Genomic DNA, 71,201 nt, shown 5'->3' with positions numbered 1-71,201 from the left:
GGGGACTCAAGGATCGGATTTTTGAATAGCGGACAGTATTGTCCTTCAAAATGTGGACCAGGCACCTAAAAGACAAACGCAAACAGAAAAGTCCCAATTCAGTTTTTCCAATTTCAAGTACTACCAGAATATTCCTAATAAGCGTTATGGTAAAAGTAGAAACTGCTTAAATGCAGGCGGACTCACTTATGTTCCTCAAAGTCATGCTTAGTCACCGGGTGAGAACAAAGCGAAGGGTCATCTTTGTTGGTTTTGCTGATTATTCTGGGCTTGTGGTCAAAGCAAACCTGCATAACAAACACGTATTGAAATGTAGAAAACAGGCACTGACAATGTCTTATTGTGATGACAGGAGAAAAACACAAGGTGGACATTAATAGCAAAGGTTAATAGCAGCATCGTTTATATGTAAGTTATGTATGTTATACTGCATCAGGTTGACAAGGCAGATTTTATTTCTGTGTAAACAGTCGGGTTTTTTTTGCCTTATTTTGTTCTGATGACTGAGAAATCACTTATTCTTTAATAACCGCACAATCTTTCCTGGAAGAAAAACAAATCTATTCAGGACGAGTCAGTTTGGTTAAGATGTGAACATAATATTTCTCTGTGCTTCAGCTTGCTTTATCTGCCTTGAAATGATACAGGATGGCAGCTGTGTAAGATCTAGACCTTTTTTTAGCACAAACTTTAAAACATTTAAAAGGCAAAGGCATATTTGGCTAAAACATCTTTTAGCAATAGTGTGTAGTTTTAAAAGCTCACAGTTTGAGTCTTAGATGCAAACAAACAGTAATGAGGCCTTAACAGTAAGGCTGAGGCACATTTCACAAGAACATGCAAAACAAACTGGTAGTTATTAAGGAGGCAAGGGGAAAAGGGGAATAACTTATCTAATCCTAATGCTTTACTCATGGGGACCTGATTCCTGATGTTTTTATGCTTCACAGACAGAGCTGAGGTGGTTTCCAAAAAAAAATTAAAAAATCACCCAGAAAGGAACCATTTTCTCTTTACAGGAATTATTATAAAAGCCCTTCCACCACAGACAGCATAGAAGCTGCACACATCAGCCTAATGAAGTCATTCACATACAAAGCAAAACACAAAGATAAACAGACCTGCATCATCTCTGAATCTTGTACAGGAAGTTGTAGTTTAATGAGCCACTAAAGAGATCTCACTAATGTAGTTGATTTGCAGTAATAACACACATTCAGTCACAATGTTGTGCTACTAGATGCTGTTTGTTCTCCGACACGGTGACAAAACCAGTTAAACCTCAAAGACTAATAGTGTGTCCTGTGAGTGCAGCCAATATCAACATATCAAGATCATCAAAACCTCCCACCCCTGTAAACTGGCATTTACTGATGAATACGCTGTGAAGAAGGCACCGTGATGAATGCAGGCTCATTTCTCTGAGCTCAGACACATGATGCCGCTCATATCTTTCCCCATTCACCAGACTGATCCCAAACAGAAAGACGTGCTGAAGGCTTTTCAGGGTGCTGAGGTGGAACATCCTTGAAATGCAGCTTGAATCATCTGGCATCCGACTCGGCTGCAGACCCACCTGATAAAGGCCACACTGAACGCAGACAGAGCAAGATCTGAAGGTCTCAGCAGTCAAGAAATGTTTAACTGCTGATATGTGTGGGTCCAAATGATTGAGTCTCATCTCCAACGCTGCTCTTTTCTGAAGGAGCTCAAGTTAAAACCGCGCCTTGCACTTTGACGGCACACCACCACACTTCAGCGTCAGAGCAGCTTGGGTAAAGCGGCTGAAATACTCACCCCACAGAGAAACATGAATATACCACGATGCTCCTGCAAGATCTTTGAGACAGTCAGCCTGACGTTAGAATGTTGCCCAAAAGGATCGAAAAGCAATTCTCTGGAGATAAACCCCTTCCGCTCCAGAGTCCAGACATCAATCTCCTCCTGGCAGTATGCAAATGTGCAGTGGCCAGGGTAGAGGCAGTCTTTTCCAACAGCCACCTCTGAAACAGGTAAGGCCACATTTTAGTGTTTGCTCTGGGTCCGAGACTTGAGAGAGCAAAGATTTCATCGTGTCGGGAGAAAAAAAGACAAAATGTGCTGTAACAGCTCGTCTTGATGTTTAATATTTAACTGTACATACACTCCATAAAGACAAATGGAACAATATCTTTGAACAGAATCTACACATTTAGGGTAAAGAAGTCACCTTTGCAAATGTAATAAGGTCCCACATATTGTGTTTTTGTTGGTCTGGGTCGAATGAGCTTCCATGTTTTGTCTGGTGAATGCTTGATTCTGCCGAGTAATACATCCTTTTTGCATTTATGCTCTTCTGTGTGAAGTGTGTAATCCAACACTCCAGGTCCTGTGGATACAAATGAATGAAAAAAAAACATTTTACATGGAGCACCTCTTCCTCATCTTAAGGCGGCAGCCAGTTCCAGGCCACTGCAGAGCGAGGAGTAGGCAAACACATGACTGAACGTCCACAGATATTCCTCACCAGTTTTGACGTAGCACATTGAGCAGGCTTGTTTGAATTCATGCGTTTCAGCTAAGGGGTTCTTTGCTAAATCCACAGCAGCAGGGGGGCCCTTCACATCAGGCATACCCACTGCCATCCCCATTGGGGCATCATTGTTGATCTGCATTCAAGAAGACATTTCACACAATAAGAGACTGAAACTAAGTCTAAGCCATCATTTGCTTAACATTATTGATAGAATAATAATAACATTTTTTAAATTACCTGTGGAATGAAGGGACTCTGTGCATAATCTGAAGTTTTGGCAGTGGGAAGAAACAAAAGAAATAACTTATTCCATGTGATATTGTGAGTTTTATCTCCACTAATGTTGATCTGAACTAAAGTCGGGCCTCATGACCATCCCAGGGGGGGGGGTATAGTAACTTACCTGTTTTATAGTCTGATATGGTGAGACTATCCAGAGAGTCCAGTGGTGGGGGCATTGGGTTAAAAGTGTCCATACCAAAATAAGTACTAGAACCCAATTTGTGATACAGAGGCGGCAGTGTGACAGTGCACTGCTGGGAACCACTGTGGAGAAATGGGTTTATGTGTGATGGCATCAGGAATGGACTGGACATTGAACTGCCCGAGGCAATACTGGTTGGCAAAGGAAGAGGCCCTTTCACAGTGGGAATGTCCTGGTGGAAGAGAGAAGGACAGATTACACCTCTGCTCAGGTGTCACATTTTATTCACCAATGAGCCGGTCCGGTCACATCTGCTCACTAACCATGGCTGATTCAGGGCCGGCTTGGTCCAGTAAATCATCTAGGTCGTCCCCAATGATATCCGCATCAAAATCTTGACTAGGTTCTAGATTTGGGCCAGGCTTGCTGGTTCGGCACCCGTTTACATATGTGAGCGCGGGAAGTGGGACAGACGTGGGTGCAGACACAGACAGAGGGACAGACTCGAAGCCCGGGGGCTCAGACAGGGTTACAGATAAGATGCTGTTGCTGTGAGAAAGTTCATCCACCACCGAGTCATTTAGAGGCGAGTGCACTGCCACTGGAGGTTGGATTGGAGCTGGAGCCAAAACACTGTTATCCTGGCTCAACTGAGGCACTTCTAAAACACAGAAAAACAAGGTGAGAGACTCACGCTGTGCATCCCTTAGAGGGGCGAATCAAAGTTTCTTAAAGATAAAAACCTACCGATTTCTATATCTTCAACTGAAACTGAGCCATGAGAAAACTGGAAATAAAGAATCCTCACAGATCAATAATTCTTATTCTTCTTACACATTGGCGATACATTATGTTGTGTTGGAAATGTTGCTCACTTTGTCACCTGGTGCATCTTGATAACTTGATCCCCGCATAACATTCAAGGCAGGCTTTTCAGAAAAGAATAAAGGAATAACTTACTGTACTCAGTGTAAAGTTAAGGCAGCCATCAGTTATAAGAACATTCCTTCATTTTGAAAAGCCACAAATCCAGACGATTAGCTTTCAACCTTTCACAACATCAACTATAACACGTAGAAGACGACTTCCAGGGTTTAACTGCTTCTCACTTGTTGCAGTTTGCATCATAATACATACCTTACTTCTCACATATGCTTTACGGATTTTCAACCCTAAAATTTTGGCAAGGTCCTGCGTCAGCTGCGTGACGTTGGAATCCTGGTCAAACAAAACAAAAGATGGTGTTAAACTAACTCTGCACAAACCGCCCTAAATGCAGTTATCAGAATATCAACGGAGTGTTTCCAACATGTCGTCACTACTGGGGCAGATCATCCAGGGCTATTTATGGCTGACAAATAGATTGAGCAACCCACGTGCAAATGTTTAGTTTCTACTATCCAAACACTGATTTCTTCTTCTACAGAGGGGCGTGCGGCACTCATTTTAGATATTCTGCAGAATTTTTACAGAGGAAGCAAGCCTAATTGTTTTATTTAAAACAGTTATTCTCATCAGCTGAATAAAATCCTAATGACAACACATTTTAGATGCTAAAAATCATGAAGCAGAGCGTCTTAGCTGCTAAACACACAGCTTTATAAATTCATATATATGTGAATATATAAGTGTAGGTGAATGCTTGTAGGAAAAAATTTAATTTATTGGTACAGCATGAATTAAACGTGATTCTTAAATTGTGACAAAGGTGGCCTGGAGGAAGTTTCTTACATTTCAAAGTTTAATGCTGAATTAATCTTTTATCCCATTAAAGGTCTAAGGTTACTCCATGAAAAAAGCTTCATAAAACTTATGTTTGAAATAGTCATTTCATAGAACTGTCACTGTCCAATAAAATCCTTATCTTTTACCCATTGAGGAAACTAGAAATGGGAAATAAAGAGCTTAAATCTTCAACTTTTACTGTAGTTGCCTTTACCCACATCTAAACCTTTTAGAGGAAATGACCATCGGTCATGAGTTCGGAAAATGAGAACATGTTAAAGCGTTCTCACTTCACATGAGGTTTCAAAGGGAAAAGCACTTTCAAAGGGATAAACAAGTCTAAGACATCCAGTCTACACATGCCAGAGTCACAGCTCAGTGATGAAGTATGGCTGCAGGTGACATGAATGACATTGTTCTTCCATTTCTAAAAAAAAAAAAAAAAAAAAAAACGTAGTCCTTACCTGAGGCACTGCTAGAGAACATTTGGCAACAGCCTCATAGGCCTCTTGATGTCTCCCCATCTCTTTCAAGGCTTTAGCTTTTCTGTACAGCGCTTTGTAGTTCCCCTCATTTAACTTGAGAGCCTTTTCACAGTCTTCTAGTGCTTGGTCATACAGTCCCTTACGAATGAAAACAAAAGCGTTAGAAATGCTTCTCAACTCAGCGTTTTCTTTCATCACAACTTGACGTTATGTGTTTGTTTATCCGAGTCAGTATAGGTGTGTCTCCCTCAGACGACAAAGTGTTTTTACTGCCATGCAAAAGGATTTGGAACGAAGAACTGAAATTTCTTCTGAGAGCATCAACTTTTCCTAATCAAAGATGTTGTTTTTCTTTCATTGGAACTCAGTTTATCATATAATTCGTAGAAGATTTAGTATATCTTTTATTCTAAAACAATGCTTTCAGGGGAACTCTGAATGAATTCTATAAACAGAATTTAACAGCTACCAAAATACATGTATTCCAATCCACAATATGTTAATTAGTGACCTTTATTAATGATTTGAACTGGGGTTTTTTCCAGTATTGACACAGCACCAATTGCCCCATGTTTCTGGTCCTTTGTGGTGATTTCTAAGGGCTGACTTTAGATTCATATTTAGTGCACAGACATGAGCTTTGAGAGACTGAAAACTTGGAAGGATAGAAAAAGTAAAAACCATATTACTGGTGACAAAACGTGGCTTCAAATCAACACTTTGTTCTATCCAATCAATTACTTAGTTTGCCAAAGCCAAAGCTTCTGCTTCAACAGAACAACACAGAAATTTAAAATCTCTGATGTGCTGTCAAAGAGGGGGAAACTAACAGCCCAACAAACAAGTCATAAACGGATAGATACGGTTATAATTTAATGGTGGGATGCTGGTTTAACAATAAAAAAAGTTCCTGCTACAAAAGAAAAGTTTCGTGCATGCCACCCTGTCAAATAGAGCGGGCTGTCCTCGGGCTAAACAAGATGGTCTAACTGGAAATAGGCTATTTGTCAATGTCAGGTAATTTCCTTGTTTTACACAATACAAACCCTAACCCTTCTGGGACTTCAACCAGAAGTGATGTCATTTTTAATGCAAATGTGAACTGTGCATTCAAGGAGAGAAGGTAATCAAAAGTGACTGTTTATCGGTGTGATGGACAGCTCGTACTTACCGGAACAATATTAAGGTACGCCGCAGCCCGATTTGCATACAGCTTTTCCAACAAACCTATTGGAACGCAGATGTCCTCCGAGTCGGCGTAATCTGCTATACTCAGTGCTTCAGTGTACATCTCAATAGATTTAGTCCATTCCCCTTCTTTAAACACGTCATTTCCTTCTCCAAACAGATTCCACACAAGTTCCTTAATGAACACCTGCGAGTTCAGAAGAACAAAACCACTTAGAATCTAAAACACCTTCCCGTACTCACACTTTGTGTCGGACTGAGAAACAGAAAGATTGATGGAAGATCAAAGGTGATCAAATGTACAAAGCTCACCTCATATTGCTCTTGAGTCCCTGGAAAAGGAAGGGTTGATCTGAAACAAACAAAAAAGACGTTAGGTGGCAAACTTTCAAAGTATCTGCTGGTTAAAATGACTCAACTGAATGAGTAATGATAACCTTGGTTGAAGTTTAGGAAGATTCGGGGCTCATAAACTCTTATCAAGTACAAAGGGTCCCTGTAACTAAATCAACCAGTCCGTCACTTTCTTTAAACCAGCAACAACTACGTCTTAAAGCTAGAGACACGGTCGTTATGTGTCGTTTTCACTAACTTAATAAGGTTTGCCAGTGAGTGAACATTGATACTATGTTACGTATAGCAATGTAAAAACCTCAATTTGAAACACACGGGGACAGGAAGGTGTGTAGGTGTGTTTTGTGTATAATTGGTTTCAGTGTGTGCATGTAATGTATGTACTGACTTACAGCCACAGAGTCAAAAAAAAAAAAAGTCCCTTCCCTAAGCCACCAGCCATAATCAATAATTAATTAAAAGTATTGCATACATTTCCAAATTGACAGTATTTCTCGCTCCTAAGCAGAATATCATATTACTTTTATGAGCCATTGAGTCAAACTACATAACAATGACTGCCACGGAAATGCAATCATTTCTCTCTTACAGATGTCATGTTGCAAAATGTCTTTTGAAAATCAACCATATGTTGCGACTCACTGGCCTGGAAATTCAATTACAGATATCACAGAGCTACAGCTACTACCACACTTCAAACTCCCAGCAGGCGATCTTCTGATGCAATGTTAAACAGGTCAACTGATTTGTTGCACAAACCTATTAAAAGGTTGTGCCGTTAAACATCATGACGGAAAAGCTCTTTCCTCATGCTGGTTCAGGTTCAGCTGCCACTGGCATGTAAAGTTGTTTTTCCTCTTGTGCACTCTGGAATATGGGAGTGCTACATTTTAGATGATCGTACTTTGAGGTATGCTGAGCTCTCCTAACAGCAAACCAAGCAATCAGAGAGCAATCCAGCGCTAACTTTACATTAAAACCGGTTCCCTGCTTAACCATACAATGAACTCAACGCTCGCAACACTGACCAGCAAGCAGAAAAATTGTCTTCAAATAGAATTCCTTGAACATGTCTTGCTGTCTCTCTGTGATCCATTTGCAGAATCAGAGAAGGATCTACGGTCTGTATTATGTAATACAATGTGCCAGCACACGCTTTTTAACTTTGTGATCTTAGGCCAGCTTGACAACCCATGACACAGCAATGATGTGCACTGGAGTATTTTAAGTATCGCTTTTGTTTCACGAACAAAGGGCCCTATCAGATAAGAAGAAATACAGCATTATGTTTCATGGCCCAGCAGTGACTTCCCACATTACAAATACATCTGAAGTATAGCCAGTAATCAGCTGTCTGACAGCTGATCAGAACAATGAACTTGTGGTAGACCAAAAATGTTATTTTGGCAAAGGGTTCAAGAACATGATTTCTTTTCTACTGCTCATTATCAACAAGGAAATGTGTTTATCTTGTGTCAGATTTTTTTTTTTTACAAACTATTAAACTCTCATAACCAGGGCTCCAAACCCTGTATTTTTTTTCTTTCTTTGCACCAAACATCGTCATGTGATGTGTGACGCATCAGGAAGAAGTGAAAACTATTCAAACTGTGGTCATCATAACAGGACAGGGGTCTGCTTTCAACGCTGAGCATGATGCTACTTCTTCTGTCCACTTGTTAAGTGGCCAGCTCTCACTTTGTTTCAACATCTAATTCACTATATTCTATCAGGTTCGACGATGAGAAGCACTGAGTAACTGAAAGATATTTATTTTAGGCAAAGGTGGCCTATAAATAATCAAAATAACTGTCAATTTCATCTTCTGCGGACTGACTTGCTAACAGGTGAAACTCTATATGGCAAAACATATTTGCATTGAATTGAATCGCTAAACAGTGAACTAACACACACTTACTGAATAAATTGCAGGCCTTTCTGAATCTCCTGCCAGCGGGTCCTTCTGTCCCGACACGCTCCAGACATGTTTGCGTGTGTTAATGTCCTCTCTTCAGACAGCACCTGAGATGACACAGTATCATATTTACCTTCAGAGGTAGAAAGAAAATATTTTACAACAACAAAAAAATGTGGCACAAAAATACTTCTTTCTTATCATTTAATAACATGAGAAGACTGGCGCACTGGTTCAGTGACAGCTCCTTCATTAAAGGTTAACAGACCAACTAATTCATGTTCCCAGAAGCTTCACCCAGTTTCACGCGAGTAGCAATGACGACACACATGTAGTTCCGGAAATAAGGCAAAGCAGTTTCTATTAGCTCGAGAGTTATGAAAGTTAGCACAAGGATGAGCGTCAGCCTTAAACTAAATGACATGTTACACTGTCCGGGCGACAAAGTTGATGTTAAACTTTCCATCTAAATATTAAAGATCCATTATCGGACAACAACGCTATGGTTTTAGCCAGCACTTTTTCTTTTCTTTTCCTTTTGCGTTTTTATAAAAGCAGGGATATTGTCGCATACCATTAAAAGTTGTTCATTTCGGGAGGGCTGTCAAACACGGAATAACCTTCATATATAAAACATATTAACAGGTATTTCTGGTGTTTTGAGATGACTTATTACAGTCACAATGAATAAACCCGCCAAATCAAGCTGTCAGCCGTATGTGCTCATCGGTAACTTCTGGCAAATTGTGTTACGGTGATTATTTTTATTCAAATTATTATTTTTTTTTAATCTGGCAGAGGAGGATCTGGTTTACAGTGTCTCAAAGGTGGTGTTGTTAGCTTTAGGTGGTTGCGCCCCTCCTATTAGGACAGTTATCCTAGCGACATTTTAGTATATGACGAATTTTGTTGCTAAACTGGCACGTCTACACATATATGTCAACTTAAGTTTTGTTAGCTGTCCGATAATGGAGGCACGATATTTAGCGCACGTGTGTTATACGCTGTTAGGGACCATCGACTATATTTCTTGTTAGCCATCATTTGGGTCTGCTAGCAAATGTCAGCGATTTCTGTACAGCCACGTAATCATTCTGAGGAAATACAACAGTTTTCGTCCAGGTGTTGGAAACACACTGACTTAACTGGCAACAAGATGTTACCGTCTAAGTTTCTAGGAAGTAGACAGGACCTAACAAAGCATAGGCATGTCCAAGTTAAACTAGTTCCTCAACGCAAACAATAGCGAACTGTGCGCGTTTAGTTCCTGGCTGATATCGAGGACATGAGACAGAAATATTGAACTGTTATTAATGAAGACACTTACATGAATGGCTCCTTATTCCAGACAAGCCTTAAGTCGGTAAAGAATTGTAAGGAAGGGGATTTTTCGCTTTAGCTAAAAGAACTTAGCTTGAGCTGTCGTTGAAGGCCGCCCTTTGCTTCTTCCTCTCTGACATGAAGGATCGCACTCATTGATACTTTTGGTATGCTGTCCTCTACAGGCGATCAAGGTACAAAGAAAAACAGCTTTTAGATATATTTTAGCAAACTTCTAAAACAATCATAATATATATATTATCAAAGGACTAAGAATGAAATATATCTATTCAATTTTATTCTTATGTTCAACACAATTAGATAGATATATTTCATTCTTAGTCCTTTGATTTTATGCTTTACATTGTGGCAGTTTGAGCTGATCAAATTCCGATGTCCCAATCGCCATAATATCTGTTTTATTGTTTTGGTTTTTTTTCATGGAAGTGATGCAGGAATATGTACTAATATGAAAGTATGTTAATATTAGACATTTAATCCCGAAATAATGACAACTCCTCTCATCACCAACCCAGCAATCTTCTTTAAAATATGAATTACAGTGGCACATATTTCCAGTCCAGATATTCAGTTTTAGACCAAAGAATAGATGCCTTCAATAGTAACAACACATGATGCATATCCATTATGTACTTCAAGTTGACAACAGTGTTTGAAAGAAGAATCTGAGCCCTGGGTTATAGTTCATATTACAACCACTATATAGCTTCAGTCCTTATAAGTAGGACACTGTTCTAACATATCACAACTGATGTCAGAAATGTCATATATATGTTATATAAAATACATATACAGTCATATCGAATAAATATAATGTCCTTGTATGGTGCTATGGTGACATGTTTCAGTTGAGACTGTCAATAAAATTTCTCAGCAGACTGCTTAGATGAGCCCTGAGTACTCTTTGTTTTTTTTTCTCCATCGCATTATGAATGATGATACATATCTATAAAGTTTATAAATGCATCCTAAAGTCTTATTGATGTGAAAAAAAAAAACGCTCTTACACAGAACTGTATATATATGTATATACAAATCAAAGGATGCTAGTGACAGGAGTGGCAAGTGGTGCTGGTTTTATGGCAACAATGGGGAAAAAACCTTATTTATTCATCATTAATTCATTTTAATTTCATCTAGTTCTGATTGCATTTTGTGTAGGGTGATAAAAGTGGTAAAATGTGATCACGCTGGACAACGACACATTTTTCTGAGAGGACATACCTTGTATTCTTATCCCAGTTTTTATTTGCTGTGATTTCCTGACACCCCTTTGTTCTCTAACATTCAGCTGAAATAACATCTGATTCAGGAAGTTCAGCCGCAGACTTCCATCTGGCCTGATAACAAACAGTTCAATCATTTTTATTGAAATGTTGAAGTAAAATGATCCCCTGGTTCCACAGAAAATTGTTTCCTCAAATCATGTCTCCGTTTTTTTCTGAGGAATGTGTAAAATGTCAAATCTATTTAAAAAAACCACATCATCTTTGACAGATGTTTCTGTGGACTCCAGAGCCTTTTTTTTCTTCCTTAAATCTCAACATCTTCTGTATATTTCTCAGCCTGAGACTGAGTCTGCCCTTTGATTGCTTAAAAAAAAAGATGATAGTTTGAAGATATCAGATATCACTTCAGTCCGTTTGGCCTGATAAGATCTTAATGGATCTTAGTGGATTTGAATTAGTTTGAGAAGGATCAGATGTGCAGGAAGGGATGTGACTCATGATGCTGGCAGATGTAGCAACATCCAGGAGGAGGCGCTTATCTCACATTTTACTGAAGCATCATGAAAAAAAAAGAAAGAAAATACTTTACATCCCATCCATCCCTCCATTTTCTATACCTGCTTATTCCAATTCAGGGGGGCTGGAGCCTACTGGGTGAGAGGCAGGGTACATCCTGCAAAGGTTACTTTACATCCCTACTTATCAAAATCTAAACTGTGTCAAGCTGCCCCGACATTACCACAATAGAGATGACAACTGAGTCAAACAAAACAGAGCCGTAGATCTACTTTCAGAAAACACGTTGAAAAGAGATGACAGGACGCAACACATTTCATGCCATGTCTGCATCAAGTCTGAAATGTATCAGCTGAGCAATTTGTGCGGTTAAACTTCGGCACCCGGAGTGCTGCTCCGTGAATCATTCTGACGGCGACAATATGTGCTGCTGAGAGCTTGTTTTATGGAGTGAAGGCCTGCTCTGTTCACCACAGTGACTTGTTTATCTTCAAGTGAAAAACATGAGGAGCATTTATCGTGACAGGAAGAAAGTATGTATCATTAAAGTAGAATCGTTGTACATTTTTAGTCTGGTTGGAATTTGTTGCGAGGAACTGGAGCTTCATGCAACAGTAACAGTTACGGAATATTTACTGTAAGAGCAAAAATCCACTCTTAACCTCATTTTGGATAGTTATCCTGCCTGAATTGATCTGATTTCCAACTTCAATTATACATTTTATGCATGAAATATAAATCTGGGGTTAGATTCAGAACACTTCAAGCTTTAAAACAAACTGACTTCCTGTCTATTGTGAATGTCAATAAGTTTCCTTCCTAAACCACCATGGACACAGAGAATGCCACACAATACATAAGAAGCCACTTAGGCAATACAACAAATATATAACATGCATCTTGTGTTATAGAAGAATCTTTATACAACCACTAATACTATGTGTAAGTGGCAATATTCACTGTTAAAGTGGATTTGCTGATCTTACTGAGCACTTAAAAAGTTAACATTTTCATGAATAGCAACACTGTAGGCAAGCAGAACTTTAACAGCAGGGAATGTGAACTCCTTGTACTTTTATATTCTCACGATTTACTGTTCAAACTACTACAGGCTACAACAGCAAGCATGTCAATTTTTTATTTTTTTGTCTAGTTAAACTTCAAACCAGAGAAAAACGTGCACATTTCTCCTGTTCGGCATCACAGTTTTTTTTTTAATTTTAGGATCGATAGCACAACCTGAAATTCTTTACTCAGTCGTGGGTAAAGACTTGAGCTTCAGTTGGTAGATGACTGAAACAGTTTTGTGATACTTTCTGACAAGATGTCAAAAGAGATGGCTTAAATGTGCCAAATGCTAACACACACAAGCACCCTAAGACAGTGTTTCTCAATTCCGGTCCTCATGACCCACTGCCCTGCATGTTTTCAATGTTTCCCTCCTCCACCACACCTGATTCAAATGATCAGCTCATCATCAAGCTCTGCAGTGGCCTGATAAGGAGCCATTCATTTGAATCAGGTGTGGTGGAGGAGGGAAACATTGAAAACATGCAGGGCAGTGGGTCATGAGGACCGGAATTGAGAAACACTGCCCTAAGAGAACCAAGACAAGTCAGTGGGCTGTATCCTGTAGGGGGTGCTCCGATTCACAAACACTGGATTAAGCTGTGGCCAATGGGGACGCTTATGAGATTACTGAAGCAGTCTTCTTAAAAGTCTTCTCTCCACCTCTTGCTGCTCCCAGATGGTTCAGCTGCCTGTTGCATGCCACAATGGATTTTTACCGTCTACTTCTCCTGTTATCTGGTAAGTTGATTGTTTACTTTGAAGTAGAGCTCCAGTTAATGAGGCAGCAGCAGACTGAAGAAATTATTTAGAGAACACAGAGGGAGTCAGCGCAGGTACTGTAAGAGCCTTGAGTCCTGTTCCCAGACACAATAATTTAGTGAGATTTTAAATGGAGCAGGCGAGTTTTGTTATGTTTGCCCTATTATTTAGTCTGCTTGTGCAGCATTTCAGTAATGATGTGATGTTTAGGTGTTTAGTGTTGCTTTTCAATGTTAATTAGACTTAAGAGTAAACTCATCTAAGTGCTTGCTATTATAGAGAGGGGTCTCTGTGGGTTTCAGTGTGGCAACACAATGGTTTCTTATTTATTAGGAGCAATCAGAATGTGGCTAGACATATGCAAGACAATGGCAAAAATACAGGAACACTTTACAAATAAAGCCAGCCAGTAATTCAAAGCTGCCTTTGTGAGACTTTTGATTTTTAAGTTTACGTCTGCTTCTCTGAAATGCTTTTCGTTGTGTTCATCTGCTGTGTGGAAAACCATATAACAAATTCTGTTAGACTTGACTATGTTGGGAAAGATAAGTTTGTTCTTCCTCTTGGGTTGTTTATTTCTCTTTTCAGTGGCTGTAGCCCCTGTGGCAGCACGCAGTTCCCAGAGGACTAAAAGAGGGCTACTTGAGCTGGCGGGAGCCATCAAATGCAGCACAGGGAGATCTGCTTTGGCCTATATGCTCTATGGATGCTACTGTGGGCTGGGGGGTCAAGGCTGGCCCAGAGACAAGGCAGACTGGTGAGACAAGGCAGACTGGTTACACTGAGGAATGTAATCATACTCCTGATGTAAAAAAAAACATAAATGTAAAGCCTGGTTTTTACTTTTATTCCTATAATACTACACCTTGACACCCAATGATAGTTTGCACCAAATTGCAGACAATCAGCTGATTATATATGAATATCCGAGCCACCTATACATTACGTTTAGCAAAGGATATAATTCGGAAGGCTTTAGTTAGTTTAGCCCTCTCACTCCAGGGATAGTGTGTACACATTATTTCCTCCTCTTGGTTGCCCTCGGCTATTCTCAGTCATCCGTCATCCAGATGTGTATGCACAGTTTCCATGCCTGACTGGGTTGACTGGACCACAAATGCTGTGCGATGGGATAGAAGGAGGCAGTTCAAATTCAGCAGACTCACATGGTCCACCAAGCACTTTGAAATAGCTCCAAGAATTCCACACCCAAATCCTAATTACTGTCTCCTTCTTTTCCCTTTTCACCATAAGACATCGCACCCTCTTAAAACCAACTAACTGCAAACGATTCGTTGTGAAATCCCATGTGGTGATCCTGCCCTGCTTTTAACATAGCTGTGGTGTTCAGTGACCACCTACCTTCTGCTCTCTCGACCCTGTCTACTCTAGACGGAGCAAAACATTCAAAATAACACATTTATCAAGTTGTTCATCTTTCTGTGCTGTAGGTGTTGCCACAGGCACGATTGCTGCTATGGAGATGCAGAACTTCTTGGCTGCCAAACCAAAACAGACCAGTATCAGTGGACGTGCGAGGACAAGAAAGCTGAGTGTGGTAATACATTTTAGATTTTTGTTTTTTCAGAAGTTTGACAGCTGCTGAACTATATACATAGATATGAAACTCTATGTAGCAGGCAACACATTTTAGTGCTCTTTTAGATGCCTGTACATGGCAAAATGTACTGATTATGAACAGTACCAGCAGTAATGATTGATATAGTTAAAAATTAGCTGGTTTACGTTCTGAGGAAAGAACCAGTCAGGAGCGAATTAATACAAATAATATTATAGCTATTAGCCCTCTCAGTTAAGACTTTGCAAGTATTGCATTGAGAGTTTCTATGAAATATCCTGTTAACATTCTCATTTCAGCCAATCACTAAGAAAAGACTTCTTTGATCTTCATTACAGATGATTTGAAGGACAAATGTGAGAAGTTGCTGTGCAAGTGTGACAGAGAGGCAGCCAAGTGTTTGAGAAAAGCACCTTTTAATCGGAAGTATGCCCTGTGGCCAGATTTCTTATGTGGCCATGAGCACCCTATGTGTAATATTTATTGATGCAATAAACACATTTTCATGTCTTGTGTGCCTTTAAAGAAAAAAACAAGAAAATTAAATAATAGCAGTGCATACATGCTGTTTAATATATATATATATATTGTTAATACTATTCTTATCAGTTTTCTTTTTTTTTTTTCTTTTTAAATCTCCAGTGTTTTTGACAAATATGTCTCGACCGTCTGGAAAGCACTGAAGATTACAGAGAGAGGTAACTTGATTCCTCTGTTCAAATGAGCACAGTCAAGGTTCTGCTTGATGGTCAAATGCTCCTCAGTAAGTTCAGCCCTCACAGCGCTACTTTTGTATGATGCTGCGCAGGGCTGTGCCTGCTGTACAGCTCTCAGTTGACCTCTCTGTGCTCTTGCACTGTTTATGACTGTTTCTTTCATTGGGATTTTTTTTTAAAGTAATTGGAAAGTTGGTGAGCTAATAAATATATGGGGTTTCTTTGCTTTTCTATTTAAAGTCTGCTGTGACTCAGATTACTTCAGTCAGCAGCAATGAGGTGGAACTGTAAAAACGTGTGTCTGCGCTTCACTATTCTGCTCCTTTTAAGGTTTGAACAGTTTCACAGTATGATCACAGTGTTGAGCAATAACTTTCTAATGACATTATATTCAATGAATCTCTATCAGGTGATCTCATTTCGTCTTAATGTTACGATCACATGTACAGAACCTCTTTGGCTTTCCGTAGCTTCTTTTTTCTCCTCAGAACCTAAACAAACCTTTCAACATGTAAAACCGTTCCCATAGCAGGAGAGACATTGCAGTGTCAAACCAGCAGCACATCAACCAGTTTGTTGAAGAATAGATATTCACCTGTAGGTGGCACCCTTGTTATAACCAAGCCCAAGGACACACAGTCAAACAATGAGTTTTACTTTGTTACTGATTTAGATGAGTTAAAAATAGAGATAACAGTAGTATCTATGACTCATCCCACTCTGATGTCCAGTAAACAGGATCACTATGTGAATTCTAAAGCCTTCCAGATTCTGATTAGCACTTACACTGAGTTCACCACTGAGTTCACTCAGGAAACACAGCTTCTGTGTTTAAGGAGGGCTCTGCTTACAAATGTGGACTGAAACGGGAGATGATGTCTTGGTTCAGCATCCTTAGTCTGGGACTGAAAGTCAGTATTTGGGTCAAATCCCACAGACACTCACCTGATTGTGCTCGACCTCTGCTTGGAATTCTGTTCTGAGCTGAAAGAAGTCTCTGGTGATTCAAAGATCCGTGGTATTGTTTTTTTCCTCTGCAAATTAAAAGACAAATTTAATGGTTCTGCAGTGAAAGATTTTGCTGCACTGCCGTTTTTTGGCAGCTAGGATATGATATGATGCAGCACTCTATTTGCTTCTGTTACTGCTGTCTTGATTAACCTTGATTAACCACACTTTATGATCTCTTACTTTCTGCTCTGTGGCTTCATCACAAATTATGTCATGCAGGATCAATCTTCTTTGAAAAATCTATCTACACCTTTCTGTGCTTACATTTTAGTCTTTAAGGTCTGTCTGTAGAGCCCTTCAGTTATTCTATTGAATCTTTTCTTTTGATTGGAACACTACAAATTGAAAGTGTTGTTATTGAATAAACATGACAGATTGTCACAATGAATGAGCGCATCCTCGATTTTCAAATATATGACCTTGTCATGAGATTTCTGTTTAGGAAAATAGGTACGACCTCTAAATGACACGTGATACATAAAACAGGATGGGTTACAAAATCTTGAATTTACTGCATGAAAATTTTATTTGAGTTCAGATTATTCAGTTTACAAAGAATAGGTCAAGATGACTGTAAGATCTATCGAACTGATCCAACAAAACAAAAAAAAGATTGCACCAACTCTGTTTGCATTCACAAACTGGAGTGTAATTGAATGCTGTGGGCACTGTCAGCCTTTATCTAATCATTCTAAACAAAACAAGAAATGACAGTATTCTGTTTAATTTTATTCAGCTTTAGGCTGCACGTTTTCTGTATTGTGCTGTTTCACAAGTGAAACAAGTGCTCTAACTCTGCCTCTGTAACCGGCTCAGAGAAGGATGAGAGTCAGAAAGTTACTGGGGCTCCTTGTTGGAATATTTCTGCCTGAGCCTGCAACATACACACACCCGCACCTGTCCGACCAAAATACAGGGGAATAGGGTATTAAACATCTGATCTTTAAAGCATATAACTATATTTGGATTTTAGATATCAGTTGTAAGAAGCAGAAGCATTTAGAAGAGGGCTGATAATTGGTTTTCAAATCTTGTTGAAGGGAATATAATGAGGCGCAGTAATTCACACTATGGTGAGAATGTATCATTAAGCTTAGTCAGCTACAGTATATATACCTTTTCAGTATACAGTACATCTGTGATGATGTACAGCTATTTTGAACTAGTTCTAGATTTGGAAAACATTAAATCATCTGTCAAACACTCTTCCTACCTTCTGGGTAGGAAATAAATTATAAAATAATGCAATATGTTCTTATTTTACGTTATTAGATTATGGAAACATTTCTTTTAAAGTGAATGTCTTTAACTTGAGCTCAGGTATCAGTCACAATTGCCTTGACTGCACATTGACTGTTGGCCATTCTTTGATCATCAGCTAAAAAACCTTTGGCCATCAAAGTGCCAATTGTTAAAAAAAACACCTGACCACATCTCTGTATTACAACATGAAACAAGCTTTTGTTTTGCATTGATTTCAGTAGAATAGATTTCAGAAGAATATACTTCATAGACAGAGATTCTGTCATTTCACAGTGAATATAGTTGAGACATCGACCCGCAGTCATATGCTATAGACCCTGCTAAGTTCGCTGTAAAAACCAATACGTTCCCGTTGTTCTCTTCCTATCATCACGATTCAGTTTATCAGGGGTCATGCTATGAAATAGAATGTGATGGGACTGCACCGCCAGATATGAATCATTGATGCTGCAGGATGCTGCGTTACCCAGGAAACTGCACTAGTCTACAAGATCAGTGCCAGTTGAGAAGATATTATTGTGGGAAAATGATCACAGTATGATATTTGAAAACACATGTAGGATACTGTGTAGATTTTGTTCCAGAAGAACATTTCACAGCATGAGTTGGGTGTAATATCTGTCGTTATGCATAATGCCACCCTGTTGCATGCACATTATAGAACATTATTCTGCACATATATGATTTATTCAGACCATCACAATGCATATTTAGGTTTTCATTATGGTGTTGTCAAATACAAACCACCTCTCAAAAGGCACGGACGGGGTTCGAACCCGCGATCTTCGGTTTACGAGACCGACGCCTTACCACTTGGCCACCGCGCCTGCGCTGCGCTGATTCCATCTTTCCTTTAAAAAAAAAAGACTGATACAAAGACGGCGTCTGTTCTACGGTTTTTATGAGGCAAACTATACAAATACTTCCATTTTATACTGCCTTTAAAACATAATGAGCTATTTAGTATGAATATACTATAATTCGGCCACAAGGGGAGGCTGGTGTCTACAATATCAGAGTAGCGTGTATATTTGAAGACTTGCAGGCTCCTACAGGTAGAGGTCTCTGCTCTCCCACTGCTGGTGTTTGGCAAATGGACCGACAAAGACAAAAGTTTTTACTTCCGTTTTTCCATTTACTATGTCAGTTAGTTTAAGGTTGCTCTTCTTGAGAATAACAGGCAAAGATGTGAGCGCGTATATGGGGCAATTAGTTAGCAGTAGTGTTCCGTGCATGGGCAGTAGTCTGTTTTTTTAATCCAGGGACACATTCAATTTAATAAGAGTTACGCCATAAATCATGAGGGATATGTTGTTCTATGATTATTTTTGTATTTCATTTCCCCGTTTTACTGATTTATTACAAAAATCGATTTCTGCTGAAATAGATATAATTATTTGTTTGGTAAACGATGAGGCACTGCCCTATAGATACACAGAAAATGTATATAGGGGCTCATGAAAAATAACGAGACATCTCCTAAAACATCTCCTAAAATGCCCATCCATCCATCCATCCATCCATCCATCCATCCATCCATCCATCTTCTAAAATAGGTTGATTGGAATGAATTTCTTACCAGTACAACAAGCATGAAGCTTGACCGCATCTTTCAACTGACTTGCTTTCCAAAACAACAAAGATGAATGTCTGACTGTGCAGCTTTTTTCCCCCTGTTCATTCTTTTCTTTTCTTTTATACTCCTGACATCCCGGAGGCAGTTTGCAAAATGAATCAGACTGTTTTCCATGGGGAATGAGTTAGCAGGAAAATCATAGATGTGGAGTATTCACCTTGTCCTGTCTATTGCAATTTTTTTTGCAGCATTCAGACAAAGAGCAGGGTTCTCTTGAACAGATCATATCATTTGTGGTTACTGTCTAACTACTATTAGGGGAAGTGATATATATTGATTTTGGATTCATATTGGACATATAATCTAAGGGATTATGAACTGCTTGAGGGGCTTTCAGTGTCATTAATGACATCACAAGATGTTTATTATCATTATTATTATGATTATTATCATATCATTATTTTACCATGAACCCAACAATAACCTGAGAAAAACAATATATTCAAGTCAGAGATTTGATCTGGGGCATCTGGCAGCTCACTATCAGCAAGAAAGAGAATTATCTGTAGCAGGCTGTTTAATAATTCATTGTCTGGTCTTATTTACATGAGGATGGGGATGAATACTCTTGTGCCCTGGATGTGGGAGAATATTTCTGTTTGGTTTAACAGACACTTTTTTTTCCCCATACAGTGTTTATCTTTTATGTTTTGCAGTCTGATTCTTATTCCTGAAATAAACAACAACAACGTAGCTTCTTTATGCTTTTGGATTTTTCAAAGCATTTTGAAAAAGACTATTACTCAAGCTGCATGAGAGGATAGATATATGTCACAACGTTAATAAAGCTTATACTGTTAACGTTGCAAAATGACAAGATTAAGATTATTTGTGTTAGAATGTCTCAAGTTAAAACAGACTTACTAAAATTGAAATTTTCTTGGATATCAAAATGTGAACGTGCGACTGAGTTCACATAATGTATTTTTTTTAATTGCACACTCTCCATCTGATTACAGTTTTGCATGTTCTCAGCATTTGATCGTCTAGGTCTTGAATGTAAGGTAAGCTCCACCTTTTTTTAATCTGATCTTCCTAAAAGGACTGTCACATGCACAGCTGAGTTGAGCTATGACTACAACTGTAACTGGACCAGTTACAGTGGAACAGTTTACATGCACACAACTGGAATGTAGTGACTACTATCTGACATGCTTAGCTGGATGGAAACCTTTCTGCAAAATCTTGGGTCATGGAGCAAATTCATAGAAAACTATAACATCACCTAAGCATGTCAGAGTATCAGTTTCCTGTACTTTTTTCTCTCTTGGTTTACTGAATGGCTTGTTTTTTGTAGCTCAACTCTTGTATATTTATATGACACTGAGGGACAAGCCATCATTGCACAGCACAAGCTATTGAAAATAATTCATTTTAGCATATACTTGAGCCGTTGTCATAGTGTATTTGAGGAGGGCTATAACTGTGACTTCAACACAGTCTCAATGAAGTTTGTACAACTATCACATATCTCAGTTTATTGAATCATGTCCTGGAACACAAACTCCCCTTGTTTTTTTTTTGTTTTTTTGTGCATTTTGCAGCTAAATCACTGCACTGAAATCACAGTCTGACAACATTTTATGAAACTGTATTGATAGAATGATTATCAGAGTTACCAGACAAAAACATTTGCAATTGGAAAAAATGGAGAATGATGGAGTTGAGCATCTGATTTTGTTTCCAGACTAGTTTCAGACTCTGTGCTTTTTCAACTTACTATACTCTGCATCTTTGGTCCCTGCTCTCAGTTTAATTTTAGATGTCCAAAATGTCATTTGATATGGTTAGGACACCAGTGCTTGGACCTGACAAACATACCGAATAAAAAACTCCTTTCCTGGCTAATGAATTCTACCCCCTCTGAAAGTTCTCCCTCTGAAACACACACACACACACAAAAGTACACTGTGTGGTCATCAGCAGAAATAATTATTTGACATTTTGCTGTGAGACCAGACTAGCATTTCAGAAATTTTACTTAGAATTCAGTTGTGGGATCAACCTTAAGATGTGATTTATGTTTATGAATAAAAAAATAAAGATTGCTTTATGAAATTGTATGTTTGATAAGATATTCTTGGTCAAAGAATGATTTCTCATTGTGTTTTTCCACATGCATGGTAAAATGGGTATGAATGTGTCACAGTCCAGAACTGTGAGTGGCTGCTAACGCTGCAGATCTTTGGTGGCGCAATTTGAGGAGAAAATTGGCCATTGTGTGAAGCGTATGCTGGGTCTGACCCTGGTCTTAACCAGACACCAGAGTGTGAAATCCAGTTGAAAGGCAAGCAGCTGATAAAGCTACATTACAAAGGCGATATAATTTCTCCCCTTTTCCCCAAATATTCTTTTCACCCATCTCTCTTCTCTTTTCTTTGCTTTAATCTCCTTATCTGGTCTGTTTTCACAACTTCATACAACAGATACGAGAAAATAACAAATAATTTTCGATGCTGCTGACTTTGAAACTGATAGAAATCCAGTTTGATTAAGCGCAGTTGTGCTAAATTCAACAATTATCTCTTTGTTTTCATTTTTGTCGCTTCATTTGTGTGGAGAAATCAGGTGCTTGTCCTCATGCTTGTTGGGTCTGTTACCATAGTTACAATATGATTGTGCAGACAGTCATCTGGTCTTTGTTTCCTCCAATAGGGTCGCTCAGCTAGAGCTGTAATATAAAGTAAAGATGCACATCTTCCAGCAACACTGAAAATGAGAAACAGGTTCATGAGTAACAGAAAGTATTGCAGAGTGGCAGACAAGAGACTGCGCCCAGTCATGGCGGACAACAGAAACAAGATTCAACGAGTCAGACGGCACGAGAGCAAGGTGAGCGCGTCCACCGTTTTGAAATTGAATTCATTTTCATTTTCATTGAAAGAGTTTTGCAGACAAAAATGGGGGCAGTAAACAAGATACGCCTTTGTGTTCAAGCTTTGAGAGCACCAGGAAGAACAAAAAAGGAAATGTCACTTGAAATAAAAGCATTAGCAGAACAAAAGCAGACAGCAGAGTCTGCTCATACTCATAAATGTAATTTTAGGGTGGTCAGAACGAGTTTGGTTCCAGTTGTTAAGATCAAAGAATTCCAGCGGAGTTTTGTTAGAGAGGAAAATGGTTTTATGGTTATACAGGATGGAACAGCTGGAAAAAAGAAGATATTGAGGCAGTTTTTAGGTTCAAATGATTCAAACCATGTGGTGAATGAATTTGTAAATTTGAAAATATAACACAAATGTGGCCTTAAAGAGAGCTCCAAATCCCTTCAGCCTGAACATCTAAGGAAAAGATATGTTCATGGACAATCGTGGATGAGCTTTGAGGCCAGGCTTGTTGAAATCAAAGGCCTGAGAGCTGAAATAATTTTTACGGGATGCCCATGAAATACTGAGAAAAATAAATGTGGTCAGTTAATCTGCAGCTTGGAAAAGGACAACAGCCAGTGCAGCATGTTCAAGCTGCCCTCCTGCTGGGCGGCCCGTGAGCCTGTCGATATGGTGGTTTGATGTTGGACGGAAAATAAAAACCCCCCACAACAAACGGAGAGCTGGGACAGAGAGACTGGAACAGAGAAAAAGAGGGTAGAAAGGGAAGAACCATCGACAGATGGACTCTGTTGTGATTAAAGATGGCGACAGTCTTTACTGCAGACTACGAAGGACTATATTCGATCCTTAGAAAAGCGGTGGGAGTTGTCTGCGGTTCAGCTCAACAGAACCAAGAACCACACATTAAGGTAAATCATGAGATGCAATGCCTGCTTTTGTGTCAGTGAGGATGAAAACTGCTGTTAAAACTTCCTATTGTATTGTGCCTCGTTCTATTGTGTCTGATGCGTTTTTCACGTCAGTACCATACTGTTTTGTTGCATCCTCCCTCTCATCAAAACAAAGCATATCATTTGATTCGACCAGTGAATGTGTATCCCATGACCAGGCTACCGAGGACCCCGATCGACTGAACACTTAAATGAAAGTGAATTTCTTCAAGCCGGCAGATGTCCGAGAATATACCATTTGTTACATGATTCCACACATATGTCTTTGTTGTTATATCGTCAGGAAATACAGGCCTTTGAAAAATGTTTTGTTCCTTCTCGTGTGATTGTGGTGCTCTTCAAGCTATGATACCCTGCCAAATAAACTCAAGTCCGCAAATTGCTCGATCCCCTGTGCCTAATCCAAGACTTGTTAATCATCATCTATTCAACCTGGACAAAGGACAAATCAGCAGGACTCCATGATACGTTTTCTCACAGTCTTTAAATATCAATCTTTTGATCATTTTTACAGTTTAAAACAAACCGAATAGATCTAATAATTTTGACACAGCCTTTTAAAACCCTCTCATCTGGATAAAGCTTATAATATCAGCAGTTTTTAGTGTCTTAGATTTGATTCATAAGCCTTTTTAAATTATATAAATTTTTAGCTTGAAGCAGTTTGAAAATAGCATCATTAAATTAGTTTTCACTTTTGTTACACTTTACTTCAAGAGATTTTTTTTAAAGACACCCACTTTGACAAATACAAAAAGATCTCTATTGTGAGCACTAAGAGCGCGAGCATTCATTTTAATGTCTTAATGGGCTTTTGTTGATCAGAGAGTCTTCAACAGAGATAAGCCTATTTCAGAGAGTGCCTAAAAGAGAGTCTAAATCCACAGTGACAGGTGGAACAAAACAGCGCTGAAAGAACTGAACGGAGACATGAAGCTGTCTGCTAGTAACACTTGAGAATGTGAACATATTTATAAAAAGGAAGCAAATAGCATTTTATTTTCATAAGATGAGTTTTTGACAAGCTGCAAAATGGTGAATATCCTCTATGTTAATTAGTTGAAAGGAAATTGTAAAAAAAGAACAATAAAGTTTCAAATCTTTCCATGAGGACTTTTTACAACTTCTCAACACTGACTCACAGAACTTGATATTTTCAATAACCAGGTCTTGTTCCTCCTCTCACATCTCTGAGATAGAAACAGAGATGCCTCTTCTATTGTTCCTCTGCCTGCTGAGCAGCTCGGCCGGGGCAGTTGCTTAAAGGCCTTTTGTTTGTTGTAACTGTAGAAGAGTATATTTCACCCTGTTATTTCTTGACATTCAGCAGATTAGGTTTAAAAGCCCTCTGGTTGCGTTTCAGTTTTCTGTTACTGAAACCTTCTTTCACTGCAGTTCACTGGACCGTTTTGTCTTTGTAGTTGGCGCTTTTGGATGATATCCCAAAAAGAACTTAAGATACATTTCTGTTTTAAAGTGTGATATGAGCAAGTATTTGCAAAAAAGTTTTTTTTTATTGGTCCAGACAAATCTTTTATCTATTGTACTGATGCAGCTTCATACTGTTGCTCTCAAAATTACATTTACAGTATATTCATGAATATAAAACCACACTCCCTACATTCAAAGACTTATTTCATTAATGTGACAGTTTATCAAAAAAAAATATAAAAGTAAGGAGCAAAGAGCCTCTGTCTTTCATTTAGGAAAATAAATGAGCTTTTTCTTTGTTGATCAACTCAGACTATGAGATAATTTTTCGGTTGTTCTGCACAGCATGTCAGCATGTCTATGATATCACCAAATATTTTTCAGTTATTCACTTTTGTTACACAGTAAATTATGGCCTAATGAAGTTGAGCTTCTGCACAAGTTTGATTTTTTTTTAAATGTCTTAATTGAATAACATGAAATACAGCAAAATGTGCATTATAGCCAAACTTGAGCGTACAACTCAATGCTACATTCATATATAGATGCATAAATGGGATTTTAGTTTTTTATTCACACAACCGATTCTGTAATGAAAATGTTTTTTTCCTTTGTAAACTTTGTAAACCATTATCCATCCATCCATTTTCTATACCCGCCTAATCCAAATCAGGGTCGTGGGGGATAAATCATTATTGTAGAGTATGTGTCATACCATTTACAGTATCCACAGCATCAGTGGTTTGACAGCGAGGAACTCTTCCGTGATTAATAGAATTAAAATCTGTGTTGTGTTGCTCTGTGGAGTACGGTCAATGTCCAGTGAGAACAGAAAAACATGGCACATTCAATATCCATCATCCAGTTTAGTTATGCTGTTGGAGATTGTTTAATGAAATTATGGATAATCCTTTTATGCTGCACTGCTCACATTCGTGTCAGAAACATGAACCTCCTGTAATGCTGCAGTGTAGCATGTACATCCCCCGCCTATTTGATGTTTGGAGTTAATTTACTACTTCTCTATAAACATTTATAACATTTTAGCCGTCTGAAATTTTCTGGAGATACATGTTATAACTCAGTATTTACCATGAATAACTTAACTGAAGTCTTTTTTTGTGTGTGCACAGTTGTAAGCATGGAACTGCTGGTCTTGCAGCTTTATAAGGGCCAGTCTTTAAAATAATAGCTACAACTCAGTATTGATAATGCAGCTTTGCTTTAGCTGGCAGGGCAATGGAAATGTGGGCCTTTGAAACCTGAGCTTATAAAATTTGCCAATCTGGTCTCTTTTTTATATCAGCTCGTAAAACTAAAACAAAGGTTACAGTGGGTCTTGCACAAGAGCAATTCCAAGGTTTAAAACATCTGTGAGTGTATTAATCAATTCACTCAAAGATCTGAAATCTAAACTATGGGGCTTTGACTTATGTTTTATCAGTGGTGAGATGATGGAAAGCTTTAGTGCTTATCAGTATTACTCATCAGTGAAAAAAATGTCCTCAGTCCTGCTGTTCTTGGCTGGTTTCTTTCTACATTTATAGGTGTATAACTCAGAGGCCTCAGTTGGTAAAACTTCATTTCAGTAGAATGCACCATGCTCCCTTATCAGTTTATGTATAAAATGTTTGAGAGTATGCATCTTGTTACAGGACAGGTATTGTGATTGTCAAAACTAAAAAGGGGACTTTTTAGAATATACAGTATTCATATACAGTATTCAGTCAATATCGGTTCTGAAAGTATTTTACACCAGGAACATTGTTGTCTTTGCCAAAATGGTCATCCTGTATTGCTTTTCTGCTGTTACTGCACCTAACACATATTTCTTCTATTTCAGAAACAAATGGATGGCAAAGATAAGCTGTTACTGCAATATTCTGCTCCATACGGACCTTTTTATTTCATGGGATTGAGAGTGACTTCAGCACTCCTGCAGCACTGTGTGTTAAATAGCCGTACAATGGAATCCTCTATGAAAGGGTGTGCGGCAGGAGGATGCAAAAGGAAGACAAACAAACTCAAGGTAAAATGTGTTGATCCACACACAAGTCAGTGTTTTCTGTGCCATCTTTGGGAATCTCAATGTGCTATAGAAAACATTTCTTTTCATCTTTATGACACACATATAATTATTTCATCACCAGAGCAACTGGTCTGTAGATCGTTGTATCCAGGTTGATCCTCAGAATAAATGTGCAGTCAGTGAGGGTAATTTACAGCCATACCTGCTTTATGAAACATTGCACTTTACCTTCTGAGCTCCTTAAATGTCTGGCCTCTTTTTGGTCTTAATGCACAGTGCTATGTTTGATAAAAAAAACCAAACACATCAACACAAACACCTCATACCAGCTGTCCAGCATGATGGTGGAGGGCTGATGATATAGGCTTGTTTTGCAGCCACATGACCTGGATACCTTGCAGTCACTGAGTCGACCATGAGCTCTCCTGTTTACCAAAGACTTTAAGAGTCAAACGTGAGGCCATCTGTCTGACAGCTAAAGCCTGGCTGAAACTGGGTCATGCAACAGGACAATATTCCCAAGCACTGCAGTAACTGTACAGCAGAATGTCTGAAAAGAATCAAAGTGTTGCAATGGTCCAGTCAAAGTCCAGACATCGACCTGATTTACTGTGGTGGGATCTTAAAGTAACACCTGATAATTTGGCAAATTATTTGCTTTTTGGCTCCCCCTACAGTTGTGGGATGTCACACCACTCTCATAAAACAAACCTAAGTGTGAGCACTGCAGACATACAGCCATACACATGAATTTTAATTTTTTTATGGCCACATGTGGATGTGGAACCAAAGTTGTAAACTGCTGTACCCCCAAAGTTCTCCACCACAGCTGCATGCCTGGGAAAGTTGATGATCTGAGAGACTTATAACGCCATACATAATAATATTACTTCAAGTTATTGCTGCTGAAGGTGGTTGCACAAGCCACTGAATCATGGGGTGCGCTTACTTTTTCAAACCCTCCGGCATTTTGTCTTAGTTTTAGTTAAATGAATAACGAGATAGAGTAATATGATATGTGTTGTTGCTTATCTTATCTTACATTGTATTTACCTAGTTCTAAAACGTGGTGAGGACCAGATGATATCTAATTTACATGATATGATACATGATATGTTCAAATTAAGAGGTTTTACTTTCTGTCTCACATGAATGTAGATGTATATCATTGCTTCGTGTTGTTTTCACCAAAGATTTATGGCTTTTTGGTCATACCAAGACAGTGAGAAATATATGTGAATAGTTGTTAGGGCAAAGGTAATGAGCTTTGAAACATTCAGCTAGAATAATGGTATAAATAGCTATCATTTCCATTTAGTGGTGTGTCCGCTTAAGTAGTCATATCACCGGCTAATCATATGATCAAAAGGCAAGGGGGTCTCTGACACATAAAAGTCACAGTTTGATTGCACATTTGAAATATCTTAGTAAATGTAATGTGATTACTTTTTTATTATGCATCTTTGTGGATTTTCTTCTTACCTGGTGTTCTGTTGAGGAGTTGACCATTGTATTTTGAAGTTTAAATATACTTACATGTACATAAGCACATTATATTTCCTTTAGTCTCCCACTGCAACTTGCAGCTTTATCAGATGCTCAAGTAAAAGTTCTATGTGGTTACAATTTATGACAAAGGCTGTCTGACTGCACCACATAACAGGAAAAGATGGTAAGCTGTTTGAAATGATCAAAGCACCTTCGCCCAACATAATCAGTGAAGTCATCTGGTACACCCTGTGCCTGCCACAAAAAGCAGCATACTGATTGCCTGCAAAACAAAGTGTTGTCCAACCTGCTCTATAAACACTTCCTACTGAAATGTGTTTCGCCTGCAACAGTCGAATGGTAATTTCAGCCAACTGTCTTTACAGTGACTACAGTGTCAGTTTTGTCTTATGAAACTTTTAAAATTCTGAGTGTATATGCCATTAATGGCGTGTCCATAATAAATGGACAACCTGTATGTCCATCCACAGAATCAAAGCAAGATTGCTGTGTCAGTCTGGACAATAATAGTCTTTGAAAGGCACAACTCTAAGCAAAGAAGCTGTTGAATTGCATTTATCAAGCTTGAATCATGTCTGAGCCTTGAACCGGTGGTTTAACTCTCTCTTACCTCTAATTTCCTAACCTAATTTGCACAAGGATGCCTTTGGTTCCCGTTTTATTTTTCATTTAGAGGTATTTTCCTTTATGCTGATCCAAAAAGAAGAGAATACGCCCACGTTTTCTCCAAGATGTTTGTTTTAACACTACATAGAGGAGGAGACAGGTGGAGAAGAGGATAGCAGTGTACCACATGTCACTAAATCATAATAACACTGGCAGTTTATATAGTGAACGGGCGAGGCGCTGTGCATCATCAGCTGTGAAGCCTCAGCGCCGCGCAGTCAGTGAGAGACAGCCATGGAGAGGTGGAGAGCGGACTGTCTTCTTTGTTATTTTTAAAGTCCTGCAGTTCCCAACTATGATACTGTTCGCTGGGACTTGTGTCGGCCCAACTGCCAGATGCACACGAATGCCGCCAGAAGATATCCACCGGTTAAGTATATGTTACTTTTTTCCTCCTCCTGCTCAGAAATTGGGATTGCGGTAGTCGGGAAATAGACCATCGCTTTGCTGCTTGTAAGTCTGTTGGGAAACCAGTGCGGGATTCCCGGTGTGTCCTCAGACTGCACCCGAAGTCCTTGCGCCAGTCTTGTTCGTTTAGTTTCGCAGCTGTTTGCGGATGCAGCGCAGATATGAACAGTGTGACAAAGTTGTGCACTTGTCGGTCGGCTGCTGAAAGGCCTGGCTCTCTGTGTGTGTGTGTATATGTGTGTGTATGGAGTTTGTTTCTAGCTCCCCTCCCCCACTCTCCGTTGCTGTTCCGCTCATTCTGGAGAGGCCAAGACATGACCGTGATGAGAGGCTCACTTCAAAGACACAGTGTCAGAGGAGATATTACGTTTCCAGAGCTCAGATATTGTCTAAATCTGGGTAAATTCCGCCGCCGAGCCGCACACCTGTGATGGCAGAACGATCGCTACCCGACCATCTCGTGCCGATGCTTCATCCTCACAGGTAGCAGGAGGATGCGAGTTCGCGCAGATGATTCATTCCGTACCGTTTTAACTCCAGCTGTCCAACAAGGCACGAAACCTTCTCGTTTCATACCCACATTGTATGATTGTGATTTGGATTCCTACACACCTGGCGACATGCACGGTGCACGTGGTGCTCACGCTTCAGGTTGTGCAGCAGATGAACGCCGCTGCCAGTTTTGTCTTTGCACCCTCATTGTTCAATCAGGATAATGATTTTTATCTGTATTGGACCAGACAGAGAGTGGGTGTGCCCTAAAGGGAAGGGTGCTGGCAACCATTAAAAAAATACTACTCATGAAATCACACAGCTTGAGTAAACCCAGCTACCAGCCTTTGTGAAATCATAATAATCATCTTTTTTCTCCCTCCCTCCAGCATTAATTTTTAATCCTATTAGAGTCAACAAGTGCTCATAGCTATAAATAGGGAAGTCATTTAAACTGAAAATGTAAAATCAAGTCGGGTTGACTTTGAGTGTTCAGTTTTTTTCACCAGGATTTGGATCTGTCACGAAATAGTGGCCTCTGTGTGGATGTGTGAATTGAAACAGTCAGCTGTGACTACATTAGACCTTAAATTAAATACTGACGTTGTATCTGGGAAGCTTAGTCATAAGCTGTGCACTCTAGCACAAAATAAAAGCTCTGTGAATACATGAGAAGTAAAATGTGTCTTTGAAAAAACTCTTTCCCAAAAATAAATGTGTTCTTCACGCTGCAGCTGATTTGGCCTCTACACTGATAGCAGGAGAATTAATTAAAATATAGCATGCGGATCAATACAGTAGCCTATCACATAATATACGCACATACTGCTCATGTCAGCTAATAATAAAGAGACTTAAGGCTGCTTCGTGTTTGAGTTAACGCTGTAAACCCCATGTGAATTTATCATGATGACGGTCTAACACTAATTTAGATGAAGCTGGAAAAGCTGCGTGAAGTATTGATATGCCCCATGCATATAAATCAGTAGGTTATTACAGACCACATTAATACTACAACATCTTCATGCTGCTATCAACCAAAAGAATGCCTCGGGACTATCAAGCCACATTTAAAGCCTAATGAGTTTAGATTTCAGTTTCTGGTCAGGTTTGAAGATGCTCCACAGAATATGTGACCTCAGTGAATGAAAGATTTTTTCAGGTTATTTTTGTGTTTTACAAGTTTAGGTATTTCCTTACTGTTTTTTTGTCTATTGTATCGATTCATTCAGATGTAATCTCCCCAAAATCAAACTGCAGCTGCTAAAAAATGCAAATAAAGATTCCTATTCTGTCAGCTGACATTAGGTTTTTACTTTTGTCCAGTAGATTTTTCTTTTCACGTTTTCAGATGCTCTCGTTTTCCACTAGATTTTCATATATTTTAATGGTTATGTAGAGACTGCCCGTCATGAATGTGTCACCAGTGCTGCAGATTGTGTCTAATTAAGAGTTATACCAGCAAACATCATCCACACACTTGCTTGCTACGAGATGTTTTGTTCTGTGCACGCATAGGACCAGTCTGACCGTACCCACTCACAGTCCTGGTGAGCTGGCAGGCTAAGGTCTGCACCGTGTCCAGCCTGACTGATTCAGACACATGCTGCTCCTCTGGGCGACGTGTAGAAAATTTTCTGCAGCGCATGCATGTGTGATGGTGGAATTGATCAACCGTTGCATACTGTTTGACCTTCATTTGAGAATGACATGTATGTGTTACTGGGACACAGTGGTAGTGCCCTGACAGTGTCAGGCAATGATCTGCCTCCCAGTGATGTGGGCTGCATCTCATTATATTTTTTTCCCTTCTTGCAGGAATTTTTTCGCAGCAGCATAAGTAGAATTCTGGATCGAGCAGTTGCGCAGAGTGGGCTCCACGTGGACGTGGTATATGGATGCTGGGACTATGAGCATAAGCGACAAAAGGGGCTACATAGCAGACCTCGGAGGCAGCTTCACTGAGGACGCTCCCAGACCTCCAGTCCCTGGGGAGGAGGGAGAGCTGGTGTGCAATGATGGTCGCCAACACAGCAGCCTCAGCCTCCACTGCTCCTCGAAGAATGACAGCCTCAAATGCGAAGCGTCTGTGGCTACACCCAGACGACCTGACTTGGATTTGGGTTATGAGCCAGAGGGCAGTGCTTCACCAACGCCACCCTACTTGAAATGGGCGGAGTCTCTTCATTCCCTCCTAGATGACCAGGATGGCATCCATCTGTTCAGGACGTTCCTCAAGAAGGAGGAGTGTGCTGACATGTTGGACTTCTGGTTTGTATGCAGCGGCTTTCGCAAACTTGAAGCCAATGAGGCCAATGAGGAGAAGAAGGTGAAACGGGCAAATGTTATCTATAAGAAGTACATTCTTGATAACAATGGGATTGTCTCCAGACAGATCAAACCAGCTACCAAGTCCTTCATTAAAGACTGTTTGATGAGGCTTCACACTGATCCTGCAATGTTTGACCAGGCTCAGACTGAGATACAGACAATAATGGAGGAAAACTCCTATCCTCTCTTCCTAAAGTCTGACATATATTTAGAATACACACGAACAGGGGGAGAGAGCCCTAAGATGTACACCGACCAGACCTCTGTTTCTGGGGATGGGAAGGGACTGTCAAGTTATTTACCAACTCTGAATGAAATTGAGGAATGGAAATGTGACCAAGTGCCAGAGGAGCAGCCTGAGTGTGACCCCACACCAAGCAGCCAGCTCACTCAGAAACTGTTAATGGAGACGATTCCGCTGCGAGTTGCCAACAGTGCAAGATGCCAGGACAGTCGTGAGTACAGGTAAATCCTCCCAGCAATCTTTCAAAGCTTCACCTCAGCTCAAACTGCACAGCTTTTCTCTGCAAACTGCTGAATTAGAAATAAAGCTGAAACCCCACACCAGCATGAGTGCTGCTGTAAGATTGAGATGAAAACAGAATCTGAGTGCAGCACAAGAGACAGCAGAGCTGATGGTGTGTGAAGTGAAGTATCTGCACCTCAGGAGGTGAGGAAATGTCAGAAGTTAAAGAGGCTACTTTACCTGCTGTTTGGAGGCAGAAATCATTTTTCCCTTTGTATTGGGACTCTGGGAATCGTGTGTTTTCCCACTGGACATTGGTTTTGTTGTGAAAAAGTTCAATAGGATTTTGTTGTTGTTGAGTTACCCTTATCTCTCAGCGTATTGTTGTTAATATTTTATTTGACTAGTTGATACAAAGCTTTCAACTTATTCCAATTAAGTGACTACAAGTCTCATCCATGAATGTTTACTTAAAATGATTGATATAATTCCTACGTATTTTGTATTTTTAAGACACAATCAAAGACAAAATGCGCACAAAATTTTTTAATGTTTTATCAGAAGCTTTTTTATTCTCAGAATCAGTTCAGAATTGAAATATTTTGAATATTTTATTCAATTCAGTTATTTATTTAGTGCCAAATTGCAACTGATCTCATCTCAAGATACAGTTCAATTCAAGCCATTTATAATCCAAGTCATTGCAATCCAGTCCTAATCCAGTCCAATCAAATTAATCTACATATAACGGTTACATACCCACAAGTAAACAGCTCAGCTGATCAGTATTAGTTGGTAGTTTTGTAAGTGGGATGTTTTAGGACTTGCAGCAGTGGAGGGGTTGGCTGTAGGGGCAATTGTTTCGGTACAATTAAATATCCACTGTGCTAAGAAATGCTTTTCACTTTTTGGAGGGAGATTTTGCTGTAATCTGCTAAATCTCCTGATGACTGTTAGCTGGATTTAGTGTGCTTTTAAGTGGATAAGACTCTTATTGCATTGACAATCCTTCTTCTGACTGAGTTGTCTGCTCCCTGTGGCTTTCTAAGGGTTAGGATCCAATCTAACCTGATTTTGGCAGAAAAAAAGAAAAAAAAAGTTAAAAACTATTTTAAAGAATGTGCTATTATTGGTGTCCAAAGTGTGGTGATCAGTATTTTTCTCAGGCTCTTGTAAATTCTTAATGACGACAACAAAACTAAAACATATCATAGTCTATAACCTTTAGTGACTTCCTTCAATTTCACTGCAGGAACCTCTCTGTCATATTAATCGAGTAACATGTTAAGCAGGTTTTTACTAAAAACGAAAATAATGTCAATTTGCACAAGCTAATGATAAAGGTACCTGGTAAAGTTACTCTTAATTTTTAAAAATATAGTAATAGATTGGTAATTATTCATGGCTTTAGTCTTGTAGAAAGGGTGAGATCGAATGAAGCAGGAAAAGATTAAATGTAACGTTTCAGTGACATTTTGTGCTATTAGAGTTCTGGGTTTTCAAGCATGTGGATCCTGCTGTCTTCTACATGTGATGTTTCTGCATGAGAAATTGTAACACATCTAAAAAGTGGCAGAAGAATAGGAATGTAAGTGTCTTTGGAAGTTCAAGCGTAACAGTGACAGATAAAACTGAATTTCTTTCTGCCACAGCAAACAAACTCGTAAATCTTATTATGTAATAAGATTGCATCTTCAACAGAGAATTGAGAACAATTCTGGTTAAGGAAGAACAGTCCAGCTGTGGCATGCAAGATATTAATGTGATGGCAGATTGTGTCTAATTCTTTGTAATGTTTGTCTGCAACAGAGCAATTTCTGTTTCCTCATAATCAGACACTACAGAGACATTCCCATATTTGACCTCTGTTTCTGCAGCGCCAGTTTTATGATGAGAGACAGGAATTCACATCAGCTGACAGACAGACAATAGGTTCCAGATAAAACCTCTCTGTGCACAGTGCTGCACTCTGTAGCAGAGACAGAACAAATCCTGATTACATTTTGGTCTGTTAAAATACAATGATCGGACGGAAATCAGATCTTCCACGGGCCGTGCAGCTGCAGACTTCAGCTACTTTTTCCTGCTAAGCTCTCGTCTCGTGTCTCATCACATTCTCCAGCGTCAACGTGTAACTTTTAGGGTCGATATCTGCAAAATGCACAAGCTTGTTTGTACATGTACGATTTTTGAAAACACAACCGAGGGCTCTTTTGTTAGACATCTGTGCTTGAAATCTACTCTCATATGTAGGCCTAACAAAAAAGAAAAGAAAAGAAATGGGAAAAAAAGGCTACACAACTAACTAACCAACCACCACAGGCATCGCAGCCACTTGCATGTGAGGATCAGCGTGGCAAACAATGAAGAACATATTAAAATTCGTGAGTGAGGCAGACGTTTGTGCTTATTTTCACATCATTATTTCAGCATTCAAGCATTTGGCCAGAATTACAAAAAGACACGCTTCATTTTTAAATAGCCTCTTAGCATTGCCCGGTGGGCTTTTGTGAGACTTAAGTTTTACAGCAGTTGTGTCAGATCGCTTCAGAGACAGGCAACAGAAGACATTAAATAGTCTTTCAGATCAGCTCCGAGGACTGAAATGACATGAAAGAGAATGGCCTTTATGTTCATTAATGTTTGCAGAGAGTTTTGAAACGAGAGCCGTTCAGTTTTGTTCTTGTTCTACTGGGACAAAACTTTAAAAGGCAAGACTTGTAATTCTGTGGGACTTCGATCAAGGTTGTGTTTTTAAATAGATTCAAAAGCCCTCGAAAACGGTGTTCACGCAAAAGCATCATGGAGACATACACTGAATATTAACACCCGATTTAACTTTTTGCTAAGGAGGGTGAGCGTTACATTCATACTGAAGTGTATTAGATATAGTTTTAAATGTGGCTGGCAACGTGCACATTAGGCTAAAGTTAGAGTATTTTTGTTAAGCTGTAACTTGTAAATAGTCTGCACGTTTATGGTCTTTTTGACCTTTCTACAAACCACTGTACAGTAGGTTCCTTGTTCACCCCGAAGTGTAAAGCCTCTTTTAAACCAGTTGTTTCTGTTAGAGAGATCATTCTGATTGGTTGTTTAGAATAGGGAATGAACTGTGACTTCAGTTGTGTTATTTTTATATGTTTTATAAAACCACTCATGTATAAAGCAATAGATATGACTTGTTAGTTTAAATTGAAACAGGTTTTTACTGAGATAGAACCATGGATAAGGACAACTGAACTGATAACTACTTAACTTTATACAAATGTTTTGTACACTTTTTGCACATAGTTGAATTATTCATAGACTCCTGCTCAGTTCTGAACTGCAAAGTTGTGTCCTGCTTGCGTACGCGTACAGTGTATGTTAGAGTTTGCAGTTGGAGGTTGTCTTTGTCATGTGCTAAAGTGTGTTTAGTTTTTTTTTTTTTGTTTACATGCATTTTAAAAGTACAGCTTTGGTCTCACTAACTCAATTTCTTTTCTCTAGTGTCATATAGGCATGCTTTTTAAAGTCCAGTCATCTTCAGGAAACACATTGTCTTTATACCTGTGTAATGGCTTACCAAACCAACCCTTACCTTAAGAATAAGCATTTACCTTGCAGTCCACCATCAGAAGGGCATCTTAAAGAGACAGGAGCTGAAACAAATCGTTTCAGACATAGCGTGACAAGAGTACCATTGCTGCTGCGGCGTTGAGCAAATTGTGGTTTATGATCATTAAAGCGTGTAAAGCCATTCTAGAGGACCCCAGCATAGAATTATGAACCAAAAAGATTGTCATAATACAGATGCTTGAAGTCCGGAAGATGTAAATGATTTAATATATGGCTGAATAGGAGCATTTATGTTTCATGAACAATGTCTCAACTAACTATTTAGATAACAGCCAAATCAATATTGATTTACTGTCACTTATGATGTAATACTTGACATTTGAACTTCTTCAATCCCAGTGGATGCTTTAAAGGATGCTTTTTGGTTTGAGGCATCAACGTAGATGCAATACCTCTGCCTAATGAGATCTAAGTATTGTTTCAATTTGTTTTTTTTCTGTCTGGAATGTCATCTGATTGTATGAAACTTGATTATACTTTTATGAAATGGCTGTTTCTGTGAGCCTGTTGCCTGATCTGTGTCTGATCAACTGACTGATTTACAACTTCCTCTCTTTGACCTTGCGGCTCTTGTTCAGATGAAAAAATCTTGCCATATTCAGTACAATTACAGCTGCATTTTTCATTTGTGACTCGCCTTTACCGACCCGGTGCTGTAAATATTCACAGGCGAATGTGGATGTTAATGAAGATCAGATGGTCACAAAGGTTTCATTTGAACTCATGATGCTTCTGCATTTCAAGCAGGGAGAAAGCTCAGGGTAAATGCTTCAGGGAATTCAAATTTGAATAAAGAATAATGATGCCTAACATCTATAATTCATGTATACAAGGCCCTTTAAGAAGTGTGTTCAGCAAAGTCGATGGCTGTGAATGGTGTCAAATGAAGCCTTTCTGTAGATGCTTTCTGAAGAATTTGCATTTGCATCGGGACAATCACTCTGCCCCTTTCTCTATTCCTGAGTTAATTTGATGTGTTTCACACAATGTTGCTGGCCAAAGTAGAGTCCTCAGAACTGGTCAACAAGCCGGTTTGAGTGTGGACATGTCTGGAGTATGTCGGCCTAATTCTTTGCATTGACCTGGAACCCAATTTTTAGGACCTTAGAGTATGTTACCCAGAGTCTAAAAACAATTAAGCTTCACCAAAAAAGACAATACAGCTGTGCACTGCCATTTATTTATTTATTTTTTTGCAAAAGATTATTTCTATTACAAAAATCCTAAATTTTTGAGAATGAAATTCCCTCTCAGCATTTTCTGTATCGCTCCTTTTTTTTTTTTTTCCAGGCAAGCACCATGGCGGGAGCCCATCAACCCATTCTATGTCAACACCGGCCATGTTATGGCCCCAGCCACCAGCGCCAATGATAGTGAGCTGCAGAGCATGTCCAGTGACGCAGACACTCTTTCCCTCACAGACAGCAGTGTGTACGTAATGTGGCGCCACACACAAACACATTTTGCACGTCATAAGGAATGCGTCAGGCTTCAACTTTGTCTGGAAAACCAGTTTTACAGTTAAAATGAAAGTCTGGAACCTATAAACAGAACCTATAACCTCATAATTGTACTTTTTGGCTATTTAACCAAACTCACCTGCTGCAAATGTAGAATTGTTCTTTATTGCTAATCTGAAAACCGAACAAGCTCAGAGGCTGCATGTGAACATGTTAGACGAACTAAAATTGTACAAAATTGAGCTTCTCATAGCCAGACTAACACACCCAGGCAATGGCATTGGGTTGGAATAACTCCTGCATGTGTGTGCTCAACTAGACTCTAATGGGCCTATGTGTTTTGTACATGCTCTGAAATGACATATTTTGACATCTTTCTGTAAAAACAGTGCAAGTGTATATTGTTACAGACAAATTCCAAAGAAAGCTGCTCATTCGTTTTTTCTTCTAGTTGTTTTGTCAGGCATATACACGTCAAAAAGTTAGGACTAAAAATCAGCCAATGAAGACTACATGTCAACTAGCGTTCGGCTATACTTAAATATTCGTTGATCTCTCACAGTGAAAGTTAGGAGCAGCTGAATATTTTCTCACACAGTCTACATTGTTGTGGTGTCAGACATTGTGTAGTCAATAACTGCACATTGGTCCAGTTGATTGGCCACGACAAGCTATGACCACAGCTCAAATTCACTCTACATGTCACTGTGCTGACTCTCTAACAATTCCACATGAATAAGAATCCAAAATTAATGTCCCCAGTTATCTGGGTTCACTTAAGCTAAACTCGGACTTCAGTGGTATGGTAATAAATCAGAGCCAAGCATTTGCTGTTGAAGAAGCATTTGAAAAATAATGTATTCCAGTTGCAGAATTGAACCAAAGAGCCTTCACAGCCTCCACAACTGGACAAAAATGTGTTTGAAGCTTAGTGGATTGGAGGCCGTTATCAGCTAATTGCTACAGAGCTTCCAGCAGAGGGGAGTTTGAAAACCAGTATGACCAATAACTCATGGAATTACAGAGTCATGCATGTGATAACATGCTGCTGTAATCTGCAAGACCACTTGTGGTGCGGCAGGGACAACATAATCCTGTGAGAATACCAGTCCTGCTTTACTGGATACTCAAAACTTACAAGGTGTTTGTTTTAGGCAACAATGTTGCCAGAAGCTTTCAACTTCAGAGCTAATTATGTGGTTTATTCATGAGGATGTTTTATGAAAATGTCTTTATTGTGCATTTCAGAGATGGGGTTCCACCATACCGACACCGCAAACAGCATCGCCGGGAGATGCACGAAAGTGCCAAAGCAAATGGGCGAGTGCCACTACCTCATTTTCCAGTGAGTTATTCATGGGTTATTTCCTTCTCGCTTTCCGCCTCTACACCTCTCTCTCTGCAGCTGTCTGTCTCTGCTTATTTTTCTCTGCTCCACCATCGGAGATGTGCATATTTAAGCTCTGCTGTGTCGCAGCGCCTGTGATGGAGTATAAGAATAGCTGATGGTGAAAGAGAAGGCTGTCTAAATGCAGCTTGATGCCTTCCTAAGCTGTGTGCGCTGAAGCCTAGCAGACATGAATCTTCCCCTGTGACAGCCTGATGCCTCCATCTGCAGCTTACACTGTCTCTTGGAAGGAAACCCTAGCCCTAATGAGGCCTGGGAGTAAAGAGTCAAATTAAAACTTCACATGTAGCATCCTATTAGGATATATAAACTGACTATGAATTTGAGTGCAAATCCCTGAAACAAAACTCTCACATTTTCCTATTTAGCTAGAAAAAGAATGGCAAGGCTTGGAAGTATTTTGTTTGAAATGTTGATTTGTTTACCAATCTTTATTTAATTTTTTTTTATGAACTGCTTTCAGATCAGGAATTAACAGCTTTAAGTAACCATAATTCTAGTACAGCAACTCATGCTGGCAGGAGGCAGAATACATGTCACTTGAGCATTTATTAAGGAGATTAAATGTTCTGTTTAGAATTATATTTTTTATCACCCTGTTTAGTTTATGTTCACGGAACCATTTTGAAATCTAAACCAGAACAAAAAAGGTTGTTACTGAATTTAGTGGATGTCCTGAAATAAAAGACACCCTTATTCATATGTGATTTTAAGAGCCACGCTCATGAATTTGATCAATATATGACTTTGGTTAAGCTTACATAACATAAAAAAAAAAAGTACAATCCTCTTTAAACGTAAGCATCCGACACTGTCCAGTTTAATGTTTTATTCGAACCACTCACGAGATGTGAGGTGTCAGGAAGGTAAAATGTCCTTGACAGCAATACCGCGGGGCCACAAATCCACAGAGTGCTTACAGTTGGACTTTTTTTCTTCCAGCGCACAAACCGGATTCCAAAGGATATACACGTGGAACCGGAAAGGTTTGCTGCAGAGCTGATTAGGAGGCTGGAGGGCATACTGAGGGAGAGGGAGGCCGAGGAGAAACTAGAGGAGAGGCTGAAGAAAGTACGACTGGTATGACCACTTTATTTCTGTACCAGTGTCTGATGTTTAAAGCACAAGCCGATTCACTGCTTTATCAATTTCATGTAGCCTTTTGCCCCCCCCCCCTTTTTTTTTCTCTTCTCACTGTGATTCAGATCTGCTTCATACATGTTACACATTCGAGTCATGCTGGGAGCATGTGATTTGTCAGTATCACCTCTGCTAGCACCAGCTAAATGTTATTAGTGGCCAGGAGATAAAAAGCTATAATGATGAAAAATGCATCACAGGAAGCTCAAGATATTAATTCCTCTATTAAATATTAAAAAGATATATCAACATAAAATCTAGAGAATCAAATGATGTCTGGAACTGAACCAGTTATCCAGTTATCCAGTTATCAAGAAAAGTTCCTGTTTACGGCTGCCGGGAGAGGTAACAATGATTTTATGATAAGCAGACTGTAGATTAAGTATTGAAAAGTAAGTTGAAGAGTATCAGTAGATGCCAGTAAGGCTTTTTTGTCTGAGCCACACAGCAAGGTGTGTGCCTGGCCATCAAGCCTGACAATGTCCAGAAACAAAGGAGACTTAAATCCATTTGGCCCTAATGAAACTAATGAGGCCAGCCATTTGGGTGGGGACTAAAAAAGCATTATGAATTGTTTGGAGAATTCCCTCCGTGGCCTGTCAGCAATCTGGCTTTGTCGATGAATCAGATGCAGCACCTGCACCCTCGGCCACTTTTAAGCCTGGAACAGTGAGCCGTCTATTTGATGCCACTTGAATGGTGATGAAAAGGTTGCTGTTACCGCATCTGAAATCTCAGTCAGTACACAGTGCCAAGTATTAAGTCTCTAGATGAACAATTTATGTTGCTAGCCCTGAAAGACGAAGCCTTCATCAACAAATACTCTGGGCACCAGAAGAAGTAAATGTGGGCTTAGGTTTTAGCTTTATTTCAGAAATATTAGATGTCTTCTAAAAGAATACACACACACTCAAAGAAGTACAACCCAGTCAGATTTGACAATTCTCCTATTTTGTTAAAGCAGGATGTTTCTCTTCTATTGCTGTAAGGACAAGGTTTACTTTCTGATATCATGAGGATGTGAGTAACTCCTCGTTTTGCCCCAGCTCTGTCACGCAATCCAAGAATGAAATTAGAGCTTCCCTTAATGTAATTTTTCTGAACAGTGGGCCGTATGGACACACAAGAGCGACAGAATGTGGCTTACGTCAGTAATTTATTGTCCAAAAGACTCATGTGAGCAGGATGGTCAATGCTTGTCTGAATCAGATTTCTATTGAGTTTTAACAAGATAACAGAACATGCAACCATTTATTTTATTACCACTCATATGGAAAGACCACAGATTTGTAAAAAATGAGCTAAATTGCTATTAGTAAATTTCCATCTGCCACTAACGCCACCTTTCAGAAAACTAGATGTCTGCCTTTTTGTTTTAAAAGAGAGGGCTGGAGGAAAAATGGGATAATTTGATCACAGTTTCTGTATTATAGATATCTGTATATAGTTTAGGGATCCGGATAGGATCCAGAGATGACAAATGATTTAAATCAAAACCTACTATTTTATGTATTTATTAGCATAAATGACATAAAACATTTTGGCTTGGGTTGGCTAGATAATAAAAGTGAAACAACAGTCCACTGTTGTCTTCCCTCCTCTTCTTTCCATCTCTACCAGCAAACTTTATATAGAAAGCAGTGAAAATGAGTGTCCATCCTCATGCTGATCACTCCTCCAGCTGCATTAAAGACATTCTCTTGTGGCTTAAATGTTAATAGGAAATAAGTGCGCATGTTGTCTGTGCCTTAGCTTTTATTTTTTTATTCCAGAAAGGCTTTGCATCACTAAATATCTTAGGATAGTGATCTGCAGTCCTTTTGCCATAAGGATTAAAACTTGACCGTTACAAGTAATGACAGAATGTCTCCATCTGCTGCTGTATTTTCTTTCATCCCACCACATCCTCCTCTTCCTCTCCCTTATCAAAACCTACTATGAATGCATGCAGCACCGCACCCAGCAACTCTCGCCGGAGCAGATTCCGTGAGAGCATGATTTTGTCACAATCAGTCAGAGCTGACGGTGGATCGGTTGCACTTATCATGACATGGGGCAACAGAAAAAGTGCCGTGTGCATACTGATACAGATGCATTTGTCTCTAGACCTCTGCAGTAAGAATGAGAAGTCAACTGTGAGTGTATGATGAAAATCTGCCATCTGCAGGTTGAAATAAGTAGCCCTGTGGAGTGACCTCAGTTGTGTCAAACCGGCAACTGGAAATTACCGGTTCAATAATTAGATAATTCATTAGAACATATTTTTTAAATACTTTGTTTAAGATAAGTGTTTGTTTCATGAGGATTTTTGTGTTTTTGTATTGGAGGAGGACGACGGCGAAGAAGTCGCCATGTCCACAGATCCGTTATTATCCAGTCACAGGCTCCCCTCCAGTGCTTATTCACAGAACTACAACCCTCATTACGCCGACATTCCCTACAGTGGACCTTTTCTCAGAGATGCTCACGAGGAAAACCCCGAGAGCATCTTGGACGACCACGTCCAGCGAGTCATGAAAACGCCTGGCTGCCACTCTCCAGGGACGGGCCGCCACTCTCCCAAGTCACGCTCCCCCGATGGTCTCCATGGGGGGAAAGGGATCATCGAGTCAGGCCAAGGTAAACATCCAACAAGGCACGGCTTCAAGGGAGAAACGAGCCACCTGTACCACCACAAAAATGTGCATCACATCCCTCACACAGGCATTGGGAAGCCCAAAGAGCATGTTGAGGCGGAGGCGGCCATGCGTGTGCATGGCAACTTTCCCTGGAGCACGGAGACAAGTTATTATGATTCAAAGTCTCGCAGCTACGCAGATGGCATAGGATCCAATCACACAGAGCACACAGGGTACAGATATGGAACAAACTTTGACTTGTTTTTGCCATTCACACACCCATATTCTCTCTTGTTTTTGTACTTACCAGTTGTATTCTTCCATTATACAATAGCAAAAGTGGTACACAGTGTAAGAGAGCATTCAAGAAAGGTGAAGAAGTGCGGCCATCTGACATGTCAGGGCCAACAGAGGAGATTGAGAAAAACCACAAGATCCTTTTGTGGCTGATGGAAGGACAGAAAGAAATGGTTCAGCACAAGAGGAGTCCATATGGGTCAGTGATCACAGTTGTTCTTTTTTTGTTGTTTATTAAAAAATATATAACAGCTCAAGTATGTACTCATTAACCTGGAAGTAAAGCTTTTAAAGTCACGTTTTTGTGCTTACTAAATAAAAAATGAATCACCATCAGTGGTTTAATCACTGATCTTCTTTACTTTTAGGAGTGTCAGTGGGTCCAAGAGGACAACATGCCATGAGGGATCCCACCTCAGCTCTGTGGAAAGATCAGGGTTGATGCATCCGTGCCTCAGCGTCCAAATGCATAGCAACGTGCAGCCATCTCACCCTTTCATCCAGGACCCCACCATGCCTCCCAACCCAGCTCCCAGCCCCCTCATCCAGCTGGAGGAGGTTTGCAGGCGGCTTGAGGAGGAGAAGATAAAACCTGGAGCCTTACAGCCTAAGCAAAGGTAAGAGGCCAGACTGTTATTTGTGCAATTCATTAGTGCAATCTTTCAACAGAATCTAAGCAAGAAGGGAAGAAGCCAGGTCTTTCGGTTTTCTCTACACAATCATCATTTTGTTCTGTAGCCTGTGCTATTGTTTGGGCCAGTGTGTGTCTAACTACAGGGGTTGTTTGATCCCCCAGGTATGTGATGGAGGTGATCCAGAGGGGTCGCACTGCGGTCAGACCTGCACTGTTCCCTCCGCTCAACGTGGTCCCCGCCGTTTCAAACAGCGAGCTCTCGGAGCCCGGGTATGTCCACTGTGTTCCACCTAATGATCTCAGAACCCTTCCCCAATTCAGTTCTCATGTTGTGCCCCACATTTTATACCTTTCAGCTTGGTTTTGTCTGCTGTCTTGTCGGAATTTTTTAATTTACTCTTTCGGAGCCCACTCCATATCAACTGAAGATGAGAGTTTCTACACTGGATATTGCTTGTTTTGTACGCTGAGGGTATTTATTTTGTCAGCAATAATGTACATTCAGGTGCTCAGACAAAAAGCAAGTAGCAGAAAAATGTTTTTCTCCCCATCAAGTTCAATGTTAAAGATATGATGGCGTGCACACCTATTCTATGGCCTGTTGTGCAGTAAATATTGTTACTATGGCTATACAGTATAAAATATTTATCTTATTGATCTTGAACTGTGGGTGTATAGTTATTTTACAGACAACAGGCAGCCAGCAAAATTAGTTTCAGTGGTCATAGTAAAAATGCTTCTATTTATTCACCCTGTCATGAATAACTAATCAGACTTTAAGTTGTCTTGTTTATTTCCCATGAAGACCGGGGAAAAAGGATCACAGAGGAAGTAGAAGTGTATGTTTTCTGTGTTCCCGCAGAGGCAGACTAGCTGGAGTATTTAAGATCGGGTCAGTTTTTGATGTCTTGTGAGAAACACGTTACTGTTTGATGTTTGACTGCCTTCTGAGATGGGTGCTAAACAGATTGAGGAGAGCGGGTGAAGTGTGTTAGTGGGAGATGAAAGACGGATTACATGGCAGTCCCAGTGGGTGAACCCGCCCATCAGGCTGACGAGGGCTGAGCGTTAGCTGCAGACACTGACTGAACCTTTAGGTACCTCAGATTTCTTAAAGATGACCATACGACTGGAATTTGTTAGATATTGTTTGGCAGTAAAGCAAGACAAGGATTTGACATCATAGCAGCAAGACTTTTTCTTTGTGTTGATTTGGACCAGTGGTTTTCAAAGTCCTGACTGTGTCTCTTCAAAGAGACAGGAGACTGGCCTGTCCCTCAGGGACATAAAGAGGGAGTAGATAAGCTCAGCTTTTTTTTTAGCATATATGTTTTTGCATTTTGACAAATTGGCTGCAGTAAGAACTCGTATTTGCTCTCTACCCAAGAGGAAAACATAATTATTCTTTGGCAAATTATGACTTTTATGTGGATTTACTGCATTTATTCAACTAGAGTTAGATAACGATATTTGGGTAATTATGACGCTGAATCTAAAAAAAACACTTGTATAATGTAAATGCTGAAGTTGTGGCTCAGAGAGGGAGGAGGATTTCTGATGTAAGTCATGGTGATTGGGTGTCCCTGCATGCTGCCATCTGTGAGAGGACAGATGGACATAATGTTGTGTAAATGTACACTCATATTAGACTGACATCACTCAGCTGTGAATGATGGACTGTCATTGGGGGGAAAAAATAAATCTGAAACTTGTTTTAGTTTGATCACTCTTTGACTTAAACTAAACAGAATACAAGTATTTGCAAGCACATCTCCTGATGTCAGAGGAAGTTAGAAATGTCCTCTAATTTATTTTAAACTGCCACACATCTCACTGATAATCACTGCAAGATATTTAAATGAAATAGTTACCTCAACTTATTTGAAAATACAGTTAGCATTTGCTGGTATTCAGCTGGTTAGATGTTTCTGGTTTATCGGAAATTGCTGAGGTTTTATTTAGGTTGTGTGTTTGCAGGACCTGTGCTGTATACAGCTGCTTCATGTGACGTACAATCTTGCCCCAATAAGACACTATCTGTAAGAAATCTACCTAGATTCACGCAAACATTTTGTCCATTTGTCTTCTAGACTTGCCGTTTGGTGTTGCCAGTCTCACAGCCACAAAGATTTATTCTTGTTACATGCACCTCATGTACATTCCATGTGTTTGACCTGCTTTCAGTTCTTTCAACAAACTTTCATTCTTGTAGTGGGCATTTGGGAATTGTCGTCACCCCAAAACATTGTTTGAACCCCAAAACATTTATCCTTTAATGAGAAAACAATTTAACCTAACTTTAATGGACACAAAGGAAACTTTTCAAAGTTATTTTCTTTGCTTTCCATTTGCAGGCATAAAGCCACTAAAAAGCAGCCGTGTGAAAACATTACTGTGGCGTACTACTTCTGCGAGGAGCTGATACCGTACAGGACGTCTGTCAAAGGGAGGGTTGTCACACTGGGCCAGTTCAAAGAACTGCTTACAAAGAAAGGAAATTACAGGTGTGATTTCTGGTGCTATTTGTCTCTAACAGGTCTAAGACTCTAACCTGTACACGACGACAGCGCTGCCTGTCGGTAACGGTGAAGTCAAATTAACTTTATTATTTGTCTTTTTAGGTATTATTTCAAGAAGGTCAGCGATGAGTTTGACTGTGGGGTAGTGTTTGAGGAAGTACGGGAAGATGATGCTATCTTGCCAATCTTCGAGGAGAAGATTATTGGGAAAGTCGAAAAAGTTGATTGAAGTGGGTGTTAACAAGTCGGAAGGTGATGGGCCGAGGAGGACCTGAAGGTGACGAGGAGGTGTTTTCAGGTGGAGATCAGAGGGAAGAGATGGGAGATCAAAGCAGTGACGGACTGGAAGAAAAAGAAGACCTCATTCACTTGTTGGAGTGTGATGTAGCATTGTAAAGTTTACTAGATAGATGAAGAACAAAAGTGCTACTAAAGCTACATATTTTTGCTAAAGATGTATCAAAGGATTTCCTTTCTAAAGTAACTGCACTTGTAATTTTTTTTATATGTACTGCTGCCAGATGTGTACAGTTTGTGTTAATAACAGAATTTTATATCTATTTAAGTATTTGAAACACAAATTTTAAATTCTATGACAGTGTGGCCCCTGTTGAAGATTATCAAAATCCTTTAATAGGGCTGGTATTTCTTGTTTGTCTCTGATGTTTGTGCTCTTCGAAGTGCTTTTAATACTTACCAGAACTTCTGTTTCTCACGTTCATTCAGGCTGCTTGTCCACTGCATTTTGAAACGATAAAAGATGTTTATGTCTTCCTTTTTAACAACATGAGGAGGTCTTTATGGTGTTTTAATGCATTTAAAATGCAAGTTATAAAAAAAATACTAAGAATTTTGAAATTAGAGGCAGTGTCCTTCTGATATATGAGTTGATTTTTTTTATGTTTTATTAAGTGATTTGTTGTAGGACGGTTTGATTGGGTTGCATTTCTGTCAAAATGTTTCTGGTTATCTTGGTTTGGTCTATACTGGGAGGAAATGTAGCTGATGTCTGTGTTTCAGTCTGTTCACCCACTACATTGTTTTTCCTCTGTTCAGTTTGAATTTAAAGCAAATTGCCTTGGAGTAAAAGTAGACACTAACTGCAATAATACTGTCGACAGAGATATGATTGGAAATCACAGGGAGAATCTATGCAAGGTGATATATAATTTTGTTTCCTAATAGAAGAACACATTGGACACAGGTGATGTTTGAGACAAGTTCAGAATAAATTGAGGCTTCATATTATCTGCCAGGATGTTTGAAATAAGAATTTACGAAACTTAACTTTTGTTAGATATTGCTCATGAAAGTTTGAAGGACAATATCTCTTTTGATGCCAGCTGAATCATTTTTAGTTCACACTGAATGACTCAATTTGAGCTGCATTAAGTAGCTTTAGGAGTCAGTGTTAAAGCAGCTTTTCCACCGGCAGAGTCGCACAGAGTGCTAATTCAGCCAGTGATTGTTAGCAGAATTTGTTTGCACTCGATACACATGTAGACACTTAAACAAGCAGATTTAATTTCAGTCACGTTAATGTTGAGCTTTTTGTTTAATCTCCATGTTAAACCTTGGATCACTGCTTAGTTGGTCAGTGAATTAAAAAGGGGGTTGTACTAAGAGCTGATGTCTAATCTGAAGCCTTTTCTAGCTTACTGCAGCTACATCTTGTGCCTGAAGGAAATTTATTTGGATCTATGTATGATAGATCACTTTACACCAAAGAGGGAAAAAGTAGATGGTAGTTGATGCTCTGACATAACCCCTTTTACAATGAGACATTTTACAGCAGTACTTTTGTAACTTTGTTATAGGTATTTTTCATTAAAAAACTGAAGATCTCTTGTGCAAGGCTGTCCCTACAGTCTATGAAACAGTAGTGTTTTGACTCAAAAATATCAGCAAAATTTATAAAAAACACATTAAGAGGCTTGCAGAATATTTATATCATCTTATCATTGGAAGAATGAAAAACTGTCTTAGCCAGTTTGTGTTTACTGTCTTATTTATCTGGCAATGTAAATGCCGTTTTTGCACTGGGATAGCGCAGACTGAAAGTTATGGCACAAAGTCAGCTCGCTTAGCAAGGACACATGAAGATTCAAGGCCGCCATGTTTATTTGTATTGCATTCCTCCTCATGGTGCTGGCTCTCATTGTGAGGAATAAGTCATTACAGATGTGTGGCCTGCTGAAATTGACAGTGGACTTTGAATTTGTAAGCTATATTGCAATGTGTCGTTTCACAGAAATATAGTGTATGGGATATTCCTCTTTTTAGGATGCTGCTTTTTTAGATGACTAACTTACCGGTAAATTGTTTTAATATATTTATGGTGTGTTAGCCTCCGGTCATTATTTGCCTGTTAAGTTATATATTTTTTCATTACATATGAAACATAGAGGATCAACTCTGTTCTGATTCTTACTGTGAAAGCCCCAAAAGCGAATTTCTCTTATCTAAGATCAGCGAAAATGTGTACAATAAACAGCAGAGTGCCTTTATTCCTATGCTAATGATGTCTACATCTGACTTTCAGATAACTATGGGGACTAGCTTTATCTGCTTTTGTTTCTTTTCTTTTTTTTCAATTTTGCAAAGTTGTTCTTGTTAAATATTTGTCATCGCTCCGCCTTATTTATGTAAATATGTACAACTTAAATTGTCAGTAACCAGCAGCCCAGCCATCACATTCATTTTTCTGGACCTGTTTATGTTCACTTACTGGCATGGTTACCATTTGAAGGTACCTGGACAATAAATACATGCAATAAACCAGCTCTTTAGCTTTGTGTAATTTGTCAGCCTTCATCTTTATCTGGTGCATTGGTCAGAAATAGGAGTTGTTGTGCAATGCAGATTATCTGTCTTATGTAGTAGAATGTACAGTGACATGCAAGGTGGATAAATCTCAGACCTTATTTAACAAGTTCACACTGTGGTTTGGTCATGAATATCATTAAGCATCTAAGCCACTGCCTAGAAATCTATGAGTTAAGTAATCGATGCTCACATATAAGAAAAATATGATAAGAAGATAGTAAATAATTTTCATGCGGCTGTTTAAGACAATCAAGTTGGAAGGCAAAGAAAACTTAACAAAAAGCTTGTGGCACTGGTAGGAATACTCCAAAAGCCCTTTTGATTTGTCTGTGGTGATGCACTTTTCTATCCCAATCGCTGATGCCTGAACAAATATTACTTCCATATCACAGTCCTTAGAAGAGAAACCTTAAAGGGTTTACACAACTGAAAAATGCCTGATGCCTTCTGAAAAAAAAGTTCCATGGCCTAATTAAGTCAAATTAAACTTTTCTGCCACACTAAGCAAAGGTAAAGGGACATCATTTTAGGATCTGTTTAGCACAGAAGTGTAATGATAATGGTCCTGTGTTAGGATCAGTGAAATATTTTACAGGTTGAGGGAGGAAAAGATTTAATTAAATTCTAGGCCACATCATCTGTAGACAAAGACCTAATAAAAATCCACAGTGGACTACCTCAAGAGGCTCAAGTTTAAAGGTTTAAACATAATTGAAAATGGACTGTACTTGTACTGTGCTTTTCTAGTATAGCTGACCACTCAAAGTGCTTTCACACTACATGCCACATCACTCACACAGCACATAGTCCATATAGGCTACACAGTGCTTTCTTCTAACAGTTACACACATACATACACTGATGGGTGCATCGGTAAGCAATGTGGGGTTCTGTTTCTTGCCCAAGGACACTTTGACATTTGGTCCAGAGAAGCCAGGAGTCAAACCACCAACTCTCTGATTGGTAGGCGACTCCCCTTCTTCCTGAGCTACAAACGCTCCTAAAGCAGAGTAAACAAAATGACCCAGGAATCTCACCAAACTAAAATCGTTTTATAGGATTTATTCATGAAGATCTCCCAAATCTCTCTTAAATTAATCTTGCTTTAACCCCCAACCCCCCTTTTTTCTTTAGATATTGTTATTCTGGAAAAGGTACTATCAAAGAATGTAACATGTAGCCTTGAGCCTTTTTTTTAGATCAGTTCACCTTTTACACGCTTTGCTATCCACAGTAAAGTCAATTTCATGAAAGGGTGCCAAGAATATTGTATGCCATTTGTGCAGAGTTTTTCCAACAGATTATATGTTAACATCCCAACCCTCTTTTTATGCACACCAGGAGTTGTGCTGTCAATTTGAGCACATCTGCAGTCTTTAGCTGCAGACTGTAGATGGCACTCTTACTGTAGCTGTGCTACTACAGTTGCTTTATTGTTTGTTCATTTTGCAGTGATCCTTCGACAGTGAGGACAGGCGTCACCAGGATTACTTTAAAAGAAACTGATGTGTGGATCATTGTGTTTACTGACTGTCAACACAGATCTGGAAAGCTTTTGTCAGGGATATGATGAGAAATCTTGTTGAATAACCTGGATTACCACAGTATCTGAGAGTATTAGTGGAGAGCACTCTTGCTCTTTCTCTGAAGCTAATTTATTTGACTCTCTTGTATCAGAAAAATTAAGGTGTAAATTGTGGAATAAAGGAATAAATTGTGATTAATAGTTCCCAGCTGAGAATTTGTGTATTGCATTACTTTAACCTGATTGATAGTAGTTTAACAATAGGCCTACATTAGAAAGATGTTTTAACAATTGAACATCTCCTCTCAGGAGGTTAACTAAAAACTTCTGTAAATTTGACTGTTTTTTTTCTGATGAATTAATTGTCATGATTTGAAATCTTTATTGAAGCAGACATGAAGGAATCCATTCTAGTATTTATATATGCTTTCAATATGTTGCTTACAGCAGCATTGCATGTGTTTTCATGCTGTTACTTCGCATCTCATCTTGTTACCTGTGGTTACTTTTTGACACTCTTGACTAAATCTCTGTGAAACATGCTGACCTGTCTGTAGACATGTTTCATATTTGCCTTTTCCTCTGAGTCACTGTGGCATATATTTGTAATCTCAATCCCTGGGTCGACAACGTGAATGTAAATGAAATGCCTACAGTTAGATACAGCAAGAAGTTACACATAAGACATGACGGAACAGTAAACACAATGTGGTAAAACATGGAGTTTTGCTTTTATACTGCTTTATACGTACCAATTAAATGTACTTTGTCATGCAAAAGTTTGAAATATTTTTCTTTGTAAGCATGCTTAAGTACTTGGTGTTAGGTGGTTACCTCTCATGGTCACTGACTGCTTTACACAGGCTTAAACTCTCACATCAGAATGTGTAACAACTACACTGGTCCACAATAAAGGCTCAAAATTCACTACTAATTCTAGGCTACAAAATAGTTAAATACCAGGCTGTGATTCAAAGAATCTCAATGTTTTACATTATGTGAAATCATCACACCTGCTCAAAATTTTTCAAGGTTCTGAAAACTATTCATGAACACATTTTATTTTGTAAACTGCAACATGTTTATGTACTCCACTATTATTTAATATTCAGGGATGTTTATGAGATGTTTACACCACAGACTGTCATGCAAGAGAGCCAAGTTTGACTCCCATCATGCTTTGTTAGAAGTGTACATCAGGTTGCCTTTACAAGACATGTATGGATATTACAATAGATGTGTTGCATATACATATTGTATATTTTACAGACAGCCCACAGTTTGTCTATATAGATCTCTGTCTATCTAATTAAATCTTACCACGACTCACTTTATTTTATTTTAATTTTGTAAAAGTGGAGGACAGCTTTAGCTGCAAACTGAACACCAGATGAGGCATTATCATACCCTGATGAAATCCGCCAAAATAAATTGCTGTGCAGTTTCCAGAGCAACCAAAAATCCTACATCGACCCTGTCAAGGTTATCCGTGACGTAGGCAGCAAAAGATTTTCTACAATTACTTCTAACCCTCTGACAATGCTAATTTGTGCACCTTTATCACAGATGGCATTTGCAGTCAGGATGCAGAACACCTACTCTTACCACACTTTCCATGTTCAGTCACTTATGTGTAAGACGTGTGTGGCATTATTAGCTCTCTTAAGTCAGCAGTAGAATGTTTCAACTTCTTTCATAATGAGGATGATGTTAGCACGGATCTTCTTGTGTTATCTGCAGTCTGCTGTATGGAAGGCAAAAAAAGCTGTAATCACAAATAATTATGTCAGTTCATGAATCATCTACTCTCAGATTTTTATCCTTTATTATCCTTTGTAATAAAACAATTCTGAAGTCAAATTAGTCTCTTACTCTGCAGAAATCTTTGAGGGAATGTTTTTTGTGTTTCAACTGTAGGTCTCTGCAGAACAACTGATGCTCAGTGAGACACAACTTACTTTTTCACAGGAGAACGGAAATTGACATTTACATTCGCTTGCAGCCGGAGGTAACTAATGGTGGTAATTTTAAGCTATTAATCTTAAAAATAGTATGAGGAAAACTGCCTGTATTTTAGGGTAGTAAACAATAAAACTTCTGTTTCAGTTTACACAAACATACTTTATGGATTGCTTTGTACATTTATGTTTTACTGATAGTTTAAGGTTCATGCATTAAAAAATAACACAGGTAATCTATATAAACAGTTAATTATCATCCAATATCAATGATTTATTTAACACGTGCACATTTTCTATGCACATGTGCTGTCTTAAAATAGTTTCTTGGTTCAATTGGTGCTTGTTAATGGTGCATCTTTTTATATATAGTAGATCAACAGACTTTTGTACTATTCCTTTCTCTGGTCTTCCATTAAGCTACATTAAGCAAAGGCACCTACTCCATGATAGAAGTCCTCATTGTCTTGGCACACTTCACACTTCTAATGCAGTTCATTTATGAACCTGTCAGAACTCTTTGGTCATTCATCTCATGTCTGTACCCAGACCTTTTGTATGTACTTCATGTGTGCTTATTGTCTGTTTTTCTACAGATCATCACGAGTTATTGATTCATTTTCTCTTTGTTTACTCATTAATATCTCTTCTAAAGCCTCTGGCTCTGTTCTGACCTCCCAGAGAAGCATGCCATCCATTGCCATAAGTTCCATAAGAGTCCCACACTGAAAAGAACAGCACTTTAGATTGATGCATTGACTAAACTCCCTGTTAAACTAAGGGTTTTGTACATAGATGCATACAGTGGCCAATCTTCTGTGTGAAGGCGCTGTGAAAATTTCTACTGCAAAACTATTCCTACATTTATAGCTCTGGTAAAATACAATGGAATTTACCACTTAATCTAGCCAGGAATCTATCTGAAATTATGTTGCAGGGTTAAAGATTAATTGTGATGTTATGCATAAAAAAATTATTCCTCTGAGTAAGCAATCGCAACCTATTAGAGTATCTATATGTATGTATTAATTAAGCTTCTAATATAATCTTCATTGAAATTCAATACAATTTGTTTTTCAATTGAAACAATCCCTTTACACTTTAAAATGGCTTAAACACATCCACTCACTTTCCCTTGTAATATTCACAGAAAAATTTATAAAATAAAAACATTTAAAAATTAGCCAAGCCAGATATCTCCCTCTTCAGATGCAGGAAAAAAACAGTCTGCAGCTTCACTGAAGGAGACATATCGGTCTACACCGCATGACTGGGTCCCTTTTTTCAAACATCAGAGAAAAACCCACTGCTAGATTTGTAAGACAAGGGCTTATTCTGCTCTTGTTATGTTTTGTTGCATAGAAACATCGCCACATGAACATGTTACCAAAAAACCTGAGCTCACATAGAATGGGACACCACTAATAAGGTATTATGTGGTGGCAACACATAACATGTTAAGATGACGTAAGGGTACCATGGAAACGATCCCAGTATTAACTCAAAAACCAAAATGTCCACTTTAGGTGAAAAGAAACAAATGCAAGATCATTACCCAGTCAACTCTAACATACAGCGATACTGATATCTTCCCTATTTTGAAGTTTTTATTTTTTTAACTGTTGATTTTGTTTTCAGCCACCGTGTTTGGTCAGATAGAGGGGAAACATACATTCAGTAGTTTATCAGATAGCTAATATTATATTTGATAGATAGACAGACAGACAGATAGATAGAATCTGTTTTATGTTTGCATATACACCATTATTTCACAGTAATAACATTTCAGCTTTTGTGCTCTGTGCTGCCAAGCAAAGACAATAAACAGTTAATTAACCTCTAAAAGAGCAGAGCAAGAAGATAAAAAATTTTCATTTGTAAATATCTCATTTGTATGTCTGAGACAGACCATTGGAAGCATCTTTTCACCTCTTTCACCTCAACAAAACTATTTCAAATGCACAAGCTAATGCATATTAGTGAGAAATAATTAATTGCACCACCATTTACTAAGTCCACACTTGTGATCAGCTTAAATTGAATAAAATCTCCAAAACAATCTCATTGCAGAAATGATTTATTTGGTCATGTAAGCATGGAGTACATTTTGTATAACATTCGGATCTAAATAATTACATGTATTTGAAATTTGCAGTGCCACAATTGAAAACACTACATGGTGAAACAAACAATGGGATACTGAATTACCACAGGTGCAGTGAGCAAAACACACGAGAAAAATTGTGCAAAGGAAAGCATCCCATTAGGAAATTAATTTTCAAGATGCAAACTGTATCTCGCACAAACCTAAGAGCTTAAGTGGAAACATCCTGAACAGAACACGAGAGGCTTTTTACAGCTCTGAGGTAGGACACAACCTTACAGAAAAACAAAGATAAACTGAGGATGTGCTTTGCAAAAGTATGCAAATGGTTGTTGATCTTTTCACAGCTTTTAAGTTTAAATATACAAGTAGATAACTCTTAAATATATAAGTGCACTCATTGATAAACATATAAGTTCTAATGCATAATATTTTACAATAAAGAGAAACATGCCAGGAAAGCAATTGTTGACATTTGTGAGGAAAGCAAGAAAATATTTGCACTTTTCTTTTAAGATCTAAAAAGTCATCCATCAAGAACTCCTCATTTAAGATTGATTGGGTTTTTGTTTACTCATCATGCGCCTCCCTACATTTGATCCTTACACTTGGCACAACTGAGTGCATTCAGGACCAAAATTAGAAATTTCTAATGCAGGTATAAAACTAAGTTGCTACTATGTAACCATTTTGCACAAACTGATGAGTGTTATATCACTTACACAGTTAATCTATTCATACAAATAATATCTCGACACATCAGAACAGCATCTGCATGCAAGATACAAAGCAAGCACTCTGCTCCACAAAAACTACAACCTTCACAACTGACGAGCAGGTTCAAAACTGGTCATAAGGTTAAATCAGACTCTGAAGGTTACAGCTGCAGCTGAGCTCATGTAGACAAAAGATCAGGAGAGGGGTTGAAGTTCCTGGACATCAAAGCTACACTTGAACACGGCATAGAAAATGCTGTGGTGTGGAGTTGACCGGTGTGTGGATGATTGTCATGCACAGATTAGACAAGGAGGAGAAGCACCACTTTACAGTTCCCCTTGATTTTTGTGCATGAGCTTAGTCTTCATCAGAGCTTGCTAGAAGTCAAACAGAACAACAAATCATGCATGTGGTTTTCCCTCCAAAGCCGCCGACCTATCAGCATCTTTGGAACCGGCTGAAAAAAGAAAGGTTCAAAATATACAGTAAGACTGCTCCTGTGCAGCTTCTGAAATGTTGGCATTATGGGAATTCTCAAACACTACACTGCCTATATTATACTGTAAATACAAGCCAAGATTAAGGCAAATAGTGGAGAGAGAAAACAATAAGAAATTTCTGTAATTTCAGACAAATCTTTCTATATTTTTGCAAGTGTAAACTGGGACATGGCAATTGAACAAAAATGTTCTGATAGAATTTTCTGTCACATGCTCCTTAATACTTTATGCCTCCTTGTATTCCTCCTTGTTGTCCTTCCTGTTCGCCACCATACAAATAAATATGATGAGAACTTTACATGTTTTTCATATAGTTACTGGAAAATCTTTCATATAAGGCAATCTGCACTGAACATTTCAGCAAAGCTGGATCCTTTGTCAAGTTGACCGCTGAAAGGGCAAATTCAACGACACTGTGGCCTCTCTCGGCTCTACCCGCCTCGGCCGGTTAATCATTTCACATTCATTTTGTCGCATGTTCTCCTCATTCATGTGTGATACCTCCGTGGAGCCTGCCTCAAACCCAGGCCCAGTGTTGGCTACATGAACCACATGAACCTTATTTCTCCCATTTTTAATGAGGATGCAGCTGAACACCTTCTTGAAGCCCTTGCGAAAGTGTTTGGACACCAGAGCGTACACGATGGGGTTGACGCAAGAGTTGGCATAGGCCATGCAGTGAGAGAGGAGTCTGAAGGCGTATGTGGTCTGATTGAAAGGGAAATCTCCATACAGATAGCACAAAATAACCACATGGTATGGCAGCCAGCATATGCAGAAGAGCACAGTGACGATGATGATCATTTTGGTGACTTTGCGTTTGGCCCTCTTGGATTCTGACATGCCGTCCAGAGGGTCAACGGCTGTCCAGAGGTACTTGATGGTTCGAGTGTAGGAGAGGCTCACGATCAGCACAGGGATAACGTAGCCGAACAGGAAGGTGCATGTGTCCAGCACCTTTCGGTTCTGCTCCTCCCAGCCAGGGATACACACAGTGCTGTTGTCATAATGAATCAGGTCATAATAGCTGAGATATGGACCTGCAAAGACCAGGGAAAGACCCCAGATAACCACCATGGCGACCACAGCATTACATGGTGTTCTTAACTCTCTGGACCGTAACGGGTAACGAATGGCCAGATATCTACAAAGAGAAAAAAAATACACACATATATGGTGAGCTATAATTCACAGCGTATGAATTATTCAAACATTTATTATAATAAGCAAACTCTAAAACGTCTGAGGCCCAAATGCTGGGCACAGCCATGTAAATGCCCAAAAAAAGAGGATGATTAAACAAGGAAAAGAGATGGAAAAGCATGGGCAATCAGTCAGAGGAGCAAATTTATAGACAAGGGGCAGGACAAAGACAGAAACCAAAAAACTGAGTGTTTATCATAAAATCAAGGAGTAAACTATGCAGGCAAAGGTGAGGCAAAGGGTGGAAACCGAAAAACAAGTCGAGCAACAGCCAAAGCTGGAAAACTAGACTCTAAGGAGCCTCTACAGTTTAGCTAAGAAGAACTGGGACTTGGCAGTAATATGTAGACTGAGTAATGACTGATCACATGTAGGGGTGGAGAGCAGGAACACTGGAGTAATCAAACACAAAACAGGTGAAAAGCAAATACAAACAGCAAAACAAACAGAAATTAGAAAGAATAATACTAATTCAAGTAATAAACCATGAGGTGAATGGAAAGCACACAATGCTGATGTGTTTTCTCTTCCTTTGTTTTCTGAACATTTCAAAACCAGTACCACAAAACACTAAAAATAAAACACCCTGAGGCAGAATAATGGTTCCTGTGAGTGTCATAGATATTCCTGTGGGAAATATTGAAAAGAACATTATATAATCAGTTGGATGTAGTAATGTGGAGTTTGCAATGGGGCTGATTTAAATGATTTTATAAATTGATCATTCAAACTAAGGTAACAAATTAAATGTCATAAGCTCAGTAGTCATAATGTGTAAAATAACCAGGAACTAAAGTTAGACATTTGAGAGGAAAGAATGTGTTCTTTGTTCCTAATTTGATGCTTTTTAATAGCTCAGTGGGCAAATGTATTTTGGATTACTGACATGTTAATAGCATTGCACGTAAAAGTGTTCAACTGGCAGACTCTATAAATAACTGTCTACACTGAAAAAAAAATCATTATTCTCCATTTTTTTGCAATCAATCAAGATTTCCAAAATTAAAGCAATTTTCCAAAAACCTCAGCACTTAATTCCAAAGATTTACCATGAAAAGCAGTTTTTAGTGACATCACCAATACTCTCATCACATGTGCGAGGGTATGGGAGCATTAAAGCTTTACTAAGAATGCTTCCACCTACACTGAAGGCTGTATGTGGAATGATTGCAATAAACAAAACAGCCGTTTGTGGTTCTCCTGAGTAAAAACATACAAATGGAACTGTGTCACACTGAGTGCAATATCTACCAAGAGAGTTTTTAGTCTTTTTAATACAAACTGATGTCTAATGCTTTGATGTTTTGTATGGTGGGATGTGGTGGTCTTCAGGGACAAAACAAAGCAGCAGCATATGAGTCACAAGAATAAAACCAAAACGCAGGAAAATGTCAGTCAATGCAACATGCAAAAAGCATGACACAGTTTTAGAGAACACCACAACAAAACCAAGAAAACAACATTCCACAAGACACAGAAAATAACACAGAAACAAAAAAATGTTCAAACAACATAACAAACAGAAGAGCAGAGTTCAGATACTGAAACGTACAGGAAGCATAAAAACAGAAGAAAACACGAGGAAATAAAAATAGGACATGTAATATTTGAAAAAATATATATAACATGAAAAAGCAAATTTCAAAAATAAAAATACAAACTTGAAAAAAACACTACATTTGGGTGATAAAAAGGAAAGTAAAGTTTTGTGAAATGTATTAATTTCTATTTATTTTGTGTCAAAGGAATATACTGTATATTTTCTATTCTGTTATTTTATTACGTTATTCTTACATATGATATTATATTATCGTGATAGTTTGGTTTGTTAATCTTTGAATACACATTATTTACCATATTTATCATATTGATTGATTGCCTTTGTGTTCTCTGATGGGTGTTTGAGGTATTTCAGCTTCTTTTGCCCAAGGAGGGATTCTTGGTAGGACAGCAAATTCGTGTCCTTGCTTTTCACATTTACAGAATACTTCAACCAGCTCTCCAGAAAAAGAGAGAACAGCCTTTCTGCTCTTTGAAATCTCACTGAAATAGGAACAGAGGCACTTATGTTTGACATGAAAGGCATAAAGCACACACTTTGAACCTACTCGTGTGGAGCTTCAGCGGTTTGGACATCTTCAGTTGCCCAGACGTCCCTCTCTAGTCCCAAGTGGAAAATGTAACGGATATTAAGTAAAAACAAAGTTTGATCATTTCGACAAGATGGTTTGGATTTTTGGACTTTGAATTATGTATTGCTGAATCAAATCAGTTAAATGGAGAAAGAGCAGGCTGATAAATATCTATTGAATCGAACACTAATTTACCTGACTTAAACCAGCTGTTCCTGCTGTACTGTTACTTTAAAAAGTACAGAGACAATCATTTGAAGCCAGGCATTCTTGTAACCTTTTAAAAGTGGTCCTGAGCAATAATTCACCAAGCTCTCTGAAGTTCTTTCAAAGTTTTTCTTTGGACATTTGGTTGCTTTTTCTCTCGTTTTAAGTCCAGTCCTTATACCTTTTTTCATGAAACTTCACACTGACCTATGAATCATTCAAGCATAAAAAAGGCATCAAACTTGAGGGATGAACCAGTGTTGTGTATGCACCTGACTACTATTATTGTTCCTTACAATTCTGAATTGTTCCTTACAATTCGTAAAGAAGGGAAACAGGGGGAAAAGGCTGAGGTACACCAAATGACACACGAACTGGACTGAAAATCAGTGGCAACGGGTCTTATGGGGCGATAATGCCTTTCAAGAGCCCAGACCTCTGAAGCAGTGTGGGATCATCTTGACAGACAACAGAACAAAAGGCAGCCACGATACAAAGAAGAGCCTCTTGAAATGTCCTTCAAGAAGCCTGGAGAACTATTCCTGAAGACTACCTAAAGAAATTTGAAAAAAACTTGTCTAAGAGGGTTCAGGCTGTGTTTAAGAATAAAAGTTGTCATACCAATTTTTTACTTTCAAGCTTGTTAGATCTGTACACGCTTGTACTTGTATTTCCATTTATGTTTGCAAATGTTTCAATAAATCACTGTCTAATTCCCCATTTTTCCTGACAATGAGAAATGAGGGGTTGGCTCGCGAGGCTCATGACATTTGCACAGTAGTCCTATTGTTAATGTACTGTACAATGAATACATCTTATATAATCTTGTGCTTTTTTTTGCACTGGATATTCTATCACATATGCAACAGATCTCAAATATTCAATATGAAAAAATAATCAAGATATTAAACATAAAATCACACATCTGCCTGTGTGCAGCGCATCCTACCAACAAACACTTTGCTTGAAAAAGGTTGGTGAGAATGTGTTTACTGCTCTGTTTTCAGCACAGCGTTTTCAGCAGGATTCCTGGTTTAAATTATGACTGTGAAGTGTGGTTGTGTGTGTGCACGTTTAAGAAAACATCATACAGACACTGAGGGAGACGGAAGATATTCATTTTGAACCTCCTGACTCAGATGTTCCTGCTCTTTTCCAGACAGAGGAGGAAGCAACGATTGAATCTCTAAGGGGTAAGCACAGCCAGTGTGAGCAGAGTGTCTGCTGCAAAGGGCGACTGCTCACTGACTGTCCATATTGACTGTGATGATTATGTTGCTAAACAATGATAATGATGGCTTTGAGCTTGCTCTGTGAGGGATATAATTTTCAGTCAGACATTCTGCATGATTACCTCAGAAGATATTCAATTACAGCTTCAGTAGCTTTGTGAGGTCTTACCATGGATGGATAAAACATTTGATATGAGTTAGGGCTTCTTATTGTGAAACTCTACAGAGAAGTAAATAAAACATAAACCAGATTAATTAAAGCTTCCTTTTTTTTCCTTTTTTTTAGCTTCAAATTGGAGCTGAAAGCTGGAGGATCCAGAGAAAACCAACATGGGCACAAGGAGAACATAAAAACTCCACACAGTCACGTCTCAGTGAAGATTTGAACCAGGAACTTTCTTGCTGTCAGGTGAATGACAAAGTATAACCATAAAAAGACTCTAACTTAGAGTTGTTTCTTAGATACAGCCCTAGATATATATGTCCATTCTCAGCTGTTTGAACAACTTCTAACATTTTAATGACACTGACATAACAGTGAGCATGGATCTTTGGCTCTAAAGCAAAACTTGGAAACTCTAAGAAGAAGGTGGACCTCCCCTCCCTCTCTGCTGTGTTTCAGCTCTGCAGCTCTTCAGCTCTGAACCCCTTCCCACAGAAGGCTGTCATCCATGCACAGGCTAGTCACCATGGCAACAGCAGAAATGATTAATAACTAATTAGACTCCTGGCTCTATTTGTTTCTGCTCAGACTTGATACAGTTTTGCAAAGTGAATTCAAAGCACTGTGATTATCTGTGTCATGTATTTTTGTCAGAACATGATGAAAATTTGACCAAAAACATTTTTTTCAATTCACGTCACCAAGTTTTTCTTAAAAAAAAGTTTCATAACAATATTGTAGTTTCTATGAATTAACTTTGTTCTATGTAGCAATAATCCAGCTTCTTGTAGTATTGAAAAAGCCACGAAGACTTCATGATTTTAATTGCTGAGCAGCATCAATTCCTGAGACATGAAACAATTACTAACATTCTCTGCACCACTTTTAATTCAATATCATGATGACACAGAACAACAGGCAATCTGAGGAACTATCTGGATTACATCTGCAAGAAAGTTTTGACTATGAAACACTCCAGTGTCTCAATTCCTTTGTATTAGAATGATTCAGACTACAGTCTAAGGACAAAAAGAAAAGAGGTCATAACTAAAGCTATTGAAGGAATGAATTATGCATTTTGAGGGAACATTTGGTAATGTAAGCAGATTATGTACTAATTCTGGAGAATTAATCATTTGATTTCGAGGTTAGGAATTGTTGAACTGTAAATAAAAAACTAGCTGATTAAACAATGAAAGTTTAGTGTTTGAATTAGTCATTTGAGTGTAGGATTTCTTGTTTGAGACAAGACATTTCAGCAACAAAGAAAAAAAGAATGAATGTGTTAACAACATTAATGTGTTACAATGAAGATACAATGAATTTCAGTAATCGACAATTCTAATGATCTGTTTAAAGAGTTAAAAAGGGGAAAATGCGATCTGATTCCAACTACTAAAATGGGAAGGCTTGGTGTTATTCCCTGCTTTTTATGGCTATACAAACTTAAACAAAACAAGTGACTTGACAACAGATTGTGTGATTTTGTTTTATAGTAAGCAGTTCATTGCTTATTTACAAAAACAACCAGCAGATGAATTAATGAAGAGAATAACTGTTAATAGCAGAGCTAGAGGCAAGCTTTTGCAGAAACAAAGGAAATTAGCCCCTAATATGATATGTGGAAATGATGTGTTTTTAGAAAAATACAGTAGTGAGTTATTTTGTACAATATTTTATTTCTGGAATTGAAAATTGCCAACCTGTCAACAGACACAGCAGCCAGTGTGAAGCTGCTGGCATACATGGTGAGGTTGATGACCAAGTGGACCACTTTGCACATGAAGGAGCCAAACACCCATCCCTCCAGGGAGTAGATTGTAGCTTGGAAAGGAACACAGATGATGATGAAGAAGAAATCCGCCACACTCAGGTTGAGTATGAACAGATTGGTTGTGTTGTATCCAACTTGTCCGCTCCGCAGCAGCACGGCGAGCACCAGGCTGTTGCCAATGGTGCCGAGCAGGAAGATAAGGGAAAAGATCACTGACACGATCACACTGGTGGGGTTCAGCTGGTAGCTTTCAGATACATTCGCTTGCCCTCCTGGCCTGCTGAAATCCTCAAAATCTGACATTTTGCAAGTCTAGGATAAGAAAACAAAGAAGACATACCTGTCAGGCAACGTCTGATCAACATCTTGGAGCTTTTGATTATTTCAGAGTGACCTCTCTGGATGGCTGAAATCACAACTGAAAAGCCATCCGAGCTCTTGTAGTGATGGCCAGTGTTGACATGATAACAAAACAGCTCTTTAGAGGGGTGGTTTGAAATCAGCTACATTTGAAATAGCATTAAAAAGCTGACAACAGCCATGCACCAGAAGATTATTCTCTCCCCGTAATTCCCAGTCAAGTCCTGCCACACTTTTCAAAACAATAATGAAGGATCTTTTTAAATTGCTGCTTACATTTTTACAGTCATGTAATGGGAACCTTTTGAGAGTTTCTTGCAGAAACCAAATTATTCGAGACCTTCCTCCTTTCCAAAATGTGACTGCGTTGTAAGAGCAGCTGCTTGTGAAGGGAAAAAAATGGTGCTCATGCTGTTGTAAAAATAATGTATTTTAGACCAAATTAGGATCTAATCTTACCCATCTAGTTTTGATTTGTAACCTTAACCAGGCAACATTCCTGCCTAAATCCAATCAAGAATGATAATGCTTTGTGTTGTGTTTACCAGCAACATAGCGTGCATGATGGCAGTAGTCAAAGTAAAAAAAAAAGAAAAGAAAAAAAGAACCTAACATGGACATTTTCTACTTCTAAACAAGTAGTGTTATCACTTAACTGACAAAAGTGTTTTAGTGTTTTTGTGTTATTTATGGAACGCATGTTGGTCTTGGTCTTACATCACACAATGACCCATGGTTGAATGTTCCGAGCTTAGCTCAAATATCAACCTGAAGGTTTCTAGGTAAGTGGACCAATAAGCCACTCAATGCCTCACTCTGCTGTAATTGAATGGATTTTGCCTTTAACCCACTGCTGCCTGAGTGCGGTCCTCTGGTTAAATTCACTCAGCAGAAGCTCATCTCTGTCTGAGATACTATGCTTCAAGCCAAGATTACAGCAGACATGATCAATCATGATGAGTAGCGCTGACTTGTGTCTGTCAATTTCTTACCTGAAATAATAATAATTTTTGAGACTCTGACATATAGCATTTTGAAAACTGATGTCTCCAGTGACATCAGTGTGCAGCATGGCCTTATGTTTTTAACAGACAAGTGGCGCAAAATTGATAGAAAAGTGGTGCTCATGACGGTGAGTCAGGGAAATACACGCACTTACATGAGGCAGCGTGTCTCCAAACATTTTATTTAGACCCATCAAACTGTCAGAGGGTTCAATTTTGGATGAAATTATTGAAGTGTTTGGAAAACAGATGGGCATGTTAACTATGTGGGCTTGGTTATTTACCTTGCTGTGATTTGAAAGCAGTATGTGGCTGCTATTTCCGAAGAACCGTTTGGCAGATATGGACACTAGAGGAAGTGGTGGGTGTCACTGAACCAAAAGGTTACATAAACAGGCAACAATAAGTATGAGTGATAGGGTTAGAAGTTTAGAAGTTGCTAATGTTAGTGCTCTCTCACTGGTGTGTTATCCTTAGGGGCCAACACAAAGAAGCTCTGGAGTTGGTAGAGATGGACAGCTGGAAGAAAATGTATTGTGTTTGTCTCAAGTGGGTTTGAATCAGCTCTTTATTTAAATGTTCTGAGAGAATGATAGAATCATTATTTTTCCAGTGAGAAGACTTCAAAGGAACACTTGTAAGATAATAGCGTGCCGTTGGTGCCAAAGTGGCTTGTAGCCTGTACTGAAAACAATCAATGTTAAGTCACCCTCAAATGGTGCACATCATTCAGAAACTGTCATTCTATGTCAAAGCCGTTTTGTGTGCAAAAAGCTAAAACTGAGCTGCATGAGAAAACAAATATTTTTTTCCCCAAGCTGTTATCATCTTTATTAACACCACATAATTTGTGTTGTGCTTGTAATTTTCAATCATTAAAGCAATTAGTGAAAGGAAGCAACCCACACATTTGACACCAATGCATATCAGACTAAAGCTGCAGCCATTACTGGCTACAGAAGAGAAGAAACAAAAATGCCTTTTCATGGAATCACCCTAAAGCAAAAAAAAACCCAGCTTAATCTAAATAGAACTAGAAGATGCATAAGCGAAGGCTGCTCATCATCCATATTCAGAGACTTGTATTTCACTTGACAGACATGCCACATGATTGTTTTCTTAATATCTGTAGAAAATGTGATGTAAAATTGACTAAACTGGAAGAAAAGTGCCACACTGAGAGCTCAGACTGCAGCTGCTTCTGAACTGACAGAATGGCTTTCCTTTTTTCAGTCTCCCTAAAATCTGAGTAAATTATTTAGTCTAACCAAAATCACAGGGAACAAAAACTGGAAATGTGGATAATAGATACTGACATTATTTTAAGACAGCTTCAATATTTAATGGTTCTATTGGTAAACTCTCAGCAAATATATTAGAACTGATAACTGAACACACCAAACTTTAACATCCTTTGAGTATCAATCTGTACTGCAAGCTCATAAGCATAACCAGAATCATGAGAATATAATGATCACAGTGGACGGCAGATAACAGTCACTTAAAGTGGAGAAAGTAGAGGCCTTTTGTAGATTTATATAGAGGCAAGAGAGGCAAGAACATCTGCTGGCTGTTGCTGTGGAGGAATTTATTCACAGCTCTGTGACCAATCCAGACTTTAATGGTCTCTGTCATGTTGTGGCTGATTCCTCTTCCTTTCCACTTGGAAGACAGTCTGGACTGATATTAAATTTCAAACTGCAGTGAGATATCAAGGGTAAGACTCACACTCAGCACAGAAGATGTTAAAGTCTCACTGGAATCAGAGGGAGCAGGGATAGATGAACGGGAGCTTTATGATCCCCTATGACTGAGCGTGCAGCAGTTAGGCTGAGCTCGGTGTGATACGCTGGTATCAAACGGAATTTTGGAAAGGAAACAATAAGTAATGAAAACAGCAGCATCAGAGGAAGGAGGAGGATAACGGAGGTGTAGCACTGCTTAAACCACACTCTGTGGCAACATATTTTGAAAGAAATCAGCGTGAGCTCGAAATATCAAGCACAGATAAAACAGCAAATCTCAGCGCCTCACTTCCTCCTCAGTAAGCAGCAGAGATTGAGTAAGGCTCATGATATTTAGTCTTCATTTGCACTGTGATAGCCAAACTTTGGATATCAGCCTAAAATAAAATATTTCTGTGATAATGTGAGTCAAATGTAAATGCTGAGTGTCATAATTTAGAAATGTAAATGATGTATCTTATAGATACATGCATTTTCATTCTGTATGAACAGCAATATTAGCATGCAGATCAGGCAGATGCAGTATGATAAACCTACCGGACTGATGATGGGTGAACAATATCCAAAGCTTCCGCACCCCTCTTAGATTAGGAACGGCTCTCCCAGCAGACCCTCTTTGTTAAGGTGCTCATTCTCTTTTCTCTGAAGCCTCTGCTCTCCTTGCTTACATCGATGTCTGTCTGTGTTGCTGGTATCTTACTCTTTCTCTGCCTGTCCACCCCCACCACTCTCCCCCCGTGAGGACTCCTCCTCCACATTCACTTTAATGTTCACACTTCACTGCAGAAGAGGATGGTAGAGCAGAGGTATGGAGGGAGTTTGCGGTATCTGCTGGTCTATTCTCAATCCCTGCGTAATCGGGAGGTTATCTGAGGAACAGCTGCTGAGCATCTGCACACAAATCAAATGTCTTCAGCTGAAGTCTGGTCATTGCCTATGTATTCATCTTTAATATTGTTTGGGCAGTGAGAGAAACTACCCTCTGTCAGAAGGAGCAATCAGTTCAGCTGATTCAGTTAATTCACAAGGGACATGGGAAAATAATATGTTTCATGCTTGTACACACTACTGGAGTTTTAATTAGTAGCTGATGCTGTTTCAGAATACAAGAGATCATTGACTGTATGTCCTAAAAGTGATTTTTTTAACAACTGCTCCCCATTTCAACCAAATAGTTTCAATTTATTGAACACCTTCCATAACACATCTGAACATGCTCTTTGTCTCTCACTTTAAGGAAAATGGCCCAACACGAGCAGATGACATAGTGTATGAATATGCCAGAAGTATTCTGGAGTATTTGCTGCTTCTGTGCGAGTTAGCATGGGTGTGCTGGTGAGAGTTTGCCCTTTCTGCTGACCCGTTTACCCCTCTCCACTTCCGCTCATACAAGATGCAGATGAATGCAGCCTCATCTGCTTTTATCTTAACGTTCATGAATCTCCACAGTATCATTTCTGGATCATGTGATGCCTCTCGCAAGATATAGACACAACTTCCCTTCCATTTTCAGGTGGGAGAAGCATCTTATGCAGAAAGCCTCCCACTGTGATGTGCTTGTGTGGAAAAATTCCGGGACCACATTTATTCCTGTGAGGATATGGTTCTATGAAGTTTTCATGTAGGCTTGTTTATGAGTTAAAGCACTTAACACAACAGGCCATATTTATACCAATGGACTGGTGTGTCCACCTCCTGAACCACTGTTGACCCTGGCTCATCTTTATTAATCACCAGAGTTTCTATAACATTTATTTTAGCTAAAAAAAAATTAAAACATAAAAACACTTTGATCGCTTGTTGGTTTGATGCAAATAGTAGTTTGTTATATGTCATCAATTAACAAAGAAATGTACATAATATACAGAAATGAACAGACGTACAGGAATTTTAGCAAACTAATTTAACTGCAGGAAGGTGTGAATATTGTTAAAGACAGTTTTATTATAGGCTTTGATCTGATAAGTAAATACATATTGACCAGAGTTAGTATTCTGATGTTGTATTTAATGTATGTATGTAATGTTAATGACGGTGATAAAATTGTATTATAACTAAGCATATTTTCATATCAACAGTGCAAAAGGAATAGCTAAAATGATACAACGGCTGGAGGGGACCAGATCAAACAAAACAAAAAGCCATCACCTTCATCTCTGGTGTAGAATTAATTGGTCTGAAAGTCAGTAACAGGTCAAGCTGACCCGAATTGAAAAATTCAGAAGGGAGCGTAAACAGCTCAGATACAGATGCAGGAACAGAGAATAGACAGATATGACCAATGCCAATGCTTGCTCATTGTGGGCTATGATTCATCTAGTCATGGCCTCCAGGGGATAAATTTCCCCAAAGCTGTTTGGGGCTCAGCCTCAGCACACCCACTCTCAAATGTCATTTAGGATCTCTCAACACAGCAGTCTCTCTCTCAACAGTATTTATTACAATTAGCTATATATTGTATATAAATATCTTAATATAAGCTTCCGATCTTGTCAACATTTAATACAACTTACACAAAGATCTGTACGATCCAGCAAACACTGCACTCGCAGTGTCACAGCTACATCAATCTGACTTTAAGACAAGCAAATAACAACATGAGAGACTGAACCTGAAACGTAATGGTGCAACAAAGGTTGACCCAGTAGTAGAAATTTTAGAGGTGAAATTAACATATATTGTGATAAAGAGGAACTGAAGCTAAAATCATGCAGTGTAGAATTTTGGGTAACTGGGTTTTTATATGCGTCATACTGTCAAGATTCAGCTAACACAGAGGTCAGGATCATGTTATTGCATACATACTGTAGGACCAGCCTTTAAAAAAAGTAAATGGATTACACATTTTAACAAGTGTTTGGATTATAAGATAAATTATGTTAACAATATAGTCACTTACAATGCCTACAAACTCACTATGATTCCATAAAATGTGAAACACACAGCGGAAGGTGTTTTGAAATGCTATTGGTTTACAAAAAGGGGAATCAGATTTAACAGGGAACAGGGCATTAGGACAATTGAGAAAATGTAACAGAACGTTTAAAAGCATTTTTTATTTATTGTCATGATTATTTGTTAATTCATGTGTATATATGTTTTCATTCTTAAATAAATGCCTTATTGTAACTTTTTCAACTGATTTATTCTTCTGATTTTTAAGCTGAAGAAGTAAAATAGCTACATTAGGAATTGAGTTTTTTAGACTATTGTAGTTTTTGGTTACATAGAATGCCTAATGACTGGATTGATATGGCTAACCTGTGAAGTGCACCTCACCTCTCAGTTGATTACATTATCAGAATACCCTCAAAGTGTCCCTAGCTGCAGCGTGTAGAAAAATACTTGATTAAACTTTGAACATTTAATCCTATTGACTTCAGTTTAATGAGATTACATGAGCATGCTAAAAGTTGATTTCAAGTTAGTACGCAGTCATGTATTGATCACATCTTTCTAAAAGCGGCATCGCATATTTCTGCTTTGCCAAATGTTTAGCTACACATCCTGGAGCTTAAAAATGCAACCTTTGGAGGATGCACTGAATAATATTCCCTCCCCTCTATCCCCTATCTTATTTGCTATAAATCATCCTTCTGTCTTTTCTCATCATCATCTCTTAATGTGGACATTCAAGTTCAAATGAATAGGAATAGCAATCAGACACCTTTAAAACATCAGCAAAACATTTAGTCTGGAGTGTGAATGCTAGCAGTTACTCCTTTGTCTGAAGCTACTCATATTTTAATAATCTCATAACAAATAACATGGACACTGACAGGAAGCCCCCCCCGCCACCCTCACTTGTGTTTCCTCCACAATATCTTTTGCTGATTATGTTGGGAGGTAAAATGGCGTTTAAAAAGATACAACCCAACTTGAGAGAAGCAAGCTATTACATTAGGCTTGCTGACAGTGCATGTTCAAGTTAACCTTGCAAGCGTGGTTTGAATAACAAGAGCACCTCAGCTTGATAATATAATCTGATATAATGAATTTGTAGCTATAAAAATGTTGTGTATGCATTAATACATTATCATTTTTAACTACCTTTTAAAGTTAGAATAATTAGACTAATCCTGATGTTTTAACATAATATTTTCTCATCTTTCAGTGGGATACTAATGCCATCATTCCTATATTTGATACTCAAGAATGTGCGCTTTAAAAAGGCTTTACTGAACATGGCAACATGGTTTTAATGTTTATTTCGTTTATAGTGGGCTCAAAGTATTGCTTACATGTGGATGCTTTCTTGTAATCCTCCTCCTGTCCTTTTTTTCAACCCAATCACTGTACCTCCAGTCACCCACCCATCCATCAAACTGTCAAATGTGCACACAGCATTACCGACAACTGGTTGCAGTCCGTTCTAACAAAGGATTTATATGTCACAATGAGGATGCGTGTTTCCAGCGACTGAGCTACAACTTTACGACTTTACTGAAGAACAGACCCTCGTCTTATTTACTTAGACACTGCTTCTGTTATCTGTGAACCCACATGAGTCACTCAAGCTCCTGGCATCAACTTCATTACACCCCAGGAGGAAGAAAGAATGCTTTGCCAGATCATTAGGGACCAGCGTAGGCTGCCATCCTGGTGCTGGCTGAGTTGGCCTTGGTCCTGAATCCTAAATCAAACAACATTCACACGCAGCCTCATAACCCTTAGTGTGACACATTTCTGCCTAATCGCGGTCATGCACAAACTCTGACGTGTTGACTGCTCTGCTGTCAGCTATCATCCATCAATAACCTGCATGACTTTGGGTCAGAGAAAACAACAGTGTCCACACAGATCACTTGTGGGAAAGAAGATACATGCTCCCCACTTTGACACGTCATAAGCTTTGTGGGCTTCTCCGTATTTTCGTCAAGCTTGTGTAATATTTGGCAGTGACATGGCAAATCTGTTCAAGCATGTAAAGTCATGTATGACACTTGAATTACAGACTTCACAGGCTGATATCAGTTGGCGGAAAAAAACAGCACCTAACCACTGCTTGCATAAATAACAGGACCACTCCTGTTTAAAAAGGAGGGTGAGGACAATAGCCAGCAAAACAGCTTAGTTTGGACAATGATGAATTCTGGCCTCAGTGTAAGACAAATTAACATTCGGAAATACCTTGGGGTGTTGTTTCATGTGAAAGTTTCCATGGCAACGGCCAATGGATCACTATGGAAGGATGGTGAAAAAAAAGGATTGATTCTT

At 38.9% G+C, this 71,201-nt stretch overlaps 4 protein-coding genes and 1 non-coding gene across 9 annotated transcripts in view; 2 read left to right on the top strand and 3 right to left on the bottom strand.

The window, feature by feature from the left end:
* The window catches only part of zc3h7a (zinc finger CCCH-type containing 7A), a 12,483-nt gene extending 2,415 nt beyond the window's left edge, over positions 1 to 10,068 (bottom strand). For 2 of the 3 annotated variants that reach the window (XM_072368247.1, XM_072368249.1), the window contains exons 1-16: positions 9,934 to 10,068; positions 8,610 to 8,713; positions 6,650 to 6,689; positions 6,321 to 6,524; positions 5,129 to 5,287; positions 4,077 to 4,157; positions 3,815 to 3,868; positions 3,687 to 3,726; positions 3,263 to 3,600; positions 2,919 to 3,171; positions 2,753 to 2,781; positions 2,507 to 2,648; positions 2,210 to 2,368; positions 1,798 to 2,003; positions 187 to 287; positions 1 to 65 (exon numbers count right to left, since the gene is read on the bottom strand). The exon at positions 1 to 65 is cut by the window's left edge and continues 117 nt beyond it. In XM_072368247.1, coding sequence (XP_072224348.1) covers positions 1 to 65; positions 187 to 287; positions 1,798 to 2,003; positions 2,210 to 2,368; positions 2,507 to 2,648; positions 2,753 to 2,781; positions 2,919 to 3,171; positions 3,263 to 3,600; positions 3,687 to 3,726; positions 3,815 to 3,868; positions 4,077 to 4,157; positions 5,129 to 5,287; positions 6,321 to 6,524; positions 6,650 to 6,689; positions 8,610 to 8,677 — 1,939 coding nt within the window. In that variant the 5' untranslated portion in view covers positions 8,678 to 8,713; positions 9,934 to 10,068. Of the gene's footprint in view, positions 66 to 186; positions 288 to 1,797; positions 2,004 to 2,209; positions 2,369 to 2,506; positions 2,649 to 2,752; positions 2,782 to 2,918; positions 3,172 to 3,262; positions 3,601 to 3,686; positions 3,727 to 3,814; positions 3,869 to 4,076; positions 4,158 to 5,128; positions 5,288 to 6,320; positions 6,525 to 6,649; positions 6,690 to 8,609; positions 8,740 to 9,933 lie in introns of all 3 variants that reach the window. The other variant, XM_072368248.1, reaches the window with a different exon arrangement.
* Positions 9,290 to 15,644, top strand: pla2g10 (phospholipase A2 group X). Its single transcript, XM_072369565.1, has 5 exons — positions 9,290 to 9,360; positions 13,440 to 13,501; positions 14,111 to 14,279; positions 14,974 to 15,080; positions 15,440 to 15,644. Exons 1-5 carry the CDS (start codon positions 9,290 to 9,292, stop codon positions 15,586 to 15,588), a joined length of 558 nt encoding a protein of 185 aa, XP_072225666.1. The 3' UTR covers positions 15,589 to 15,644.
* Positions 15,645 to 18,846: 3,202 nt separating this feature from the next.
* Positions 18,847 to 18,918, bottom strand: trnat-cgu (transfer RNA threonine (anticodon CGU)). The gene has a single exon. It is a non-coding gene; the product is annotated as a tRNA-Thr (tRNA).
* Positions 18,919 to 23,204: 4,286 nt separating this feature from the next.
* On the top strand, positions 23,205 to 49,315 carry axin1 (axin 1). 3 transcript variants are annotated; one of them, XM_072368994.1, is made up of 12 exons: positions 23,205 to 23,466; positions 26,783 to 26,968; positions 31,862 to 32,839; positions 37,749 to 37,889; positions 39,167 to 39,263; positions 40,269 to 40,406; positions 42,794 to 43,317; positions 43,419 to 43,580; positions 43,750 to 43,998; positions 44,178 to 44,285; positions 46,370 to 46,519; positions 46,637 to 49,315. In XM_072368994.1, exons 3-12 carry the CDS (start codon positions 31,938 to 31,940, stop codon positions 46,761 to 46,763), a joined length of 2,598 nt encoding a protein of 865 aa, XP_072225095.1. In that variant the 5' UTR covers positions 23,205 to 23,466; positions 26,783 to 26,968; positions 31,862 to 31,937; the 3' UTR covers positions 46,764 to 49,315. The 3 variants fall into 3 exon arrangements, with proteins under 3 accessions (XP_072225095.1, XP_072225094.1, XP_072225096.1); XM_072368993.1 differs by lacking the exons at positions 23,205 to 23,466; positions 26,783 to 26,968 and adding an exon at positions 29,328 to 29,512; XM_072368995.1 differs by lacking the exons at positions 23,205 to 23,466; positions 26,783 to 26,968; positions 40,269 to 40,406 and adding an exon at positions 29,328 to 29,512.
* Positions 49,316 to 54,933: 5,618 nt separating this feature from the next.
* On the bottom strand, positions 54,934 to 66,727 carry galr2b (galanin receptor 2b). The gene is made up of 3 exons (XM_072369132.1): positions 66,522 to 66,727; positions 62,805 to 63,187; positions 54,934 to 57,308 (listed from the first exon to the last, which is right to left on the bottom strand). Exons 2-3 carry the CDS (start codon positions 63,176 to 63,178, stop codon positions 56,543 to 56,545), a joined length of 1,140 nt encoding a protein of 379 aa, XP_072225233.1. The 5' UTR covers positions 63,179 to 63,187; positions 66,522 to 66,727; the 3' UTR covers positions 54,934 to 56,542.
* Between the last annotated feature and the right edge of the window lie 4,474 nt (positions 66,728 to 71,201).

This window comes from Leuresthes tenuis, unplaced genomic scaffold (genome assembly GCF_036924035.1).
Source record: "Leuresthes tenuis unplaced genomic scaffold, fLeuTen1.0.hap1 SCAF_17, whole genome shotgun sequence".
NCBI lineage: Eukaryota > Metazoa > Chordata > Actinopteri > Atheriniformes > Atherinopsidae > Leuresthes > Leuresthes tenuis.
Note: the sequence above shows the minus strand (reverse complement) of the source record. Positions and strands in the feature narration are given on the sequence as shown.

Excerpts from the sequence above, each read along its gene's own strand:
- pla2g10 (XM_072369565.1), top strand. The coding sequence starts at position 9,290 with ATGAATAAACCCGCCAAATCAAGCTGTCAGCCGTATGTGCTCATCGGT. Across the intron at positions 9,361-13,439 it reads TTCTGGCAAATTGTGTTACG|ATGGTTCAGCTGCCTGTTGC; the intron begins GTGATTATTTTT and ends TGCTGCTCCCAG. Across the intron at positions 13,502-14,110 it reads TCTACTTCTCCTGTTATCTG|TGGCTGTAGCCCCTGTGGCA; the intron begins GTAAGTTGATTG and ends TTCTCTTTTCAG.
- axin1 (XM_072368994.1), top strand. The coding sequence starts at position 31,938 with ATGGATGCTGGGACTATGAGCATAAGCGACAAAAGGGGCTACATAGCA. Across the intron at positions 32,840-37,748 it reads CAGGACAGTCGTGAGTACAG|GCAAGCACCATGGCGGGAGC; the intron begins GTAAATCCTCCC and ends TTTTTTTTCCAG. Across the intron at positions 44,286-46,369 it reads AGCGAGCTCTCGGAGCCCGG|GCATAAAGCCACTAAAAAGC; the intron begins GTATGTCCACTG and ends TTCCATTTGCAG.
- galr2b (XM_072369132.1), bottom strand. The coding sequence starts at position 63,178 with ATGTCAGATTTTGAGGATTTCAGCAGGCCAGGAGGGCAAGCGAATGTA. Across the intron at positions 57,309-62,804 it reads GCTGCTGTGTCTGTTGACAG|ATATCTGGCCATTCGTTACC; the intron begins GTTGGCAATTTT and ends TTCTCTTTGTAG.